Source organism: Equus asinus, chromosome 25 (assembly GCF_041296235.1).
Source record: "Equus asinus isolate D_3611 breed Donkey chromosome 25, EquAss-T2T_v2, whole genome shotgun sequence".
Classification (NCBI taxonomy): Eukaryota; Metazoa; Chordata; class Mammalia; order Perissodactyla; family Equidae; genus Equus; species Equus asinus.
In genome coordinates, this window is record NC_091814.1 from 52,682,160 (window position 1) to 52,754,248 (window position 72,089).

At 43.7% G+C, this 72,089-nt stretch overlaps 1 long non-coding RNA gene across 2 annotated transcripts; it reads right to left on the bottom strand.

Annotated features, from left to right (window-relative positions):
- Positions 1-19,425: 19,425 nt before the first annotated feature.
- Positions 19,426-43,432, bottom strand: LOC139042104 (uncharacterized). Of its 2 annotated transcripts, none has more exons than XR_011498341.1 (4): positions 42,905-43,432; positions 41,014-41,169; positions 24,497-24,552; positions 19,426-23,851 (listed from the first exon to the last, which is right to left on the bottom strand). It is a non-coding gene; the product is annotated as an uncharacterized lncRNA (long non-coding RNA). The 2 variants fall into 2 exon arrangements; XR_011498340.1 differs by having other exon boundaries at positions 24,497-24,555; positions 42,905-43,430.
- Positions 43,433-72,089: the final 28,657 nt, after the last annotated feature.

Here is a 72,089-nt window from a genome sequence, read left to right on the forward strand (position 1 = left end):
TTCAGGGCCACCAAACCAGAACATGCACACTTAACCAGTGTGCCACTGGGCCGGCCCTGGGACCTTCATTTTTGAGGTAATCCAGTAGGAAGTACTTCCCTGCCTGGGAAGGCACTTTCCCCCACTTCAGCAGTGTCACTTGCTCGTGCTGTTACTTAACCAGTTCCTCCCAGAGAATGTCATCTTCAAAGTTGTGGTTTCCTCCTCAGCTGCAGCTTAACTTTTCAATGTAACACCCCTCAGCCTTTCCTTCCTGTCGTTTCCACCCTCTCCCCAGCCAAGAGGAGAGGAACTCTGCTAAGAAACAGCTCCTGAGCGTCTCTCGGCCTCGGAGCCCCACTGTCACTCTGAATATGACTACTTAGAGAACAAGATTCTTAATTCTCTCTGCAAAGCTCTTTACCTCCTTTCTGTTGACTACATAACATTGGACCAGATTCTCAATTTTACTCCTTTATAGCCTATTTCAGTTCTTTACTGAGACTATCTACCCTCCCCCATTTGGTTTTTTAATAGTTATGCATTTAGAACAGAACTAAGAAAGTTTTAGACTGCAGTTGCCTTAGAAGGGTCATTTATGGGTAATCGCACATGCACACATATTTTCATATGTTGGATTATAGCAAGTGTAGCTAAAATTGTTGATCACAGTAGCCAACATTTAGTAAGCACTTTCTCTGGGCCTGCACTCTGCTAAGCACTGGTGTACATTATCTTAACTGAGTCTCCATTTTGTTGCTGGCAAAACTAAAAGTTAGGGGAGGTTAGGGCACCTGCCCATGGTGACACAGCTAGTAAGTGATGGATCAGGGATTAGAACACAAGCGATCTGGCTCCAGCACCCACATGCTCAGCGCTCAGGCAGAAGAGAGCCGTCACGCAGGGAAACATTCAGGGTGGTGCTTCTAGCACACTCCAGTGGAGTCTGAAGGGCAGAGGCCACAGACCTCTCCCAGAGGTGAGAAAGCCTGGGTGAGAAGGGAGGTACCGCCCACGGCGAGGGCAACAGCTCCTTGAAGTCCCATGACTTACCTTTAAAATTCATGCTAATTCTCCGTTCTGCTCCATAATATAGACATATTGCTTTAACACAAAACAAACATTTGACTCTATTAAAGGACACAAAAGACATATATAAATATTTATGAAGTAGATGACAAACATTGTAAACATGTCAATTTTCCCCCAAATTAATCCAGTATTCAATGTAATTCCAATAAAAATCTCCAAATAATTTTTAGGAGGAAATTTTCTAATCTGATTTTTAAATTCATATGGTGCAAAGATCTTCACTGGTAGCTGAAGCAAGTTGGAAAAAGAAAGGAAAAATTTGCCCTATCAAATATTAAGGCATAAGCTGTGAGAATAAAGCTGTGGTGATAAACAAACACTTTAGCACTAACTCAGGGAAGAACAAACGGACAATAGAAAGCTCAGAATCCTGGCCATGAAATATACGTATGTATATATATGTGTGTGTGAGTACGTGCACAAATATATAAACTATGACCAAATGAGGATAAGATATATTATTCAGTATGTGTTGTTGGAAAATTTTGTTCATTTTCCAAAATAAACATAAAAATAAAGCAAGAGAAAAATAAAATAAGTTTTCTACCTTACATCATGTATAAAAACAGACTTTAGGGGCCAGCCCAGTGGCATAGTGGTTAAGTTCACACACTCCGCTTCGGTGGCCCAGGGTTCACAGGTTTGGATCTCAGGCACGAACCTACATACCGCTCATCAAGCCATGCTGTGGCAGCGTCCCACATACAAAATGAAGGAAGATTAGCACAGATATTAGCTCAGGGACAATCTCCCTCAGGCATAAAGAGGAAGATTGGCAACAGATGTTAGCTCAGGGCCAGTCTTCCTCACCACAAAAACAAAAAAGACTCCTGATGAATTAAATGCCTAGATTTGACAAACAAATACAAAAGCTAGAAACAAAAAGAAAATATAGGGGAATATCTTTATTATCTCTGGGTGGAGAAAAAGTACCATAACCATAGCCCCAAAGAATAACTCATTAAAAAAAAAAAACCTGACATATTTTGCTATTTCAAAATTACAGATAAATTTAGAGTCACTGCCTACCTCATTGCCCTATTCGCCCTTTTCATAGTGTTTCTCACTTTCTGAAACTGTCTTGCTTGCCTATGTGATTTTTGGTCTCACACGCATTTGAGAGTATGCTCCATGAGGGCAGGTACCTTGCCTATTGTGTTTACACTGTAGACACAGCACCTAGAACTTCACCTAGCATGACAGGTGTGCAATAAATGAGTCCTTTGTACACTGTTTTAAAGATTTAAAAAATGTGTTTATATTTTGTAGATCCCACTGCTGTCCGTCTGTGTGTCTGGGATTCTCTTTCCTTACCATCATGCGGGTTCTACTGAACCTTCCTCAAGTGTAAGCCCTAAAGGACATCCACAAGACAGCTTACTAGAGGAACGCTATGGTTTCGACCAAGCCTGAAACTCTCATTTAATCCCTGTGGGCAACAGTGGGACTCATGCCAGTGTCTCTTGTATGCATCGTGTAGGGCAAGCGTGTTTAAATGGAGAGAGAATATCTTTAGGGTATAGCTGAGATCAAAGAATTGAAAATACAGGAAGCAGATTTCAGCTTAACACTATAGATTATTTTCTTCCAGTTGCAGTTGTCTGGAAATGGAATGGGCTATCTTGAGATGTAGTAAATAACGCATCACTGAATATGTTTGGGAAGAGTCTGGAGGACCATTGAACACAGGGAGAGAGAAAAGATGACAAGGAATGATTTCCTTTCATCCCTGAGCTCGAAGACCTTTGACCTTCTCCATCTTACATCCACCTCCTCTTCATAGGACCTTTCCTTTCATTCTGCCAGGAATAGCCACTGAAGCACCGTGATGCCAAGAGTGGTGATGAACACTATGAATTATTATTACTCTCGACATTCGATAAGTGATGTCAAAAATTAAGGGAAGCATGCACATAAAACAGGCACTCTGCAGGGCGTTTAAGTGGGGCTCTGGAGGACGAAGATACATTGTCAGAGAAACACACTCACCCTCCATTCTTAACCCCCCATGCCCGCCCCATTATGAGAGGAAGTCAGGCAAACAGCTCATGGTATGGGCTGAAATTTGTATCTTCTGAAGGATCCGCACAGAATAATACATGCAGCCCTTGTCTCTTGAATCTCATGGAGAGGCTTGGGCACGCACAACTGGAGACATCAAGAATTTTACTCTACGAGAGAGACCCCACCCCTTGCTGCTCTCATTTTTTTTTTAGTAGCAGTTCCCTGAAAGTACCTTTAGCAATGGCAAGGGAGTGGAGGGGAGGAGCTCTGAGCATGGGTACCAGATGCTCAGGAGTTGCCTTCCCATACGCATGGCACCTAGAGATCTTGAGGAAGCTGCATCTGCAGGTACTGCTCCTCCAGCTGGCAGGAGGGCTCTCCTCTCTCCAGCCCCCATTCTCATTGGCAGGAACCCACTCCGGGGTCTCAGGATTATTCAGCAGACCATCCAAGCACTTTCACATCTCTTACCTTGTTTGATCCTCCCAAGAGCCTTGTAAGGGAAGATAGAGCAGGTATGATTACGTCCATTGTATTCATGAAGAGACGGGATAAAATGCTTTGTCTAAGTCGTCCCACTATGTGGCAAAGCCAGGACTCAATGTACTCCCTTAGAACCCTGATGTCATGCAGTCCCCTCCAAAATCTATAGCCCATCAGGCTGCCCTGGCAATGATGCTATCATGTTGGACAGAGGAAGTCTAAGAGGCTGGGTTACCGATCCCCCATTTGCCCTGGGAAGAAGGGAAGCACCCCGGAGTTCTCTGAAATTCTGGAGAAATGAGAACACCAAGGCCTGGCGAGGTTCCCTCTTGAGCAGCTCTCTGCTGGAGATGTGTCATCTTCACGTGTAAGCATTGCCTGTGACCAACGTTGGCCGCCTGGGAAAGTAACACACCACAGCCTCGGAGTAAGACTGAAATGTTTGTCTTACCCCCTCCCCTTGCCCTAGTTCAAGGAGTAGAGATTATGTCAGAAGAGAAAGTGATTTTTCTCATTATTTGCTGTTAGATTACATGTGAAAATGCAGTCACACCAACCACAGTTCCTGTGTCCAACTCAGAAGTGGGACAGGATACGGAGAAATCTGAGAGACGAGAGAATGACTGTGATCAGAGCTCTCAGAGGCGAGGCAACAGACTGAAATGTGCCTGTACGCTTCACATGGAGAAGACAGGACTAGAAACCTGGGCTTGGGAGCAGACCCCAGGACTCCTGTGTTTGAATTAGAAGACTGTTTTGATACCACTTGACTTGTATCAATGGCCTAAATTCTTGACTCACTCTGCCACCGCCAGCCGTGTGGTAATGAATATGGCAAAATTGGAAGGATGCTGGATCAGGAGTTAGAAGACCAGTTAAGACTGTGATCTCTGATTACTTTACCTGCTGGACACTGAGGCAGATAAACATAATGATCTCCAACCTTCTGTTAAGTTCTAAAAATCAAAGTCATTTTCTGCACATAGAAAATTAGACAGTTTAAACATAATATCTTCTAAAATCCTTTCTGGTCCTAACATTTTAAAGTTTCATAAATCATTTCCTGAGTCATTTCTTTCTTAGGATAAACATATAGCCCCTCGAATTGCAAGGGGTCCGTCTGCAGGAAACACCATAAGTTCTGTGCCTTGCACTGAATTGGGGAAATGTCATGGGCAGCAGGGCCACCTACTAGCCTACATGCTACATTCATGCAAATTACAAAAAGGCACTTATTTACTTATTTAATAAAAGGGGATAAAAACATCTAAAAAGTAACAACTATGAACCTATATGCATCTAATAATGTTGGCACAGACACACACACACACACACACACACACACGGAGAGCATTACATAGAGAAATTGAAAAAGCCAGAACCAGAGTAAGAAATTTCAACACTTCTCTTCCAGATCATGCAGGTGAAACATTAGGAAGAAATACATGTGAAGATACCTCAGAAAAACCTAAATTTTAGCAATTTCTCTCTAGCCCTTCCTCCTAACATAAGAATTTTAGAACTCTTTAATTCTAATCTTAAAACTCTCATCTTCTATGCTATCATTGTGTAGTATTTTAGTTCCATCTAGTTTTTAAACATTCCTCCCCAAAAGAATTAATCTTTTTTTTTTACATCTATGCTTACTTTGGAATTACCAGTATATCACCAATTTGTGTACTCTTGGTCATTTTTCACATCCCAATCCATCCCTCTGGTTTAATTTTGTTTCTTCAGAAGTATATACTTATTAGTTCTTTCACTGAGGTAAGTAGAAAATTAAGTCTTTGTATGTCTGAAAATGTCATGATTTTGCCTCAAGTTTGGGTGATTATGCAACTAGCTGTAGAATTTCAGGCTGACATACACTTTTTCTTTTTTTTGTTTTGAGGAAGATTAGCCCTGAGCTAACATCTGCTGACAATCCTCCTCTTTTTGGTGAGGAAGACTGGCCCTGAGCTAACATCCGTGCCCATCTTCCTCCACTTTATACGTGGGATGCCTACCACAGCATGGCATGCCAAGTGGTGACATGTCCGCACCTGGGATCTGAACCGGTGAACCCCAGGATGCCAAAGCAGAATGTGCAAACTTAACTGCTGTGCCACTGGGCCAGCACCAACGTACACTTTTTCTTAACACTTTGAAGATATCCTTTCATGGTATCTTCTGGCGTTTATCGTTGTTATAAAAAGTCTGTTGTCCATGTATTTTTTGTTACTTTCTAACTAATTTTTCTTTCTGGCAGCCTTTAAGAATTTTTGGTCTTTGATGTTTTTCAGTTTGACTACAATGTGTCCAGGTGAAGAAATTCTTTAAATTTGTTCTGCTTGGAACTTCCTTCAATCTGAAAACTCATCTCTCTCATCAGTTCTGTTAAATTCTCAGACAACAGCGTTTTGAATGTTTCTTCTCTTGTATTTCCTCTGCTTTCTCTGTTGGAACTCCTATTACAAGTATGTTGGACCTTATCATTCTACCCTCCATGTCTCCTAACCTACATTTTCCACATTTTCCTTCCCTGTGCTGAATTCTAACTAATCTCTTTAAAGCTGTATTGTTGATTTCATGTTCTTTGGATAACTACCCAGTAGTAGGATAGCTGGGTCATAAGGTGTTTCTATTTTCAATTTTTTGAGAAATCTCCATACTGTTTTCCATAGTGGCTGTGCCAGATGCCTTCCTACCAGCAGTGTATGAGGGTTCCCTTTTCTCCACATTCTCTCCAACATTTGTTATTTCTCATCTTGTTAATTATAACCATTCTGACGGATATAGGTGATATCTCCTTGTAGTTTTGATTTGCATTTCCCTAATAATTAGAGATGTTGAACACCTTTTCATGTGCCTGTTGGCCATCTGTATATCTTCTATGGAAAAATGTATGTTCATATCCTCTGCCCATTTTTTTGATTGGGTTGTTTTCTTGTTGTTGTTGTTGAGTTGTATGAGTTCTTTACATACATCAGAAATTAACCTATTATAGGATATATGATTTGCAAATATTTTCTCCCAGTTGGTGGATTGTCTTTTTATTTTGCTCATGGTTTCCTTTGCCTGGCAGAAGCTTTTTAGTCTGATGCAGTCCCATTTGTTTGTTTCTTCTTTTGTTGCCCTTTCCCAAGTAGACATGGTGTTTGAAAAGATACTGCTAAGACCAACGTCAAAGAGTGCATTGCCTATATTTTCTCCAGGAGTTTTATGGTTTCAGGTCTTACATTCGAGTCTTTAATACATTTTGAGTTAATTTTTGTGTATGGTGTAAAATAATGGTTTACTTTCATTCTTTTGCATGTGGCTGTCCAGTTTTCCCAACACCATTTATCAAAGAGACTTTTCTTTCTCCATTGTATGTTCTTGGCTCCCCTGTCAAAAACTAACTGTCCATACATGTGTGGTTTTATTTCTGGGCTTTCAGTTCAGTTCCATTGACCTGTGTATCTGTTTCTGTGCCAGTGCCATGCTGTTTTGATTACTATGGTTTTGTAGTATATTTGGAAATGAGGGAGTGTGACGCCTCCAGCTTTGCTCTTTTTTCTCAGGATTGCCTTGGCTGTTCAGGGTCTTTTGTTGCCTCTACATGTGCTGTTCTTGTGTCAACTCCACATCAGTGTTGATAGGAAACTCAGCTACTCGGATTTCAGCAAAAGATCTACTCCATCAAGCACTTGGGAGATCAGTAACTTCACTGATTTCCGGGGAGACTCAAGGATGAAAGGATGGTGTTGCATCACACAGTCTCCCATCAAGTCACTCTTGTTTCCCTTCTTCTCTCTTAGTACCCCTCCCTCTCAAGAACAGAACACATTCTACTGTTTATCTCACGTTTCTCAGTTAGAAAGGAAGTTTTATTGCTTGAGCATGCCCTGTCTCAATCATATCTCGATCCAAGCAATTTATTCAAGTATTTCTTCCAAACAAATATAGTACTTTCCCTAAAGGAAATCTTCATGAATAAAATATTTTTCTTCACCTCGCTGCACCCATAGATGGGATTGGCATGCAGACAGAGTCTGAATGTACGGAGGAAGAGTTCTCAATAAAGGGAGACAAACTCAGCCACTTCCACCCAGCTCCCTGTAAATTTGCTTTTTCTTCCATCTGCTTCCCCTTTTCAGGTATTAATATGAAAGAGAGAACAAAAAGGGGGGGCTTTCCATATCATTTTATGTGGGAAATTAGGAAGTAGAATATTTGATGAAGAAAGGTGTTTCTTTTCAGCAAATACGCTAAATTTTAAGAACATGGTTTTCAGGCCTCCCAAAAGTGAAGGGGGCAAGCATCCAGCATCACGCATCCAACTCCGGGATAAATAGAGGAATAGCAATACGGTACACTGGAGTATATGAGGAAGCCATTTGGTTTAAAACTAGTTCAGCGCCTGATGTTGTTTTTCCTAAAGGGCTTGACGTGGCCTGTTGAGCACGCATAGTACATCTGCTTTAGATATTTACTATGTCCCAAAGACAAGAATGATGCCCTTAAAGATAAGGATGTATCTTCCCCCCATATTGGTATTTCTTCCAAGATAAACATCTCTTCTTGGAAACTAAGGATTAATCATCGACCTGCAATGCTTATCTTGTGGCCACTGACCTGCTGACCACTGACCTTCTGTGCCAGTTAAGTGTCTTGTGACAGTAGGAAAAGAGATATTACTCTCTTATGTAATGTATGCTCTTTGTCACAGAATGGTATATAATCACTCTGTACACTCAACTTCTTTGGTGCCCTTCTTTCCTTAGGAAACAAAGGCCCTGGGCTATAGTGCTCAAAACTGGCTCATAATAAACCCACCCAAGTTTTGATTTATAGGTTCATCATGGATTATTTGTGTCAACACCCCTTAAATGAAAACCCTCCCCATAGGATGCCCTAAAAGGTCACAGGGGAGAATGAGGGGGAGGCAGAGGAGAACATAGTGACATTTGCAAAGGACCCAAGGGCTGGGGCAACATAGATTAAAATAGAAGAGGTTGGGTGGAGTGAGAGGGAAACCCACCACAATGATCGCAGAGCATCATTGTTCTTTTCCCACCAAGATGACATGTACTCACACATACAAGTACCCATTCACTTCGTCACACCCACAGCTGCCGCCAGGGAAAGCCACAGGGTCTTTCATTGTAGCACAGCCCCCTCCCCCGACTTGCTGAAAGACAGATCTCAGCAGTGAGGAAGGAGTAGGAGGAGCTGTGACCTGCGCCCCCTGCTCCCAGGCAAGCCTTTGAAGCATTTGAAGGGGAGGAGCTGTGCAGGAGGAAAAGGCGAGGGGGCAGGGGGAGCACTTGCAAGGTCTCTGAGAAGTGAGATTTATTCCTCAGTCTCCAGTGGTGACCCTGTGGGGGGAGTGGCACACCCTTGCTCCGGGATCTGTATTTCCCATTCTTCAAGGCCCCTATGTACAATCACCAAACCTGCTTTGTCCAAGAAGCAGAAAATGAAACTGAGTAGCCACAGGAAGTTACAACTTTCAGGTGTGCTCCTGGGCCCGTGCTTTCCAACTGAGGGCTTTGAGTCCATTTTATAAATCGGCTCAGAGAGTACATGTATTGAAATAATGAACAGATGAGAAACATAGAGCCTGAGGAAAAGGCCAAATGATCAAAAAGAAAGGAAAAAATCTCCAATTCTAGAAGGTACTGAAGACAGTTTCCCTTCCTCTAGTACTGTTTCTACTCACTGTGTGATTTTCCAAACAACTCTGTAAGACAAAGAGTAATTGAAAAGGAGGAGACGACTGGCATTCATTTTGACTGTATGGCCTGCTAGATACACTACAACATCCTTCTAATTAAAAACAAAGTGTCAAGATTAGACAGGACTACCGAATCAGAAGGAGAAACGCGAGGAAGAGGAGAAGGATGGGGACACATCCTAGAATATGGAGATTAACACTTGGTTTAAAGGCAGGTACTTAAGACAGTGGGCTTTTGGGGAAGAGATTGACAAAGTGACCCACAGAGCAGAATAAAGAGCCTAGAAACCAACCCATTCCATCTATGACTGACAGGGCATCACAGATCGGGGGGAGGAGGGACAACTTAATCAGTGAGTCTGGAACTATTGGAACTTACTGGAAAATGAAGTAAGATCCTTATCTCACTACAATAAAAATTCCAGATGGATTGAAGACTTAAATGTGAAAAACAAAACTTATAGAAGATCTTTATGACTAAAACAAAACACAAAAGCGGAAAACCTAAAAAAAAAATTGATAAATTTAATTACAGTGAAATTAACAGCTTTTGTTCATGTAAAGATATTACAAAGAGGGCAAAAACCACAAACTACCATTTGGGAGAAATATTTGTTATACACATAACAAAGGAAGAATAGTGTCCAGAAAAATACACCTCCTACAATTAGTAAGAAAAAGACCCTCCCTCTTCCCCAAGAAAAACGAGCAAAATGGGAAAAACCTATGAACAGGTATTTCATAGAAGAAAAAATGGAAGAACCCATAAACTAGATGAAAACACATTTAACCTTATCCTCGTTAGTAGTCAGGAGGAAGCAGATTCAAACTAAATGAGCTACCACGTCTCTCCCTCCAGACTGGTAAAAACAAAAAAGTTGAACAGTGCCAAGTATTGGCCAATATACAGAAGAAAAGAGAAGTCTCATTCACTGCTTCTAGCTGTGTACATTTATACAAGTACTTTAGAAAGCAGTTTGGCATAACCTAGTAAAGTTAAACAAGTACGTATCCAATGACTCAGAATTTTACCCCAAGTTTATACCTAGAAAAACTCGTCCGTGTGTTTTCTAGAGTTACATTCAAGAATATTCACAGCAGCCTTGTTTGTAATAGCAAACAGTGGAAACAACCCCAATGCCCGTCAATAGTAGAATGGGTGAGTAAATATTGGTATAGCCATACAATGAAATATTATACAGCTGTGAAAAATAATAAACTCCAGCTACATAGTTCAACATGAAAAAGTTGCAATTAAAATTTGGAGAAAGGAGCACATCATAAAAGTACATCCAGTATAATTCCACTCATATAAAGTCCAAAAATATGCATATATTAAACAATATATAGAGTAGGAGCACATATGTAAGTGATAATACTGTGAATAAAGCAAAGGTGTGACTAACACAAAATTCAGAAGAGTGTTTCCTTCAGGGCTAAGAGGGAGTAAGACTGGAGAGAAGTTCAGGACCGCTTCTAACTCACCGTAAACTCCTACTTATTAACCTACCTATGCACAGTTGTTCATTTAGTTATCATTCCTTAAGTTATACTATTATAATTAGGATTTTTTAAATGATTTTAAAGCAAAGACGAGGCTATACAGTTTACAATCTGGTTCACAAGCTAGCTGGTGACAGCACAATGCTACCTGCTCTCACAATTACTCTGTTAAATTCTTCTGACCCCAAAATATAAATTCTTAATAGGTGATCTTTTAAAACTTGAGTCCCAGCTTAGAAAAATACCAAGAGGAGAGGGTAATAAGCATATGCATATTCACAATGTCTTTTATCTAAGATTCACATGAGTTTGATCGCAACATTTCCGTTGCAGCATCAGACAGCAAAGGAAAATAGGAACAGATTTCACCTCTGACTCCATGAGTCTGAAATTAGTTTGAGTTTTGACTTCTAGATTTTTGAGTAACTGATCCAGGTGAGGTTTGATACCTTTTCTCTACGATAAATTGCAACCTCAACATTACACTTAGTACTCTCACAAACAGTATTCAGACTTCAACTATTATTTCTAGTAACTGTAAGAAGGACTTAAAAAACGTTACCGCTGTCTAGCGTGAGGAAGAGAAACAGATTAATGATATGTTAACAATAAAGCCTCACAAAGTCAGATTAATAATAGTGAAATGTACAGCCTGCATTACCCAGAGGTCTGCTGTATTAAATATTATTGTGTTAACTGCCTCCTGCCCATTATCTAAAGGCAGACCAGATGCTATCAACAAGTAGTTCCAACAAGCTTGTTTTAATGAGCAAAGACAATATTGCTACAAGAACTTTAAAATGTGTTTTCTCAGGCCTTGGATTACCAAGCTCAACCTTCCAAATGTACACAGTTAGCTTTAATAAAGTCAGAGAGAAAATACCTGCCTGCAAAAACACAAAGGAAATGTCTTACTTTGGTGAGTTTGGAATTTTGGTAGTATATGAGAAGTTATTTTTTCTGATGATAAAACAATAAATATTAATGATAAAAATTCTAGAAAAGGTATAAGTGTGAAGACAATTTAAATTGCTCATAATTCTACACCTAGAAATTACCATTATTTGTGCTTTGGGGCATGTCCTTTCAGTATTTTTCTTCCAAGGATACATACGTGTGTTTACATATTTGAGACCCTAAAGTTTGTGGTCTTTTTTCTTTTTCTGTTAGCATTATACTGTAAGCACTTTCCCATACCATTAAATATCCTCTGACGATCATTTCTAGAGCTGGATAATATTCCCCACATTGGCATGATATAATTTGAAGAAAATTTTCTCTGTTTTAAGAGATTTTGGTTGTGTTGTCATCTTTTTATATCAAGAAAAGCCTGTGTAGTCTTTTTTTTTTTCTTTTTTAATATCTTATGTTTATCTCTCATGATTGCCAATAGATACCAACTCTTGGACATCAGGAAATTTTTGAAAAATGTGTCATCAATCTCATTTTAAGGGCTAGAAATCAATTTGTGTGTTCTTTCTTTCAACAAATATTTATCATATGCCTATTCCATGCTGTGAACTATTTTAGGCATTGGGGATAAAAACTAGAACAAAAGAGATAAAGTCCCTGTCTTTGGGAGCTTATCTTATAACAGAAGAGTTAGAAAATGTCATGTGATAGTATAACAGAAAAATAAAGTAGGGTAAGTGGCAACAGAAAGTACTCATGGGGAGGTAACGGTGGTGGTGGTGTTATTTTATATAATGGTGGTGGTGGTGGTGGTGGAGGTCTGTCAGGAAAGGTGATTAGGTGGCACTTGAACAGAGAGATGATGAAGTAAGACGGTGGGAAACCCAAGAGCAGAGAACTCCAGCCTGAAGCATCAGTGAATGCAAAGAGTGAGGTGCAACAGGCACATGCTCAGGATGCTTGAACAAGAGGTCAACATGGCGGCAATCAAATGGGCAACAGGTAGAGTGGGAGGCTATGAGGTCAGAGAGATACCTGGCTAGATCACAGAGGATCTCACAGACCACTGTAAGGATCGCTCAGGTTGTTTCTGAGTAGCCACTAGACTCTGAGGGAGGTGGCAGGAAAGGTAGAGGCAGGAAGAGTCAGGAAGACCAGTTAGCGGGTGACCAAAATAAAGTAGATAAAATGTGATGGTGGCCTAGACTATAGATATGCGGCGAAGATGGAGGGAAAAAGATCCTGTTTTGGATATATTTTGAATTTAAAGCTGACAGATTTGCTGATGGATTAGATAGAGGTAGGAGAGAAAGAGAAGAGGCAAAAATAGTTCTAGGATTTTGGCCTGAGGGAGCGAAAGAAAGGAGTTGTCATTTAGGCAGATGAGGAAGACTAAAGGAGAGTAACTTGGGGAGAAAATCAGGAGTTGGTTGTTGATGTACTAAGGTTGGTGTGCCTGTTAGAAATCCAAATGGAGATCGAGTTGAAGTTCAGAGGACAGGTCCAAGTAGAAAACATAATTATAGCCATCATCAATATGCAGATTAAATTTAAAGCCATGAAATTAGATGACGTCATCAAAAAACTAAAAATGCATAGAAAAGAGGTTCAAAGACCCCAAAGGAGACAGAAAACCAGCCTCCAGAGAGGTAAGAGAAAGAAGAAGAGAATGTGATGCCCTGAGGCTGAGGAAGGCAGCATTTCTACAAGGGTGAGAAAAAAAGTCAAAGCCACCTTTTTAAGGAGGGTAAAAATGAGAACTGACCATTGGATTTGGGACACGGAGGTTAGTGGTAGGCAAAATGACCATATAATCTTTGCCCAAATCAGAACATTTTTGAGAGTGAAGGAAGAAGCTCTGAATAATTAAAAGATGTCAGGATAATAGGCATAAACAAGGACCTATCTGAAAAAAATAAGATAAATCATCAACCTAGTTATTTGTGACCTTGACAAAAGCAGGTTTTTGTTTTGTTTTGTTTTTTGAGGGATGAAAGAAAAAGAAACTTGATTGTAATGTGTTCAAGAGAAGAAGTGAGAAAAGGAAGTGAAGATAACTAGTAGAGATAACCCTTTTGAGTTTAGCCATAAAAGGGAGCAGAGAAATGAGCCAATAGTTCAAGGGACACATATGTTCAAGAGAAATTTATTTTTAGATAAGAGATAGCAGAGAATATTTGTATGTAGATTGGAAAATCCAGAAGAGAAGGAAAGATACAAGAGAAAGCAGAAAAAAGCTGGAGTGATGCCCTTGATTGGGCAAGAGGGGATGGGTCCAGGTCCCTGGAAGCAGACTCGGCTTAGGTTGGAGCAGAGATGTTTCATCCACAGGAGGAAAGGTAGACTGGGAGAAGTGGTGGTGGAAGCGGACAGAAGGCCTTATCTGGTGGTTGTGTTCTCTTGGTGACTATAGGAAACCAAGTCAAAGACCCAGCTAAATAGAAAGCAGGCTTCTTTAGTATAGACTGAGAGCTGGACAAGCTGAGTCATCATTTCCATTCTGGCTTCTTTGACTCCTTTGGGACACGTTCATATCACCCTGTAACATCAACAGAATCACTGTCAATGAGGTTCCCCTGCCCATCATGCTGGAGGAAGAGGCTCCCCCACCGGTCAGGGCATTGTGGGAGCAGTGGAGGGCATTGGGATAGAATGTGCAGTGGCTACAGACAAGGACAAATTTTGTGGATATGGGGTCATTTATTCGATTCAAGAAAAAGAGGAAACAGCAGGGAGTGATATCCTTGGTTAGGCAAGAGGTGGGAAGATGCAGTGCTCTAGGGGAAGGCTTCTTTATTCAAGACAATTGTTGAGCGCCCTGTGCCAGACCCTGCAAAGGAGTGAGAGTCACAGCCCCAGTCCTCCAGGAGCCACTGTCTAATGAGGAAGATGTAGAAAGAAAGTAAGCAGTAAATTGATTGATTTTTTTTTTTTTTGGCAAATGGGTAGGATTTTGTTAAATGATATATTGAGAGAAGGACTTTACAAGCAAGGAAGTGCCTTGGGCAAAAGTCAGGATTCTGAGACGGCCAAGTCTATACCCACAGGGCTCCTTTGCATCAAGAGCAAACTCCACACTGCCCTCTCCTCTCCCTGTGCATAGTAGACTTCAAATGGACCTCCTCGATGAGCACACTGGGGTCAGTCCCTCTCTAAACTCTCTAATGCGTAACAGGAAATGGCAATTTCCCATGAGTGCGCTCCATTTTTGTAGGACTTTGAAGTCCTTTAGTGTTTGACAGTACTGTTATTTTTACCATATGCACAAAGCCATCTGCCTGCTATTACAAAATCCGATAGCTATCACCGCCACCGTAAAGTCCACTTATTCTTGACGGAGGCCAGATCACCTCAGCCATCTACCCCACTGAAGACAATAGACCACCTCAGGCTAACTGGACACTGCTGACACCCGAATGTCATGGACTTTACATGATGCCACCAATCTGCAAGCATCAGAGGAGCTTTTGAGGATGCTGGGGGCCCTTGTCCAAAGGCTTTAACCTCAGGTCAGGGATCTCCTTTAGTCCCTACCTCCACATTTAACCTTTCAAGACCATTTCCTTTCCTTCCTTCCTTCCTCCCTTCCCTCCTTTCTTCCTTCCTTCCTTTCCTCCTGCTTTTCTTCCTTCCTTCCATCCTCACTTCCTTTCAGGTAATTAAAACCCACACAACCTCTTGGACACAGGAGATGACTGCTAAATCATGCTGAAACGTTGATGGGCTTGTGTTACTTTACTAAAGCCCTAATCCATCAGGTGACATCAACTACAGCAAACAAGCCCTCTCAGACAGACTATTGGAAGTCAAATCCCAGAAATCCCTGACTGCCAACTGAGTGTCTGACAGGAGGCAGTTTTTAACTGAAAGCGACGACTAGAGGCTAAGCGATGAGAGAAGTGGCATGAGGTTCTGCTAGTGTCTAAGATAAAGTGGCAGGATTTTCCACACTTTTCTAAGCCTTGTAAACTAGACCAGAAAAGCCCCCTGAGAATAGACAATGCCACAGTTTCCCATGTCAGGGGTAGAAGCAGAGTAATATCAAAAACTTACTGACCTAATAGGCTATTTCCATTTCTTAGTAATGTCTCTGATTATCAACCATATTAAAACTTTCCGTGGCCCATTATGAGAGCTGGACCCACGTAGTGGTTAAGAGAGCGAACAGCCTGCCTGGGGTCACATCTTGGATGCACCATTTACTGGCCTTGTAACTCTACACAAATGTCCCGAGCTCTCTACAACTCCATTTCCTCATCTTTAAAATGGGAGTAAAAGCAGAACGTATGCCATAAAGGGCTGGAAGGATTACACAAGGCAACATATGGGTACCCTGGACCAGGCCCTGAGGCAGCACAGAACACCTGTTAGCTAATGTTATTATTGCTCATATGTCCTCCAGCTCATTCAACACCTCTACCTTGAACTCAACGTGCTCAAAATTCAACTCGGGTGTATGATCAGAGCTGATAAAGTCACAAGTTAGTGAGCTGCCTTTGTTCAGAATGATGTTTTAGCATTCTCTTGTGAAATAAAATCTTTTGTTCAAATTAAAGAATTCCTGATATCAGCTGAAAGATGTGACAGAGTCCTTATTCAGAAGCAGAGCCTTCTCTACGTCCTTAAAATTCGACTAACTCTAATGGGCCTTTCAACTCTAAGTCATGAGACGTAGACACGAGCTCCAGCTCTGCTGTTGGCTTCCGTGCTACAACGCTTCCCTATGTTTCCCAGCAACAGCTTCCAACCCGTTTTTAAAGACCTGGAAACACCATTATTTAGCAGTTAAGAGCACAGACCTAGGATCATCTAAGACTCATATGAAATATCAGCTGCCTCAGTCAGCAGCAGTGTGAACTTAGATAAATTGCTTAACCTCCCAAGGTTCCCCCAGCTGGAGATAATGATAGATCCCACTTCACAGGATCCATCTTATGGGGTGGACACAATGTTCTAGAAGGCCGAAGACCTGGTTCTAGCCAATCCCTCTCGATTAAGCAACTCTGTGCCTCTAGGCCTCCGCTTCTTCATCTACAAAATGTAGGGCCTGGGCTACATGACATGTTCCCTTCTGGAATGTTCCCTGATGTTCTTGGTGCTGATTCCCACATCCTGGAATGTTCAACAGCCATGATTGTACTCCTCCATGGATGTCTCTCTTTCCATTCCTTCTATCAATTTCTGGCAATCAATGTCCTCTCATTCCTCAAGATCTATCTCAAAAGGAATAAGAAATCATTGTCCTGGGGGAAAACTTGACACCACCACGTTGGGCAAAGCTCAGACCATTTCTGTTTATTGGTTTTCCCTTCTGTAAAAAGTGAAATAATAATGTTCACCCTGCATCCCTCAGAGCCTCGTTGTAAAGATTGACAAATTATTTTATTAGTAGCTTTTGTAATTGACCACTGTAAACAAGGTATTACTAATTGCCGTCTCCTCCTGAGCCCTCTTCCTTCCTCTCCTGGGGCTTATTCGAGTATGTGCCTGTGTTATTCCTGGCGTGACTCCACTACCAGCCTGCGAGCCACTTGAAGGGTGGGCCTGTGGCCACCTTATGAAGCCATCTCCTCAAAGCACTTACCTCGGCCCCTGCCACACAGTCGGTACTCGGTGAACGTTTATTCAATGTATTCATTTGTTCAACAAATAATTACTAAACTGTGCCAGGCTTTGAGCCACAGTGGTGAACGGGACAGGTACAATTCCTGCTTTCATGAGATGTAACTGTCCAGGTGAGCAGTAGACAGTAAACAGACAGATGCAGGATTGATTAATGGTAGCAATAGTGTCAAGAAGGGAAATTACAGCTGTTAACAGTGTGGGCATGTCCAGGAAACTTAATTTAATGTGAAGGTTGGGGGAGGGCCCCTTGAAGAAGTGGCAGCGAAGCTGTGATCATCAGAAGTCAACTGTGAGTCAATGCGTTTGACTCTTCCCCTGCAGGGCCTTCTAAGTCAGCGGAGTATATTCAGTGTGTTACTGAAGTCTGTGGCCCAAGTCAAATTCCACGTGTGTGGCTTGAAGATGACGCCCCTGCTTCTCTGTAACCTTGGCGTGTGTTCGACAAATGACAGGTCACGATGCACTCCTCACTCACCACCACCCAGCTTCCTCCTCACTCGCCACCACCCGCAGCCCACTCACTGCAAAGGGGGGAAAGTGACCTTCCTCTCAGAAAATCATTTCAAACCCCAGATAGCACTCCTCCTTCCTTTTCCCTGGCCCATATTTTTTTCCTCCCATTGCCTCAGGCACCAGCCCCAACACTTTGCATGTCACCTCCCCTTGACAGTGAGGTAGGACTTTCGCCCCTGTTCCTTGTTAGCAGCCCCCCGCCCACCACCACCACCACATGCCTCTCTAATCCAGTTCTCAACCCCGTGCAGACCTGATGAAAGAAGTGAGCTCCCTTCTACTACCGTCGCCCCTCTGTCTGGGCTGTGTGAGGCGGTGGGCGTTTCCCGCACACCCTCACCCCAGCACTGTCTCATCACAGGTTTTGGAGATCTGTCTCTTTTCTCCTCAGTGGGCTGGAAGGCAGGCCTGGGAACCAGGACAGCTGGCCCTGCTGGCAGGCCAGCTCTCTCACGAGCTGTGCTCAGCAGAGACCTCACAGCCCTCTGAAGTTCAGGAGCTGCTCTGAGGTGAAGATGTGGTATTTGCTCCTTCTCTGACCATAATAACGCTCAAGATGTGGACTTTCCCCTGCAGTGACTCAACTCCACTCCACACTGCTCGGGGGAGGACACTGGGCTATTTTAAGTGTTCAAATGAGCTTATTCACTGGGTTCTGAGCAATGTAAAAACTAATGAGACTGTCCCCCAGGGCCAAAATAAGAATGTGTGGCTAAGTTTCTAGAAACTCTATATAAGCGTCACGTAGCAGAAATGAACATTCAATGCTTCCCCAGAACAGTAAGTCCTTGATTAGATCAGATATAAAATACGAATGAAAATATCATGGAGACTTCAATATTAGGTAGAATATAAAAATTTACAGCAACTAATACACAGTTACTAAAATTTAGTGGATTCTCAACCAGTTTCTACTAATTGACGAATTGAAGATAAAAACGGGTTTCCATGAATAAATACCCCATGCAGGAGCACTTGTCTGAGGAAAGGAGACCCGGGAAAAGTGCAGTTGGCTGGCCTGAGAGTCCTTAGACATCCCTCCGTCCACCTGAGACCAGGGACACACACCACCTGCCTCAAATGCCTCCAGGTGTAGAACCCAGAGGAAGGAAGATGACGGAGGAAGGGTTGGCGTGGGTTTCCCCTAAGTGGAGGCAAGGAAGAATGGAAAGGGGAGGTGAGTGCTGAGCCCCACCCTTGGGAAGAAAAGCAGACGGCAGGATTCCAGAAGGGCTATCAGTTAGCATATCGAGAGGGATAGGCAGACAGTGGCTAAGAATTAGTGAGATTCCAGAGGCAACCCACTCCAGTCTGAGGGTATTAGGCTCTACAAGGTACTCAGCTCCTTAAAAGGATATAACAGAATGGCCCGGAGATGATGGACTGGAGTGTGTATGACGTTGCTGACCACCATGTCACTGCCCAGAAACCAGATCAGAGCAATAGATCAGAAACCAGCTCTGGGCTAAGACTCCTCTCAGTGCTCGATATGTAGCGTGTGCTGGTAGGTGTAGGTAGGGTGTGAGCATCTGGAATCAGAGTCCCCTTAGACTTGGAACTGTCTCTGGGGAATCACTGGGAAGGAAGGTGAATTCTAAGTGTATGAGCAGCTAGAGTAAACAAACCAAAACAACAAACAGGAAGCAAGGGGAGAGAGAGGACGGCCATCTAAGAGGGAAGGCTGTCCAAAGGATCCTTAATAACAAAGGCATTTCACAATGAATTTGAAGGTTTTTATTATGGGCAAAGTAAATACCACATTTCTTTGCCTCTTCTGTTAGCTTTCAATCCTAGGCTCCTAGGAGAGTCGGCTAGACCCACAAAGACTCTGTGTGTGTCTGTGTGTCTGTGTGTGTGCGTGTGTGTGTGTGAAATCAAAGAACAGAGCTGAGTTTCCGTAGCCATGCCCACCAGTGTGGAACAGCAACTGTACACAAAGCATGATCTACAAGCTAAACTAATTCAGTAACAGCAGAAGTTCAGAGCTAGAGATAACTACAAAACCTAGCCCCTTGGCAAATGACAGAAATCTTAGGAAAGGCATTGGACATCCACCTAAAATGGTTTGAGGTGAATCATATCTGAAACCACAGCAAACATCTGGTTACATACATATGATGAGCACACTGAAAAGCCACGTGTCCATATGTTGAGAGAAACCATTGTCTCAAAACTTCTTATTCTTTAGGACAGCCATCTGAAAACTGCTTCATATCTCTCAAGGTTTAAGGAACAAACGAGAACTATGATGCCATCTGGGGAGTGTTTTCTCAGCCAGATTGACAAGAACACTGCATCTGCTTAGACCCTCTGACCCCATGATCCCAAAGTCGCTGTGTACAGTGCTGTCTGACTCTGCTGGGGGTGACCATAAGAGCCCTGAAAGACTCGAGTTATAAGGAACCTGTGACAAACGGTCCCCAATGTCTCTCACAGTCCACTCTGTCCATTCCGGGGCCAGCCATCTGTGGCAGCGCCAGGGTGGCCGAGTTGCCACAGGTATTTCTTAGAGGAAACTGATGGGGGGCCTCCTAGAATCACCCAGGGAGTTCAGGTGACACAAATCAATGCTACACATGTAGCCTTACGCTCCAGCAAACCTTCTCTGTGCCCTAAAACAAAGCGAAAATCTACTGGTCCCCTTGCCACGTGTCAAAGTGTGGCCATGACTTCTTTGGGGGCCATTGACCCCAGAGTGGAGGAATTTCTACCATAAATGACCCTGGGTCCCCATGGGCTACATGTCTGTTTCACTCCACTCACTCAGGTGATGTCTTATTTTCATTTTATAGGAAGTTGTTGCACGTAGACTAATGTTCACAGAGACCATTGCCCATAGACTATTTTATCTCCACAGACTAAGTGTCAGAACTTTAGAATGGCGAGTCAGTATTACCAACACAGCAGAGCACATAGCCCAGGAGCATAGCTCGGAGTAAGATTAGATGTCTGGAATTCACTTTCTAATATTTCGGACTTCCCATGAGCTAGGAAACAAAAGCTACTGGGCAGCAATAGAGAGACCCAGCCAGGCCTCCGGCTCCTCTGTCTGGAGAAAGTTGTCAACATAGAACCATCTACATCAATCTCATCCAGTCCTTTTGTTTTGCAGATTAGGGAGCTGAGGCCAAGACCTCCTATGTGAGGCACCCACAGAGGGTTACAGTCTAATAAAGACAGAGTCAGAACTGACATCCGGGTCTTTGGATTCAAGTCTAATGACGGTCATTCCGCATCATGGTGCTGCAGCAAAGTCGCAAAGCAGGGAAAGCCTCTCCCAAATTCCAAATCATATACTTGACATAAAACTGTGTTTCAGATGAACCTCCCCCGGGCTAAAAGAGAATCCTTTTGGTCATCACTATTATCTCTGGTAGTAACAGCCAGCTAACAATTATGAGCACATTTTACAATACGCCAGAGATATTGTGCTGGGCATTTTGCCTGCCTTATTTCATTTAACTCTCATAATAATCTGATAAAGAAGGTACCATTACCAACCACATTTAGCTGAAAAGAAACCTGAGACGTCAAAATATAAAGCAATTTGCCCACATTCACACAGCTGCATAGTTAGAGGAAACAAGATTCAAATCCAGATCATCGACCTGCAGAACCAACACTCAGTCACTCCACTACCCTGACAGCAGGCCAACATCAGCAATGGAGCATAAATTTAAGTGAGATGTGTGAAAATGGCTAGCTACAGGATGATAAACATTTCATGTCTTTATTCATGATTTGCTTTGTCCCCCAGGACACACAACATCTAAAATGCTAGCCCTCTCTGTCTGTCAGAGTGACGGTGCGAGAAAGTTCTGCAATCTCATACACCATCAGCAACCCCCTTGAGCCTCCAGCCCGAGATTCTGGGGAAGTTTGGGAGATTCTGGTGTCTTGAAACCTTTGTCCCAGTGTGCTTCACTGTGGCTCCTGTTTGGGATTCAGGGCACATCAAGGAGCCAGGATGAAATTAGCATCTGCTCTCCTCCCACTCTCTCTCCTAGCTTCTGCAAACAGGAGCTGCAAGGACAAAGATGTGAACAATCCTGACTGTGTTTTCTCAGGGCAGGCAGGAGGGATCAGAAAAAAACAGTCCCGTGTAAGGCTGGGTGACAGGATGGGGTCAGGAATATGAGAGAGTGTTGGTATGTTCATTGCTTGGTTTAAAGTTTATTGGCTTATTTTAGGGTCTGGCAAAGACGTGATTATCACAATGTCTTGTATCTATAGGGGGATGTGGGGGAATCTGTTTCAGCCAGTAAGGTACTAGCCCTCCTAGGGTCCATCTTCAGATCTGCCTTGTGTCTCAGAAGAAACAACTGCTGTGTGACCCAGAAATGGGCCCACATTTCCCAAGCAGCTCCTACATCTATTTAGGAATGCCAGAGCTATCTCCAGCAGCAGAGAAAGCCCGTCAGTCCACAATTAGAAAAAAGAAAAAGCTCAAACTACTGAGATCAGCTTGTTTCCTTCCAGAAACAGAATTTCTTTAGGGAAAGGAGAGAGAATGAGGGCACAGGGCTCCTGAAGTGGGAGTAGGAGTGGGGACGCAATACCCAGAGAGGAGACTTGGGCTTCAGTGACAAACTTTGCTGGCAATTCAGTGTTGCCTGGGATTTTCCCATGGTATGGGAGCAATAGAGGGCTTGGGGTTGGTGGGGCTAGAGGTGGTGGGAGGGAAAGAAGACGTGCAGTATAAGTAACGTGGTGGTATTTTCATTCAGTTCACCAAAAAATACAACACTTTCCTTCCTGTTTCTGCTCACTCTTTACATACATGACCTCATTTAGCCTTCATGCACCCTGTGAGGGGCATCCTTTAAAAGCTGCCTTCAGTGGTTTGCAGGCTGTAGCAAGCAAAGGCTGAAATCCGGCCACACTCAGCTTGCTGAGTTTCTTCTCTAATTCCCGGAAAGGTGCTATATGGGCTCTCAGCAGCTCTGGAAGTCATTGCCCCATTTTGCAGCTGAGAAATGGGACTCAGAGATGGTGAAGCACTTGCCCAGGGTCACAGCAGTAGTAAACAGCAGAATCAATATTCTAAACCAGGTGTGTCTGCTCCCAACCTCGCTTGTGTTCCACTCTGCTAGACTGCCTTGGTATTTGGAGAAAAAAAGAAAACGGAGGTCAAGGAAACTCCTTAGGACCAATGGACTGAATGACCTCAATGTAAGTGCCTAATAAGGAACCTCTGAGATAGATAGTAGAAAGTCCTGGAACAATACTAATCTATGCAAGGCACAAAGGCAGGCAGGCCATACAACCATTCAATTTGATAGTCATCTATTAGACGCTGGCTAAGTATCAAGCAGGGATCTATGCACTCAGCAAAGAAAGGAGTAAGGCAATGACCCTGCCCTCAAGGAGTTCACTGTTCAGATTCGGAGACGGTCAAGTGAAAAACCCAAGACCAAGCAGAACAAAGAGCGTTAACGAAAACAGTGGGCAATTGGTCGTGTTGGGTGGGACGAGGACACTCCACAGAGTCGGGGCAGAACTTGAGCTTGGCCTGGAGGGGTAGGAAAAGTCGCTGTAGAGGGCAGTTCCTTAAGAAGTGGTAAACCCCAGAGAGGTGAACTTCCAGCCAGAGGCCTTGTAACCACCTGTCTCAACGCTGAGCCGTACAGTTCAAGCCGGCATAGAAACGACTGTGGCCCACATCACAGGCTCCTGCCCACAATCTCTCTGCTGCAGAGATCGAAAGCGTCACAGAAGAACAGAGAGAATGAAAAATGGCTTCGGGTGGAGCAAAACAGACTTCTGCACAGTGATTTGACATATCTGGGTTTTCCAGGCACTGGAGCTCACTTTCTTGAAAGTTGTGGTTAAAAGAAACAAGCCAACTACTCCTCTAAGCGACTTGGGCACAGCTGCAGCAGTGTGATAAGGAGCCGAGCCACCTCCTCACTGGTGACATTTCAGAGCATCGTTTTTGTGGGGGTCCCTCAGCGGGAAGATGGCAAAACTACTGCATTCCCAAGGCTGAGTGCAGGTCTCAGAGAGGCTGTGGCAATCCCTTCTCAAGGTCTTTCCACTTCTCTGTCCCAGGGGGAAGAAGAAAAAGGCTGTGAGTAGAGAGCATACTACCCATGTGCTGGCCACTCTTTCTCATTCTGTGCTTGTGGCGCCATATCAAGGAAGGTTCATTTACCCTGTTTAAAAGATAATAAACTGAGGCTCAGGTGGTTTATACATCTCAACTCAGGTCACACAAGCCTCAAGGAGGAAGGACAGCAATTTAACCCAAAATCACATGACTCCCAAGTGAAGTTCTTTTTGCTTAATCAAGGCAATTTAGTGAGGTGGGTCAGAGTATAGAGCTTGGCATCTGGATGCCAAGGTTTGAAGCCCAGACCTGCTACCAACCAGCTGAGAGACCTGGAAAGTTCACTAAACAGCTTTTGCCTCAGTTTCCTTATATGTAAAATGGCGATAATAATAGTGAGGATCCCAGGTGACAATAGATATAAGGCACATAGAAGTGTGCCTGACACACAGAAAGTGTTAGACAACTAGGGTGATGGCTCCACATAGGAGGAGAAGTAAGAAAGCGCTGTGAAAACTGGGAAAGCACAAAGGGAACAGAAAGAGTGGGCGGAATTAGGGAAGGGAGAAGGGAGAAGGAAGCAATGTCAAAAACATTGTCAATTTGTGTGTCAACCATGTCTGGGATCTTCAACTTACCTACACTTCCTTCCCCATCAGAAGAAACAGGCCCCAGCCATACTCAGTCTGCAGGGCTGCTAGAAACTCGTTGATAGACAGACAATTTAGAGAGAGAGAGGAGAGAGAGATTAGATGAATATCTCAGACAGATATATAGATAGCCTTCCAATAACGAATGCTCTCATCTTGCGTGGAGATTTCCCTACAGAAATAAGACACTAAAATTGAACATGTATGACTGCTTTGCTCCACTGCTCCCCAGAGCTCAACGAAGAAGGCAGCTCTGGCTGTGTCTTACCTTCAAAGTCTGCAAAGCTGTGTGTACCTGTCGTATAACGGACAACCTGGTCAGTGGGTTGCCAACCCCACACTCTCTGCATCAGTGGGCCACAGACCAAAGGAGAAGGAGCTCTTAATAACCACTTGGAACAGTGATCATGGTTCCCAAGGGATCCAGCTACTCAAAGGAGTCTGAAGGATATAATGACAATGACAATGCAAAATTACACTTCCTGTAGGGGAGCCTTCATAGTGCAGTGGAAAGAGACTGAAACTTGAAGTCAGAGGCCCAGGATTGGAGCTCTCACTCCGTTAGTATGCAGCCTTGTGACACTGAACAGGTAGCTTCTCCTTCCTCAGTACCACCTGTAAAATGAGAACAGTATTTTCTTTCCCACTGTTGCGTAATAAAGATTCCGTCTCGTCTTTGTCCTGGGTTGCTAAGACTGAGTGCTCTGAGCCTTTGGAATTTCCTAAGTGATAGGAGCATCTGTTGCTCATGGTGGGCCCCTGGACCACCTCTGAGTTTACACTAAGGAGATGACTCAGGCTGGGGGCTGGTCACGCCAGAAAGACCAACAATGAGATTAGAGAGTCAGAGCCACGTGTTATCAGCCCAACCTCCAGGCAGTGGAGTGGGAAGAGAGCAGGAGACGGAGTCTAATCACGTGGCCAGCGATTTAATCCATCATGTCCACCTAATGGAACTCAGTAAAAACTCTGAACTCAATAAACAGCTCAGAAGAGCTTGCTGGTTGGTGATGTACATCAGTGAACCAAGGGGCGTGTGCCCTGACTCCACGGGGAGGGGTCAGGGAAAGCTCTTCACCCGGAAGCCTACCAGACCTCACCCCATGTATCTCTTCATTTGGCTGGTCCTGATTTGTAAACTTTATAATACAACTAATTGTAATTATGGCACTTTTTAAAATTCTGTGAGTCATTCTAGTGAATGTCAAAGCTAAGGGGGTCATGGGTACCCCTAATTTGTAGCCAGTTGGTCAAAAGTGTTGGTGGCATCTGAAGCGAAGGCAGTCTTGTTGGGAACTGTGATCTGATCTTAACTTGTGGGGTCTGAGCTGAGTCTGCGTAGTTAATATCAGAATTATATTGCAGTATATGTAACCACAAAGGTTGTTTTAGGAATGAAATATAATCACATATGGAAAAAAAAAAAAGCCTTATGAATTGTGAATGGTTAAGTAAACATTACTTGTATAGTTTTTTTTAAAGGCTATGGTATTGGGGCCGCCCCAGTGGCATAGTGGTTAGGTTCGCACTCTCCACTTCGGTGGCCTGGGGTTCACAGTTTCAGATCTCGTTTGGGGACCTACACACTGCTCATCAAGCCATGCTGTGGCAGGCGTCCCACGTACAAAGTGAGGACGACTGGCACGGATGTTAGCTCAGGGCCAATCTTCCCCAGCAAAAAGAGGAGGATTGGCGGCAGATATTAGCTTAGGCTAATCTTCCTTACCAAAAAAAAAGGCTATGGTATTGATGAAAGATCAACAAGGCAATTTCTTTGGGTTATTTTTCCAGCAATCCAGATGGATTTCTGTTGTTCCACCAAAACTCTCTTGCTTAACCTCTTTATGGCTAAATTTATTTATTACTTTGACAAAATTTAATGGAACCATAATACGCACAAGATTCTGTGCTACATATGGAACTAGTAGGGGGAAGTGAGAAGAGTATCAAAATGGAAAAGAAGCCATACTTACCCCCCAGAAAACCACAAACTAGCAGAGGAGATAAGATAATAAACACAAAAACAAAGCAGAGAGTGTGCAATGAGAGAGGCCTGGTTAAGCTAACGAGGAGGGATTTTTTTCTGGAGGAGCCAACTTGCAGAGGAAATGGCATTTGAACCAGGCCTTAAGAGATGCGTAGGATGTAGAGAGGTAGAGAAAATAAGAGAGACATTCCGTGCAGAAGGGACAAGGAAGCAAAGCACAAAGGCAGAAAACCATGGGCGCGCATGCAGAGATATGGTCGTGAATGGGAGCGATGTCACAGCAGGGGAGAAAGATAAAGTGGAACCAGGTTATAGAGGGCCTTGAATGTCAAGTGAAAGAGTTTGTAATATCCCGTAGGCAAAAGGGAACTGGTGAACAATTTGGTACCATGAGATATGGCAATTCTGTCTAAATGTTTTTGCTCTTTTCTATTAAAGGTAATTTGGACTGAGAAGCACTAACTTCTTCCTCATTTTAGAGGTGAGCAGACAAGGACCTAGCGGTAACGTGATATGCCTAAGTTCACACAAACAAATAATGGTCAAACCAGAGGGCGGGCAGGATTACAAACTTCTAGCCCAGTACTCTTCTCACAAATACATTCTCTCTCACTTAAAGCAACAATTTCAAATTCAGATCAATATTTCTTGACCTGCCCTCCAGACTGAAGAGGACATCCCTAGCTTCTCTTCTGGAGACATTCACTCCAGCTTGTTCCCCTTGGGAGCAACAGCACAAATGCATGAAGGCCCTGAGCAGCCTTGAGGGTCTTGCCCCTTGCGGGGAATCAAGTCATTCATGGAAAGCTCAGAACCCAGCCCACGATGTTGGCCTCATGGACACCAGCCGGCTGTAGAGTGAGACGATGCTGCAGGGAGATGCAGGGCCTTCATAGTACCAGCTAGAAATAGCAACAGGACTGTTCAATGCAAAACACAAGTGATACTTTCCTGAAACAGCTGGCTCATGTGGCAGGTGAAATTAAACACCGCACTCTGTGGCCAAGGAGAGGGAGAGCTTGGACAGTTTGCTAAGAGAAACCCAAGTGAATGGATCCATTCTCTAACACAGTACCTTTACTGCCTTTTCTCCTACACTTTCTTGGTCTATGATGCTTAACTAAATTCATCAGTCCTACAGCATTGGAAAATTCCTTGAGAATCTTTGATTTGTTTCAGTCTGAGAAGGGCATTCACAGGGGCAAAGACCCAGAGTTTGCCTGCTTCACCAGCTCTCGCTTTATCAGCATAAGATGCCCCAGACAAGAGGGGAAAACCTGCTCTGGTTTCGATGAGGTGCTGATGTCATGTTTTCCGGGTTTTAATAACCATCGAAATTGCACGATTTTTTTAAGTTCCAGGAATAAAAGTGAATTTAGTGTTTATCCATAACTGCATGAAAATAAGGAAAGGATCCAGTCCTAGAACCCACTTTAAAGTGCAATGATACAGTCCCAGAATACAGTCAACGGGTTGCCTGCCTGGGTCTACAAAGAAGAGTGTTCCGGTGCACATGGGGAGTCTGCACCCCAGGGGGGACTCTCCTTTTGAAGGTGTCGGCTCCATCCCCTTGCTCTCAGCTGATATGAACCCTCCCACCTTTCCCTCCAAACCAATACCTGTGTTGTAGCTTTGCTTCCCTAGATGCCCCTCTAAACCTGTACAGACAGACCAACCAGTGCATATTATTGGGGGATGTCTGGGGGGTATTGGGTTGGTGGGCCCAACCAGGTATTTTTTGCTGCCCCACCTCAAGTCCCGCTTTAAGTACCCTACAGAGAAAATTAAGAATTTTCCCTGACCCCTGCTTGGCCACTGACTAAAATTTCTCACCCATCCTTAAAAGATGGGCAACTACCCCAAATAATTCATTTTCTTGAAGTCTTCTTGTCAGAATTTTCTATTTTATTATTTCACCTAATAAAAAATTTGTTATTCCCTGGACATGTTCATTTCTTTGTTCAACAAATGTTCACTGTGCCAGCTACTGTTTTAGACACCAGGGATAAAAATTAACAAAGTCCTTAACCTCGTGAAACTTAAATCTAGTGGAAGAGAAAAGCAATAAACAAATATAACACAGACACACAGAGATAGATTGTCAGGGAGCAATAAGCTCTATCTAGGAAAAAATTAAACAGGGGAAAGGGACAGAGAGCATGTATTGGTATCACTCGATTTAGACGGTCAATGACAGCCTCTCTAAGGGGTGACATTTGAACTGTACCATTAAGTAAGGCAGCAAGTCTTCTACGGTCAGATGTAGTTCTTGCTATATGAGTTGTATCTCCAAGTAGATTGTGGGCATTTTGCAATGAGACCCAAATCTGTTCTTTTAATATGATGACCCCAGCACAGGCACTGAATATCCAGCTGCTTGCACATTGTAAGTACTCAACAAATGTTGACATGTTTGAAAAATCATATCCTAGTAGCTAACTCAACTCCTTAACATTATGCCACCAACCTGCAATAATTCAGATCTCTTCAACACTGTATTGCTCTAGTGAAAAAGGAGCAGAGAGACCTGATGAAGGTGGAATGCCAAGATTCTCTCATCTGCAAAGCTAAGCAAGGTTAGTTGAAGACTACATGGGAGCAGACTCCGAGTTAACAAGTGGATGGGGCGACAGAAGGGACCATATCAGGAGTCATTATTTCACCCCATCAAAATTCACCCTAAATTAATTAGATTAGCAGATGGATAGACATGTAGGTAAAGAAGCAGTTTGCTCATGATTGTACAGCTGCTGGTGGATGAACAGAACAGTGTCTAATGCCACCTCGATGGAGTGCTCCTGCTCCACAAAGACGGGCATCTCTGGAAGAACTGTGGCTTGAAAAAGGAAATGACTAAAAGAAGTGTTCTCCACATTTCGTTATGCCAGCGCTACAAGGTCACAGAAGCTGGAGGTAAAATCTTGCGGCCATCGGCACTGCTTCTTTCTGGTACAGACTTTCTCTCCAGAAGGAATCTTGTCCTCAGTGTCCCTGGGAGATGGCCTCCCAGCCCCCGCCTGGTGTCTACAGGCCTAAGGCACTCACTTTCTTCCAGAGCAGCAGTCCAATTTCTCTGTCTGACAGCCCTACTGACTAGGAAGTTTAGAAAGTTAAGCTAAGCAACTTTCTTAATTGAATACAAAGACATACGCCATGGTGAAATCAGATCCTTTTATAATAGAGATTTTAATCGAGTATTTATATTCCATGCATTGCCAATAAAATTGTAATTGAAAATCTACCTACTGGAAAGGTTAAATAAATGATCCATCAGGATCTGCTGTTTCTCTGATGCCTCTGAAACTACCTTCCTCAGAAACATAAAGAACTAAAAGGCTGGATTTAAACAACTTTGCCATAGTTAAGACACTAAATATGGGTTCTGTTTTTTAAAAAGACGTGTCATAAAGAAATATGTAGACTTTCAAAGGCAAGTCTTGTGTTATCTTCCATCCTTTTTGAGCAAATCATTAAAAGGTGGAAATTTGGAGTTAAAAGACAAAATGAGTAAAGACAATTGTTACCAAACATATGGTATTTAACGCAAAATTAAGCAGAAGCTAGAGAGGGACATAAATTATGTTTCTCTTCCCAAAGCCAACGGAAATGCTAAAAGTACATTGGCACCATCAAGGATGTTGACTTTTTTTCCTGTAAATGTTTAATTTTTCCTGGAAACCACAGAAAAGGAAATTATTTAAAAGCAGGGCTTTCATGAACAAGGATATTCACCAGAACCTAATCTCCAAAATGCACTAAACCAAGAGAAGATCCAGCTGGTTAGTAAAACGTCTGAATGACAAAATACTTTTTTAAAGGAATACAGTTTCATTATTTTCACATACATATAAAAGAATATATGAGGTTGATAAAGCATAATCTACTAATAATCCTTAGAGAAATTGCTTTAATGAATAAAGGTGATTTGCAACTAGCAAATCATTATTAACATACAAAAAGATTGAGAATATATTTTTCCCATAAAATCATCATTGTTCCAAATCCTGTTTTCTCTACTAACTACTTAAACTATGTCATAATTTTAGAACATATGATTCTTGATCCAAAGACCTCAAATTTATAACGACCGCCTTTTAAAATCTTATCTTCCTGATCTTCACGTATACACTAAGATAAAACACAGGAGTATCCAACTTAGTTGACTTTATTCCATCAAGATAGGTGGTCAAATGGAGAACTTTCTAACCTATTAAATTAGGTCAAGGAAGAAAATAATTAGCTTATAAAATACCTGAAATCGCCCACTCTAGCACTACAATAAAATCAGGTAATAACAGTTTCCCTCAGTTTTTTAGAACATTCTTGACCTCATTTGAATAATTTAACCATAATTTTTTAAGAACATACTTGATCTTATTTGAATAACTGGAATTTCAACATTTATGGCCCAAATCTAAATTTTCCACAATCATTGGCCAAGGGATGTCCATAACTTTTCAACACTAAATATAGAAACTTATGGTACCACATGGCTTATTTTTCAACTTATCATTTGTACCAAACTTTAAAACCACTCTAAATTCCTCTTAATTTTTTATGAATAGCACTTAGTGCCTGAGTGTGATTTTAGGTATTTATATCGCTGAATTGACCTGTATTTCAGAGCTATTCTGGCATAACTTACCAAGAGTATTCTTCCAAATAGCCATCTTGAGTGTTCTTTTAGACTTTTCTACTTCCATTGGTATCATAAAGATAGTTAATTTTCAGGATAATTTTATTATCAAAGGAATGGAGGAATATTAAGGAGAATAAAACTTCATCTGTAAAAAGTCCATTTGTCCTTCGTTTCTACAAAATTCCTTATTGGTAAACACATAGTAGAGATAATTGGGAGTTTGAAAGATGAATGAGGATAACAATAAAAGGTGTGTTTGGAGGGTGAATTTGGGATTCACGCCATCATAGCTGGTCTTCCATCTCAACAGTCTCTCCAAGGAAGATGAGCAGTGGACTGCTGCTGCAGAAACACCTCAAGGTGTGTTGGAGTCGGGAGAGCCGACAGGCACAGACCAGGTAAGAGGCGTTTGCAGTGGTCCACAGCATAGATGATGGCACCTTGGTGTTGGTGGGAGAGAAGTTCTAAAGGGACAAGTTCTAATGGGGTTTTGGAGGTGAAAACTACAGGATCATTTCAATAATGAAAGCCTAGAACTGTTGTCCTTGCAAACGTCCCTGTGACTAAGAACTAACTGACAATAGAGGTATCTTCCACACCTAAGAAGGACTCTAAGGAGAATCTGGAAACATGTGTGTCTCCCTTCCATACCCAGCGATTTGGGGAAAATCGAAGGGCAGCTTCGCCAAACACTTGACTGCTAACAGGTGACTAGACTCAAGAAGTATGCATTCAAGTCTCATCTTTGCCTCCTGCTCACTCCACCACCTTCTCTGTCCTCTGTCTAAAATAGTCTGCCTTCCCCCACCTCACCCCCACCCTAATCCTTGCCCTTTCACTCTACTAGACCTTTCTTCTTAGCACTTTTAATGGCTGGTACTATAGCTGGTACTGTATCTGTGTTTCTTTCTTTGTTCTTATTTTCTATCATCACCTCTAAAATGTAAGCACCATGATGGTAAGAATTTTCCTTTCCACACGGAGTCCTAGTACCTAGAACAAGTGTGCAGAAGCAGTGGGGATCACAACAAGTGAGTCCATGGGAAAGCAGGGAAGGAAAGGAGCTCATATTAACTAAGCACCCTCCCCATGCTCTGCATCAGGCACCCTGCAGCCCTCTACAGGCACCATCCCTCCATCCTCACAATATAGTAATCCTACAAGGTGGTCTTGCCTCCTTGGTAAAGATGAGGCATAGTAGGCCCAGAGAGGTGAGGTAAGGTGCTCAGAGTCACAAAGCTGGGAAATATTGAAGGTGAGTTTCAAATCTGGATCCATCTGGCTCCAAAATCCATGATCTTCCCACTAAGCATTACAAATTGTAAATGTATGGATTATCTACCATTATTATTTCATATCTAAATTGTACTAAAGCTATTTGAAGAGATAAATCATTATAAGAATAAGGCAGAGCCTAAAGAACCACTTGAGGGCCGGCCCGGTGGCACAGCAGTTAAGTGTGCACGTTCTGCTTCTCGGCAGCCTGGGCTCCGCCGACTCGGATCCCAGGTGCAGACATGGCACCGCTTGGCAAAAGCCATGCTGTGGTAGATGTCCCATATACGAAGTAGAGGAAGATGGGCACAGATGTTAGCTCAGGGCCAGTCTTCCTCAGCAAAAAGGGAGGATTGGTAGTAGTTAGCGCAGGGCTAATCTTCCTCAAAAGAAAAAAGAACCACTTGATCTAAAATCTCAAAGGTTTTCAAAATTGCACCTCAAAAGATATTTTTAATAAATTGTTACAGGATAGAAAGCCATGTGTATGGAACTAGCTTAGAAATGGGAAGCAAATAATAAGGATAGACAAATATCTCTGTGGAGGCAGACCTGCAAAGGACTATCTTTTGGAGATCAGAGCCAGGGAAAGCACTAGTTAACATTTTTTTTCTTCTTCTTCTTCTCCCCAAAGCCCCCGGTACATAGTTGTATATTCTAGTTGTAGGTCCTTCTGGCTCTGATATGTGGGACTCTGCCTCATCATGGCCTGATGAGTGGTGCCATGTCCGTAACCAGGATCCGAACTGGCAAAACCCTGGGCCACCAAAGCAGAGCAAATGCCATGAGGTTGACCCCTAGTTAACAATTTTACAAATGCATCGAAGCTGGAGTCCATGCTGAAATTTTCTAATTGCCCATGACACCAAGTATTTCTCATAGTAAAATACCAAATCAGTGAATAGAAACTGCAGAACATTCTTTTCTGGCTGTGCAAAGAAGCAGAAAAGCAAGTGGCAGGAACTTAAATCAAACTATGTTTACAGGTTAGTGAGTCCAGCCCTCAGTTACAACCCAAGAAAGGCATCTGGGGCCTGAGTAAATGGATCCTGCACACTACAAGCCCAGGCAGCCGAGGCCAGGGTTCCACCAGAGTCCTGGGCATCGTTGGAGAGATTAATACCTGCATCAGAGAAATGGTAAGCTTTATAAAAAATGGCCAGGCAGCCGCATCTGGAACCTTCACTCCCACAGAAAATCAGTGAGGTCCAGAAAGCTGTAATCTAAATGACAATAGGGATAGAGTTGAAATCAGAGGATTGACAAGATAATGACGCTTCAGACAGGAAAATGAAAAATTGGAGAAAAAGTCATTTAAAAAAATCTTTAAAATTGTGAAGACAGCATGACCCTCAAGTCTGAGAAAACATTCCATGGACTGCCCTGAAGCCTTTTTTGCAAATCCTGCTGTGCTGTGCTGAGAGGGGACCAATCAAAAGGTAAAAATTAAGCAGTCATTACTTCATTCATTTGACGGCCTTTAATTGAGCACATATGGTGAGCAGGGCACTGTTCTTGGTCCACAGGGAGAAACCTAGTAAACAAAGACACAAAATCCCTGTCCTTCCAGAGCTTCCACTCCAGTGGGGAGAGACAGAGCAGGAAAAACATGATATTTAAGAAAGTAATGCAACCTGTCTAAGTTGATAAAGATATCAGGAGGGGAATGGATCTGAGTAACAGTTGGAAGTTCGGGGAAGTTGCACTTTTAAATAGAGTGGACACTGACAAGGTGATATTTGAGTGAAAATTTGAAGGAGATGAGAGCATAGCCATGGAGATGTCTAGAGAAGGACCTCCAGGCAGAGCAGAGTCAGAGCACAAGCCTGGAGGCAGCTGCGTCTCGTTGTGCTTGAGGAGCCTAACCCAGGTGAGGAGGGGAGAAGAGTGCCGTAAGTTCAGGGGGAGGGTGGAAATCAGGGAGTGGGAGGCGTGGGTAGATTGTGAAGGGCCTCGTAGGCTATTTGTAAGGACTTTGGCCTTTAGTCGGAAACAGAAGGGTTTGTAGTTAGAGGAGCAAAGTATTCTAGCATACGATTTTAAAGATCAGCGCTGAGTTTATGAAAGGCTGAATAGGGACAAGTGAGGAAGCCAAAAGGCTATTTCAGTAATCCAGGTTCAAGGTGACAGTGGCTTGGACCAGACTGGCAGCAGGTGGAAGTGATGAGAAGTGATCAGATTCTGGACAGAGCTTGAAAATGAAGCAACAGGATTTCTTAACGAATTGAATGTGGGGGTGTGAGAGAAAGAGGTGACCCTAAAGTTTCTTGATCTGCTGCTGGAAGAAGAGAGTGACTATTAATGAAGAGGATCATTTGATAAGGATGTCATGGGAACAGGCGTAATATGGAGACTGAAAGTCTCACAGTCACTGAAAGCCGCTTACTGTTGGGCAGAAAGAGGAGATTTATAACCCTTTGGAGGTGGGCCCAGGTAGATGGATGATAGGGGATCCAAGGAAATTCTCCCACAATTCGTTCCATGAGGTTTCCAGTAGCAGCCACTGCTGAGACAAAGTAAGCAGTTAAAAGAATTATAATATCAGATATATCTGAATATGAATCCTAGATCTGCCACTTACCAACTTTGCAACCTCAGGCAAGTTACTTAATCTCTCTGAATTTTAGTTTCCTTGTCTGTGGGATGGCAATCCTGCTTACCTGATAGTGTCTCATGAAGATTACCTGAGGAAATTCATGTAAAGTGCTTGGTACAAAGTGATGGTCAGTAAATACTTTAGTTGTTGATCGCTGCAGTGGTAGTTACGTTCATGGTATTATAATTATTATGGCTCTCAATCCAAGAAATGACTAAGGTGCAGATCACAAATTGAAAATACAGGAAATCACCAACGTTAATCAAATCACAATGTTTTTGAGCTGAGATATAAAGTGATGGCCTAAGCCAATCTCCAGAGTGGTTAAGATACTTCTTGAAGCTCGCAAGAAATTTTATAGGGAGAATAGGATTAGAGCCAGAAGATGATCTAGAGCACAGAACACATCCTTAAAGCATTAAAGGGGTAAATTGAGGACAAATAAAAACACATGGAAACTTACCACCTCAAAAAGATGTAAGGATGTTGGATACAGGATAAAAATGTAAAGAAATTAAGAAAGATTAAGGTGAACTTGTAACTGACAGATACATGATAAGAAAATCAAGAAAACTAGAGGGTTTTTAGACCTACACTCATTCACTCACCCCGGGCTTGTTGTCAGAGAGGACACTACCGTCACCCACACACAGAATAACTTGGGTCCACAGTAGTGGGCTGTGGTCTAGCACACAACTGTGCCTGCTTCCTGGGGACCTGAGTGCTAAGGGCTGAGAAATGCCAGCTATAGCATCAAGGTTCGCTTGGGACACTGCAGGAAGGCATCCTGGAGGAGTGGAATACAGGCCCGGATTTGGAAGAAGTTAATGCACATGGCTTAGTGGACAGAGGGAGAGCATTTCAGGATGTCTGTCTTTGGAAGGGATTTGGCTCCGTGAGGACACGCAGTCTAGTGCTCTAAGTTCAGAAACACTATCTGTGGCTCCACGTCAAGTCGTTAACCGAAGTCTCATTTGATAGAGGGAGAAGGCAGCGCCTACCCGGCAAAGTGTGCGAAGAGGTGCAGCGGGGTTTGAAATGAGCAGAGGTCAGTCCAACTCAATTATACTCGACGCTTTTATCGGCCGTCTGCTCTGCTAGCTGCTGGGAACTCCATAATGACCCAGACAGACATGGTTCCTGCCCTCACCTAATTTATAATCTCTAGAGAGGGATACCGACAGTCAGGCAACTTCAGTATGGCAAGGTAAGTACTACTGTGAAAAGGAAAAATAAGGACCAGTAAAATTGATATAGAAACTTTTTACTGTGAGAGATGAGTGAAAGAAAGACAGAGCGTGATAAACAAAGAGACATGGAGACACGGGAAAGAGAGCCAGCGAGGACAGCCACTACGGGAGCGTCTAGGAGGAACAGTCTTGCATAAAAGCTTCCTGGAAGAAGCAACAGAAAAGCCGAGATTTGAACAGACACTAAAGTCTGTTGCCAGAGCACTTTGTTGGGGTATCCATCATTGGCTATTAGATTTTTATTGGCTATCTACACTTATTGCCAGGGATTACAAGAGATTAGAAAATAAAAATCAATAGAATGAGGGAATCTAAGAAACAAAATCCAACCAATTTTATGTCTAGTCTTCCCACAGAGACTGACTCGACAAATAACCCAGAGGCATACCTGTCAACCTGCTCCCCAAACACCATCCCACATTACATTCACGTCACTGCCACAGTGCAGAATTTTATGCAGGGTTGTATAAACAGAAATCATATGATATATGAAATATGCCACATACATATATATTGAATATACAAGGCAATTTACAAGTACTATAGATGATAAATTCAGTGAAAGAGTATGCAAAGATGCGTTACGTGGCAGTCATTCTGAACTAAATGAGATTTCAAGAGGACAGGCAGATATATAATCCGACCGCCCAGGGGATGATTTGTAATTTTGATAATAATGAAATCTCATCAAGAAAGAAGAGCTGCAACGTTATCTATTACTCTAATTTCCACTGAAATGAACTATTTTTACATTCAGAGGTTCAGCCTGCATTTCTTGGCAGCTGGGAGCATTTCCTCAAATGTGTATTTGCTCCAAAATTTTATACCTTCTGGATTATCTCTTGTGCCAGGCATATTAGATTGATTGAAGAAAACAGAATCAACTGTTCATTATGTTACATCTCCACATTACATCATTTCTCGTTAATAATCAAGTTCCCCCAAATTATAATTATTGCTTCAACATTCTACATATGTGATGAGGACAAGTTGTTAATTTATTACTATTGGGACAGCAGTAGTATTCCAATCATGGTTTAGAACTACCGTAAGCCTCCATCAGCTGAATCTCTCAAGAACATGATTTCTCAGCTAATGGAGCTTTCTGGTCAACTGAACAATGACCAAAACACAAAACACTCTTCAGAGCTTCCTAAATAATCTCCTATAGAACATGAGAGTTCTGTAGGATGTGAAAAATGTGCTGCAAGAAAAAGAAGGAGGAAGGAGGAAGAAGAAGAGAAGGAGGAGAAGGAAGAGGAGAAAAGGAAGAGGGGGTAGGAGGGAGGGGAGGAGGAGGAAAAGAAAGATGGAAAGGTTGGATCGAGGGATACTTTCCATGCTCAAATAAATTTGAGGCGCAATTTTTTAACTGCAGATCATCTCTGTGCTGTAAATCTCCAAAAAAAAATTATGCAACATTTCCTAACCTTATATAACCAAGAATGTTTTTTTTCTCAAGACTCTTATTATTATAGAGCATTTTATTTTATGGAGTAAGTTTAAGAAATGTTGTTCCGGGCTATTTCTTCGGCCAAGAATAGTGAGCTGCTCTATTTTTCATAGTTCTTTGACCATGTTCTATTGCATTTAATTATTTGCTGGCGTGCAGTCTCTCCTGTTAACCCCTACTCTGTCTGAGAACGATACCCATCCCCAGCGCCTTCTGGAGTACGTGGCACAAAGGACGTAATCAATCAGTGTTTGCTTACATATAGTAGGTATTCAATAAACATTTGTTGAGCTAATGAATAAATACTTTGTATAGTATATTAAATATATTTTAATGGGGTCTCCATGAGCCTCAGTTTCCTCCTCTGCAGAGGAGAGAGGTTTGTCTAGCAATCTCTAAGGGTCCTTGAAGCCCTAATTTTCTTGATCGTGTGACTTCTCAGTGGCTCAGAACCACCGTGTTGAATAGCGTCATCCTACGGAATTGCAAGGGGGCCGCTGAAGCGGTTGATAATGAGGATTCATCATCCACGGTGAATGTCTCTTATAGTTAATCCCAGAAATGTCTCTTCAAAACACATACCTGATATCAGTCTGAGTTACCAATGGAGATAGTTTGTTTCATGTTAATTCATCAATTTTTGCTATAAAATGCATTTCATTTTGGTAATCAAAGTCTGGAGGTTTCCCCATCATAATTTCATGTCACCATTCTCACAAGTGGCTATTGAGAAAAGTGATTGGTGTTTAGTTATTCACAGTGATTTTCTGCTAGGAATGATCAACTGAATAGCCTTTCTGATTTTTTCTAATAAAATTTTTCTCTGTAACCCACTGAATTATTTCAAATATTTTGCCAATCTTATTTATTATTATTATGTCACTGAGCATTTATTTTCTCTTCTTAAAACAATAGCATGGTTTCTGAGGATGAAAAAATGCCCATCCAATTTAATCCTAATTGTGCTAGAAAGATCTAATTTGCAAAATATAAAATAGTAATATGACTATTGTGTATCCAGACAACATACCAACCAGAGGTCTCATGATTTGTAAGACTTTCTATTATTACCTTCAATAGAACATCTCCTCTAAAGCAGCAAAAGTACTTTGTAAATATCCTTCCCATTAATCATATCCCCTAAGGAAAGAAATGGGTTGAACACACCATTGCTCTAATTTCACAAAGGGAGAGAGAGAAATTGCAGAAGCAAAGTGATTTTTCAAGGCTATCCAAGGTCCCACTATGTTAATAGTTTGGAAAGAAAGAGAGGCCTGGCTTCCAGCCAGCCTGGAGAGTTTGTTCTCTCCAATTCAAAGTTTCAGTCAAAGTACAAGAGAGCAAGCAACTTAATACCTAGGTCACCAATACATCATCCATATGAGGGAAGGTACAGCAGCATTAATATGCAAATAGCTAAACATAAAGTGTCTTTTCTTACTAAGCACAGTGCTCCCGACTTCTCAGAAAAAATTTATGTCTATATGAAAAGAGAATAAAATTGCAAAGAATAGCACGTTGATCATTAATTTATTTTTATTAAAATATGAAGGGGAAAATGTAGCTGTGTTCTACTCTTAGGAATAATCCTTAGAGTTTGGGAAGAAAGAAGAAAAGACCAAATGTTCCTATAGGCATATTGTAACAATACACTTTGCCTAAATATTCTCTCTCCAAAGGATTTAAAGTTCTGACGAAAATGCCAGATAAATGGCTGAAAGATGATACCACAAAACCTCATTTTCTTCTGTCTCTTATATTGAAAGCATTAATTATTAGAATCAAGCAGATAGGTCTCTTCAGAAGCCAGGGAGCTGTTGGGTAGAAATGGATGCTACGATGTACTGTAGTTAGTGAACCATCTAGAGATAACTCCCCACATGCAGAGAAGAATGGGATCTAGCCCCCTTTCCCCAACCCTCTTTGTAGACTTTGTTGCCTCCATTCTGTACAATGATAGAAAGTATGATCAGAAAGCATTCCCTTGGGCCCTCTGGAAGAGGTCAACTCCGGTCTTATTACATAGATGAGGAAAGTGGGAAAAGAGAAACCAAGAGCAGTCATCCAGACAGGAGCAGAGCTGGATTAACTTTTTATTGGTCCTAGGAACAATGACAAGAACTACAACCCACACTTGTTTAGTGCTTTACCATGTATAAAACACTTTCCGTCCATCTTTTCCAGTTTATCCTCACACTAATACTGTGATAGAAGTGAGATGGTTATTTTCTCTAACTTTTAATTATGGAAAATTTCAAACATACGCAGAGAAGTAGATAGAATAGTGTTAACAGCCTGAATACCCTGGATTTCTCAGTATGAACATGTTGCTATACATCCACATCTTTCTTTACTGACGCATTTTACTAAATTACAAGCAACACGGCATTTACCCTTATCACACCCAATGAAATTAATAATAATTCCTCAATATCGTCTCATATCCAACTCATAATCACATAGCCACAAGTGTAAGATGAGTATTATTTTCTCATTTTACAGATGCCACTTTTTGACATAACAAAGTGAACCAACAAGATCTAAAGCACACAGATAATAAACAACGAATCTAAGAACTCAGGTTTAGAACTTCTGATCTCTTGATCCCAACTCTCCTCACTTTGAAGCAAAGTTTCACAGAAATGCCTCAATTGGAAGAAGAGAGAAAAGCCACACACAGTGAGCTCTGTGTAATATTTGAGCAGGGGTGATCTTAGTAAAATATAAAATGAGCATGTGGATTTATCTCCCATAATCTCTTATATTATTTTAGTGGCCCTTCTTATTCCCTGCAGTGCTGTGTTTTGCTCCCTCAATCCACCCCCCATTGTCCCTAACCCAAACCCTGGTCAATCACACCCTCTGGTATGCTGGCTGCCCAAGTGCCTCATCCATATCTCCCTGTCCCCATCCTCAGGGTCAACACTATCTTGCAGCCAGCAAATGTCTTAAGAAACGCCTGATGGACTTATCTCCCTGAGATGAGTTCTTACTCATTGTTACTGGCACCATGAGCCCCTGTGAGTATTCCTGGAGTAATATAGAGATGATGGTATTTTGTCCCATGGGATCTTAAGAAATTATACTAATGTGATGATTCTTGCAGCATCATGAGCATTGACAATGTACTCCTGTACAGCTCAAAAGTGTACATTCAATTTATTTAATACCCCTATTCCTCCCATAAAAAAGCTCCTCTCCCATTTACATACTTTACAACCTTCTCCCAGTTTCAGCCCCCTCCCCTTACCACAAGTATTACACGTATAACCAATGGTAGACTCAGCTTGCCACTCAGTCTTCACCTTTAGTCCCAAAATGTTTCCATTGTCTTCTTCTGGATTCTTGGCATCTTTTGACAATACCTGCCAGTGACTGCTGAAAATTTTCCAGATGGATATGGAGATGTTCCAAATCTTAACATCAAGAGCATTTCTTGACTCTGTACTCACTTGTTTAGTCTAAATGGATCAGACAAATACAAAAATTATATAAATGTTATATGTCACCCAAAGGAAAGAATGCAAGACATTCTAAGACAAAAAGAAGTTCTGGTCATTATCAAGCAACTCTGGAAATGTGATAAGACAAAGCCATGTCATGTTGCCCAGTCCTGGAGAGCTAGGGAAGAGCAAATTTAACCAGAACAGATCTAATTCCGGGCCCAAGATGCTTAGGCAGGAATCCAAGTTAGCTCCCCCTGGTTCCAAACAAAGCATGTTACACAATAACAATAACAACTGAAAACTCTATGTGTGATATCTTCTTTCCCAGACTTGCATGTATTGACATGCAATCTATAAGAGAATCCCTTTAATGAATATCCCCTGATGCCAGAGCATCAGACATGAGAAATAGCCCAGGAGGTCTTCCCTGACATCCCTGAAACCATGCCATAGTTCTTTCAGCCACAGTTCTTGATTGCAAACAACAGAAACCACTTGGTATAGTTTAGGGGGGAAAAAGAATTTATTAAAAGATATTTTAGCTCATAGAATCATTGCACTAGCTGGAAAAACAGATTAGAGTTGAAGTTTCCAGGAGTAATGCAGAAAACCAAGTAGGACTGATCCAATGGAGAAACCACCTGCTGAGTATAAATCTCTGGGACTCAACTTTACTGTAACTGCTACCACCGCCAACTCCACTTCCATCTTGTGACAAGGGGAAAAGCTAGATGCTTTTGCACCTACCTGCGCCAGCAACTCTGAGCTCCACACAGAGTTGGCTGCTGTCTCCTGTTGTTCACATCTGAACTGAAGTTTTATATTTATGTCTAATTGACAGAACAGAACCCAGGCCCTATCCTAACACTTATTGAGCACGCCCAATGTGCCAGGCGCTGTTGTAAGCTCTTTACAAGAATTAACTCATTTAAACCATCAACAAAACTAAAAGGCAACCTACTGAATGGGAAAGGATATTTGCAAATGATCTATCTGACAAGGGGTTAATATTCAAAATATACAAAGAACTCGTATGACTCAACAGCAAAACCAGACTTCTTGTGATGATCACTTCGTAACCTTATATAAATGTCGAATCACTATGTTGTACACCTGAAACTAATATAATACTGACTGTCAACTATACTTTAATTTAACGAAAAGAATTAACTCATTTAAGCCTCACAACACGCCGAGGAGGTTGGTTCTGTGATTATCCCTTTTTATAGATGAGGGAACTGAGGCATAGAAAGATTACATAACTGGTCTAAAGTCACAGACTGAAAGTGGCAAAGGGGAGATTTGACCTCAGACAGTCTGGCTCCAGAGCTCAAGACTTTTTTATCCGTTTTTTGTTTTGTTTTAAGTGTTACATTCACGTGCTTGCATTCTAGCTGCAAGGCAGAGAGAAATTTGAGTTCTGTCTTATACATTGGCTCATCTACCCAAATCTAAAAATGTTGTTCCAAAGACGATGGGCAAGCATGACTATAACAGACATCTACTACAGATTTCTAACGCAAGCACGGCTGTTCTTTTTGCACGTTAGTATCCCCTGGAAATTGCTCCCATGGTCATCATTAGACGCCCATGAATTTAGACATGAATCTCTGTATCTTTACTGTTTTTTACACACTGCGATAGTCTCTAAAGAGAGCTGCCGCACTTGTTCCCCACCCTGCGCGTGTATGTTGCCCCTCCCATCAAAAGGTGGAGCACATCCCCCAAAGCCCCTTGAATCTGCGCTGACCTTGTGCAGCAGATGGAGGGTAGGCAGCGGAGGGAAAACATGCCTCGCCTTTGAGAGGCTGACAGCTTCTGCTTCTGCTCTGGAGGAAACCGGTTACCATGTAAGAAACCCAGCTCCCCTCAGCCCACCATGCAGTGAGGAGGTCAAGCCAGCCGTATGGAGGGGCCACAGGAAGAGGAACCAAGGGGCCCGGTCACAGACAGAATTAAGACCCTGGATTTCTGTTCCGATACAGATCCATCGCAGACAGCCCCGAATCATTCACACAGTCCCTTTGAGACCTCAGACGCCCTTGCTCTGCCCTGTCCAAATTCCTCACCCACGGACTCCTGAGCAGACGCAATGACTGTGGTCTGAAGCTGGTAAATTCTGGGATAGTTTGTTAAACAGTAATAGATACCCAGACACAAACTAACACTGTATTCTCACCTAACTATGTATATAATGAAAATTCTGCATCTCGTTAAATATTCTTCTATACCAGTGGTCAGCAAACTTCTTCTTAAAGGGCTACATACTATTTTAGGCTTTGCACACCAAGAAGCAAAACTGAGGCTATTATATAAGTGCTTATATAACCCTTTAAAATGTAAAACCATTCCTAGCTCAAGGGCCATAAAAAATCAGGCAGCTCTCCAGATTTGGCCCGCCAGCAGCAGTCTGCTGACCCCTGCCCTGTAGCATTATTTTTGATGTGTGCTGTGTGCTTCCTGATAGGAACTTCCTGTAACTTCTGTGATCACGTCCCTATTCTTGAGTATTTAGTTTGTTTGCAATTTTTCACTATTTCAGAAGTAATGCTTCAATAAACCTTGTGATTAATGTTGCAATAAATCTTTGTCCATATCCATGGTCATTTCCTTTGAATAAACTCCTAAAACTGGAATTGCTAGGTCAAAGAATATATCCTTTCTGCCAAAACACCCTCTAAAACTCTTACATCTGGGTACAATCCTACCAGCAACCTGTGAGAGCGTTCTACAACTCTCATAAAATTCATGACTATTTTAAGGGATTGTTTAAAAAAAAAAAAACACCTGTTTGAATTTCATCTTGGTGTTTGAGTGTGAGCGGAATGAGTCCCGCCTCCTCGGTCGGGGATGATCTCTTGCTCCTGGGGCTGCCTGAGAGTGCCCTGATTCAGGTTCAAACTGTCACTGAAGCCACGCTCACTGCTTCTCCAAAAGAGCTTAGCAGTCCCAGGGCCCGGGGAGGGCACCAGCAGAGGCTGCGGGCAGAGGCTGGCCTGGCCGCTCCTTCCACCAGCGCCATCCTCACTTCCTCCCTGCCCCTCTCAGCAGGAGGAGGCCGATCGCTGCCGTCTCAGAGGGGCCTCTGCTTTTCTGCAGCTGGGCAGTGTCTCCCTTCTTCTGTCTCCTGGCTTCCCTGTACTCTCTCTCCTCTCAATTCTCGGCCTACAACAGGCCCCCCAGGCAGAGCCCAGCAGGACACGGGAGCCCCGTTGAAGTGGGTCCCCAGCCAAGGCAGTCTTCTTAAGCAGACTCTGGGCAAGCCTGCAGCCTCTAATCTTTTCACCTCCTGTCTAATAGAAATCCACTGCCGCTGACCCCAGTGTCCTCCAGTTATTTTTAAACCATGATAACTGCCGCTGCATCAAGGGCACGAGAAACAAAAGTTCGCCAGAGCTGCTGCTTCTCCACTTCTCCTATCCGTCTCCTCTCCCGGATGCCCCCCCACCCTCCCCGCCTAGCAGGTCCTATACATCCCTCAGGCTGTTGTTCTCATGCCCCCGCCTTCGGGAAGCCCAGCCTCACCCTCCCCCATCCATTCAGCTCCTTGGAACAGCAGCTCTTAGAGTTTGTCCCTGGCCCTCTCATCACCTTGTGTTCTGGCTGGTCACCTTCGCTGTCACTTTATAGATGTCAGTATTATCCATGCAACTAGATAGTCTTCTCTCTGAGGGCATGGAAGGGGACTTCACATTGACCTGTGGTCCTAACAGCAACCACAGGCAGTGCTGGGCAAACAGCAGCTCATTAATTATCTTTATTGCTTTGTCGTCATTTTAGGATTCTACCTGGGTAAATTCCAAACTGCCCACCCAGAAGTCCAGGGTATCATCCATATTGAGCATTTTGCAACTGGATACCAATTTTTGTCAAGCCTGGAGTCATAGGAAGGGATAGTAAAACAGAAAAAGCATCAGATTAGGAAGCAAAAGTCTGAAGTCTAAGCTGATTCTCTCACTTATGTACATGCAAATTTGAGCCTCGTCTGTGAAGGGAGGAGAATAATACTTTTTATTTCTTTTTAATTGTTTGTTTGTTTTTGGTGAGGAAGATTGGCCCTGAGCTAACATCTGTGCCAGTCCTCCTCTACTTTTTGTATGTGGGAACCTGCTCTAGCATAGCCTGACGAGCAGTGCATAGGTCTGCACCTGGGATCCTAACCCGTGAACCAGGGCCGCTGAAGTGGAGCATGTGAACTTAACCACTACACCACTGGGCCAACCCATACCTTCTACTTCTATAAAGCTTCTTCTGACACTCAAATGAAAGCACCCTGCTTTATGCATATTACTTATTCAATCTTCAAACAAACCTGAAAGATAAGCATTATTGTCCCCATTTTACAGGTAAAATGATGAAATTCTCAAAGTTAAGTTGTTTGTCCGGTATCACAAACCTAGCAAGCAAGAATTTGAACTCAGGTCTCCTTGATGCAAATTTAAAAATAGAGGAGGAGGAGAGAGGGATAGGTAGGTGGGTATATTTTATCTTCTCAACAGTTCATAATTCTGTCTGGCCTGAATAAGCTCATTTGTATTTGTATTTGAGTTAGGGAAAAAATAATGAAAAGAATAAGAAGAGAGTACAAGAAAGAGATAAGGGAGCGAAGAGATAGATGCGGATGCCAAGATCTAGGAAATTAGTTCAGTCTGACACTTGACTAAATAGCTTCCATGTGCCAGGAACCAAGGCTGACGCTGGGAACACAGTGACGAGAGGATGGTCCCTGCCTGTGAAAGCGGCAGGCGATTCACACAGAGGGGTTTGTGATGGAGACAGAAAAAGACTGCAGAGGGAGAGGAACATCGTGCCTTCAAGCGAGGAGGAGGTGAGTGAAGAAAATGCGCCTGGAAACGTAGGTAAGGCGAGATCTTCGAGCTCTCATAAGCCAAGCCCAGGAGACGATGGACAGTGTTGAACAGGGGAGCAACATGCTCAGATGGAAATTTTTAAAATGCGTTTGCTTATTTATTCATTCTTTCATTCATTCATTCATTTATCAAGAATATCTGCACATGAGTGGGGACGGGGGACCCTGTGGACAACTGACTGCAAAACATAGTTGGATGCACAGACCCTGATCCCTCCCACGGCCCTCACCACCACTGTGGTCCTGGCCACCGTCCTCTCTCTTGGATTATTGCAATCACCTCCTAACTTCTATCCTTGCTTCTAATAATCTAGTTGCAAAATAATAGCCTTTCAAATGTAAGTCAGAGCATGACAGTCCTTGGCTCAAAGCTTTCCAGTGGCCTCTGCCCCTCTCAGAGTAAAACCAAAGTTCTGACAATGGCCTTCAAGGCTTCGCATAATCTCCACATAACCCCCTCCTCCAGCTCTCCCGGCTGATGCCCCTCTGACCTCATTTCCTACTCCTCCACCCTTGCTTGCCCTGCTCCGGCCTCACAGACCTCCTGTTCTTCCTCAGGCACCAGGCATCCGCCTGCCTGGGGTGTTTGCGCCTCCTCTTACGACCACCTGACAGCTCCGCTGTCCCACGGGTCTGCATGGCTCGCTCCCTCGCCTCCTTCAGGGCATAGCTCAAACGCCACCTTCTCAGAGGAGCCCTCCCTTGGTACCCTGCTTCAAATTGTAACAAGTCACTTCTGTTTCCTAAACTCCCCATACAGTTTCTCTGCTTTCTTGTTGGCCACCTCACTTATATATTTTTTATTATTTCTGGTGTGCCTCCACAACTCCCTGCTTCTGCTCTGCCCTTGAAGGTAAACGTGATGGCACAAACCTTTTGTCTGTTTTGCTCATTGTATCCCTTGTGCTTCGAATGTCCTTGGCACGTCGTCAGTATTGAACTGATACTTATGAAATGATGGAAGGAGGCAGAATGCTATTGTCCCGCTAAATCCATTCTTTCCTTCTTTCTGGGCACATGGCCTCTCAGCTAGCAAGTACATTTCCAGCCTCCTTTGTAGCTAGACGTGGCCATGTTCTTATTAACAGACCGTAGCAGAAGTCATGTGTTCCCTGATCCCAAGAAGCAGGCTAGGAGACCCACGCAGGCCTCAGGGAGCACGTCCACTCGTGTAACACTCCAGCTGGGACCGTGGCAAACAGACAGACAAAGAAGACCTCCCTGCAGTCGAAGCTGGGAGACGAGAACAGCTCTTCGCCAGTTCTTATTTCCCCCATTGATATAAAATGCCATTTTCCCTACATTAATAACGCCCGTATATTCTTGGGCTTATTTCTAGACTGTCTTTGTTGCTCCAGTGATCTGTATTCATGCTCGTGTACCAATGCTAAAACTGTTTTATTATCTGCTATGACTAAATGCTCCAGGCCCTTCATTACACTTTTCTCAAAAGATTCCTAACAATTCTTGCATAAGAGACACATTTTAGAAACACTACCTAGGCAGCAATGTGGAGACGGATTAGAGGAAGACAAGATGGAGGCCACTACGTTAACCCAGATGAGAGGGGAGGACAGAAGGGGCAGCTCCAGGGTGAGAGAGTACCCTCCCCTCCTCTGGCTCCCCACCCCGCCAGCCGTAATCTCTGCCAGTGCTCCCCTTCCCCCAGGCTCTGATATTGAAAGTCACTTGGTATGAAGAGGCTGGGACAGATTCAAGAGCTATTCAGAGATGCAACACGACTTAGTGACGTATTGGAGGTGGTGAGGAAGTGTGAGACAAAGGTGGTTCCCAGATTCCTAGGCCTGGCCGCTTGATGAATGTTGCTGTCATTCTGGCTTCACCCAGGAAGGCAAGCAGATTTAGAGAATAAATATAATGAACTGAGTTTCAGGGCTTGTGCTTTATCGGGGAGGAGCTCTCCAGCAGGCAGTGGGATACACAGTGTCAAGTTCTGGAGAAAATTTGGGGCTTGAGAATTGGACCTGCCAGTTCTCTCTTGATAATGGAGCATGAATTGAAGCTGCCAAAAAAGGCCTCGAGCACTGTCACTAGCTGGCTGAGGTCTGACCCACCGGTGGCATTTCTAACGAGTTCTAGTTTTGCCCTGTCTTGTGGTCAGTAGCATAGATCTCCATGTGATAAGAAAAAAAATGGAGAACAATACTCAGAGGGAAAAGCTAGGCTACACGCTCCCTATTTGGGAAGGAAAGCTTACTTGTAGGAGCTCACTCACTGGTGAAATGAGTTGCATCATTTATTCTGAAGCAGGACAAAATATGGATCTGAATTCAGTCCTGTTGATAAATCATTTGGAAAGCCTTAAGTCAGCCATGCAAAGCTTAAATTTTATTCTCATTCGTATTGTGTCCCCATTGTTTCAAGCCTCCAAGGCTGGTCCCATATTTCTTACGGACTTAGTCTATGTGAAAGCTGTTTGGAGCCTGGTAACGAGGCTTGGTTCTTGGGTCATTCCAGCATGAATGCCTTTGGGATATTTTTCTGGCTAAAACAAACAAAGATTTTATCAACACAGTCTGCTAGGGGAAACCACTATTTATTCCAAGGCTCTGGGCCCCCAAATCTTCACAGTTAATACTTTAACTTAATATTTGTTTTGCACATATATGTCTTTTCTCCTCCTTTTTGAAGGAAAGGACACTGTCCTATTCAAGCCTAGCACAGTGCGTGGTACATGGAAGATATTCCATAAATGTTTGTTGGAGTGGGTTAAAATATAGAAAATAACTCTTGTAGTAGGGGAATGGAAATAAGGGGACATCAGTGTTGAAAACAACATCTTATTTATAGTCAAGTAATAAGTAATAGGAATTCAACATCAAGCTCTAATCTGTGTTGTCCGTTATTATTAGGACGTGTGAATCAAAAATACATGGATTATTAGGGCTGTTTGCTCTGCCTGTTTTCCCTCTGACTTCAGAACTTTTCATTAAATGACAGTGGGTACCTACCGAAGAAGGCATGTAGGGTAAGGAGACGGAAGTAAAGCTCTAATTACTTTGATTTCCTTCTCGAACGAAAAGTACGCTAGGGAAGGGTACTAGATTGTCTAGCTAAAATAAGGAGTTGCGCTTGCTTGTGGGTGTTCATTTGCTATATTATCCTTGGTTTCTATTATCACAGATAATTACAAATTGCCTGCTACGCTGGAAAATAGTTATCCTACCAAGCTTCTCAGATCAGAGACTCAGAAGACTGAAAGAAGGTATAAGCCCACAGATAATAACGATAATGTCAAGCACTGACTGATCACTTAGCACGTGCGCCAAGCATTCTTCTAAGTTCTGAGCAGGTACCCAGTGAAGTAGGCGCCATTACCCCTCCTCACCCCCATTTTACAGATGAGGAAACCGAGCGGCAGAGCAGTGAAGTAGCTTGTCCAGGCAGTGTGGCTCCAAGGCCTGTGCTCTGACCCCTTACACAGCACGCATCTTGGTAAGCAATGCACAAGATGAGGTTCGGCTAGGGCTCGGAGTGACTCAGCTCGCTCCATTTGTCACCGCAGATCAAGATGAGGCAGGGCCACCACTTCCTCCTCACCCTTACCAGCCAAGAGCAACATCTGAGAACAGGCTTCTGCCTGGATCTGGAGGCACTCTCGATGCTTGTGTTCCTGGGGATTCTGTAAGGCCCCGAGTCCCCTTTTGAACCACCATGTATTATTTGAGTTATTAATAGCTTGAGGAGGAAGCTCCACAGCTTAATGACCGACCAGGGCAGAAATAATTTGTTAAATCATTCTCTCTTACCATTTAGTTGCCTAGAAAGTTTGTTCTCATTCCAAGTGCCATCATTTGCAGGGGTTTCTCTTTTTTTCTCAACATAATGAGGCTTTCTGGTGACAGCTTGTTACAGAAGAGATCCCCCCACCCTGACCTCTCACACTAATTGTTTATGAGAAGAAAGATAAATATGGGCCAACTTAACAGAAGGGAAATGGAGACCCTCTTTTCTCTAGTTTATTTGACTTGTCCAAGGTTAGTCCAACAAAAGGCAGGAACCCAAGGTCGCGAAGTTGATTTCTGTTCTACACGTGTCATCACCAGGATATCTTTGTTCTGACAAAGGGTTTTCCATCTTCCCAGAAAGAAGGCAAAAATGTAAAGGATTAGGTTCATTTACGGCAAATGGATTTCTTCCATCTAAACTTATGGTCCCCAACCCTTCCATTGTAATAGATTTATCAACAATCAGAGTCAACCAGGTCACCTCTTACTCTGTAGCCACCAACATAGCCTCCCCCATCCCCGGCCCCGCAGCTTCCCTCCACAGCTCAAAGCACTGCTGATGGGTAGGGGTCCCCGCCCCTGCAGAGGCAAGTCACACTCTTCGCTCCCACTCACCCATCTCATCAATTTCTGGTTATACGCCATCCCTTCTTAGTCACTTCTATTCCTGAGAAGATGGAAGTAAAACGATCTCTTGGGAAATCCCGACTTGTAAAGCTAAGAAGATGAGGATGACTCCATTCCCTTTGCCACACATTCTACACATCCTGTTGAAGCACCAAGTATGTCAGTGAATAATCCACAGTCCTCCTTCAACCGCTAATTCCTTTATTAATATATATATTAAGTATCTACTGCTTTATGGCAGGTGTGATGCTAGGTGCTAAGGAGCTGATGGTGGGAACACTTGACCTCTGCCCTCAACGAATTAATAGCTAGATGGCTCCTTATCTCCTCTCCCATCTCAGTAACCCACCCTCTTTTGCCTAAAAGATACCATCATTATTGTCCAGTCTGAAAGAGGAGCCTAGATCAAATGTCTCTAGAGATCCCCCTCCACTGTGAGAATCTATCTTGGACCTGAAACGAAAAAGGGAATGGTGTGGCCAGGTGCTTGGGCACAATTCTAGGACATGACTCTGACTAATGACTAGAATCAAGGTGTTTGATATTTGTAGACTCTTCCTGCTCTGGAAAGATGATCTCTTATGCTTCTCTTAACATTTGATCCTTAGCCAGTAAGCAAGATCAGATTAATCCCCCTGGCGTTTCTTTTCAGAACACACTATTCTTTCAAACTTAGCCAAGACAGAGAACCACATTCTGAACGTTCTTCCCATGACTGGCACCTGGTCAGGAATGCTGTTAGGCTTCTATCTTCTTTCACTTAAATAAAGGCATCTGCAGATCTAAGCTACAAATAAGTCCAACGCCATTAAATTAGGAAGATTGGATTATGCTTTCTGCAGATAGTTTAAGAGAACTGAAACCTGAATCTCTGACCTTCTCTAAGACTACAAGGTTGAATTGAATGATTTAATGGAGGTGGCTGGGACAAAGTGAGACTAAAAGTCAGGGTCCCTCCCTTCCCTGCCTGGAAAATCACATAGCAGGTATAGCTTCCCTTCTCTGGACAGAGTGAGTCCCAAGCAAATTTCCAAAGCTGGAAGAGCTGGATACTCTATACCTAATCCTCATATTCTCTTTTCTAAAATTACTCCTGCTTTCAAAAAGTCCCCTATTGCCCAGATTTCATGCAACTAAATTGTGGTACACCATACAATAGAATATTATGCAACCATTAAAAATCACATTGTGGAAAAATATTTAGCAGCATGGAAAGATGTTCAGATATTTCCCCCTGCTCCCCAATTCTCAATCAAAGGATGACACTTGTCAAATATTTTATGCTGGTCACTGTTTCCTGAGCACACAAGCCACGCCATTTCCTGTACTAAGTCAAGGTTTACGGTCTTAGTTCCAAGAACTGATTCACAAGTAGCAAACCAAACTATTTCCTTTTAGACCAGCAATAAAGAAATAGATTATAATAGTTTGTTTCTTTGAGAAGCAGTGAAATGCATGTTTACCCACTCTGACATTCTCAAAGATGCACACTTTTCACTGGAGTTTAGAAGACATCGATTGGAAAGTCACTACTAGTTAATACCATCGTTTTGGAGCAAGATATAAAACCCTGGCCCAGCACTTTATAGCTGGAGTATCTTGAAAATGTGACTTACCCTCTCTGAGGCTGTTTCTGCATTGATAAATGGGACTACACCAATACTTACGCCATAGGGTTAATGGAAAGAGTAAATGAAATAGGATGTAAAAAACTCAGTGTAATTCTTGGTACTCAGTAAGTTCTCAAGTAACGTCAGTATTATTCAAACCACTCTACCTCAGTTTTATCCTCCAGCCTATACTTAAGAAGGAGGATAGGACGGGGGATTTGAGAGAATCTCGCCCTCATGAATAAGAACAGAGTGCAGATTCCACTACGGTTCCCAGGATCTGTCTTACAAGGGAGTCAGGAATTAAGGGCCAGCTTTGTATGGTCCTCTGACTTGTTTTTGCCCCAGTCCTTCACCTCTAGGAAAGCAGTAAGACGGGCTGTCACTTCTCTGTGAGACGTAGTAAAGAAGGGACATCTAAGGGGACTCTTATTTGCTCTGGGCCCAGTCTCAGGGACTTTTACGAATAAAGAGTACCAAGGGATGAAGTGAGAGGAAATGGCCTAAAAGAGGAGAGAAAAATCAGCTGAGACCATAAGGCCTTGGCAAAGGCAGAAAGATGTGGGCACTTTGGAGAGGGAATGTGGGCCTGGGAAGCTGTGTTGGGAGTGAGTGGTAGGAAGGCTCAAAGAGGAGATGTGTTAAAGATAACCCTTTCCCTTTGGGAAGCCAAAACTACTCTTGGACTGGGTGAATTTCCCTGTCCATCTGGTACTTTGGCCAAAAGGGCAAATTTAATTCAAGGAGATAAAAATACTGAGAAAGCCTTTACAATGAGGAAAGTTGCCTGCAAGTACTGATGCAGAAATGTAAATGAGTGAAACACTCCAGGATGTTTGCTTTGAGGGAAAGAGACAGCTACCCCCACAGCTACTCTGCGTCAGAGTGTGGTCCCTGCTCTAAGAAAGGTACAGTGTGCTCCGGGCACAGGGAGCAGCTCAGGTGCACTTACCAAGAAATGTGATCCTGTGTGAGAGACTTTCGCAACGGAGAACATGACATCGCTGGGAGGAGGAAAGCAAGGGAGGGGATCAGCACAAGATTTACAGCAAGAACATCTCCTTTGCAGCACTGCTGACATGTCCTGGGCTTTCTGCCAGCTCTGACCATCACCTATTCAAAAACCAGAGCGAAAAGCAATTTCCCTCCCTCGGGTTCACGTTGACATGTTCTTCCTTCTCTATCCCTTTAGGTTTTGAAATCCCTTTGCACTTTCCAAGAAATTACTACTCTGGGCTAATTTGAAAATAAGGATCATCTTATTTCAGCTTGCTTACAAGGAATTTTGGACAGTCTGAGTGATGATAACCCACCCACAACCTGATGGTGTGTGGTGTGTACCTTTCTGCCCTGCCCTATTCTATGATCTGAGACTGCACCCACTATGAGTAGCTGAAGAATTAGATTTCCTCCCACCTGCTTTCAGGTCCACCCATTTCCTCAAAAAGCCAACATTTCTACTCTTGTGGTCAGACTCCTTTGGGGTCACAAAGATAAGGCACTGGCTCATCATGGCCAAATTATGTCTTTCTTCTAAGAATGCAGTCTGGGGAAGTTTCTGCAGGTACTAGCTGAACTCCATACCAACTCTCACATGGACCCCAGAGAAGAGTATCCTGGGAAATGGGACATGATCCAGGTGAACCTCAGGAGATGGGGAAGAGGATAAATGGGAGCCAGGTTCTACAGGGCAGGATTCATTCATACATTCAAAATTCAACATACATCAACAGAGTGTCCACAACGACAAAGATACAACGAGAGAACAGATACAGCCCCTCTCCTAGGAGATCATAGTCCACTGAGAGGGAAGGGCAGCCAAAAGGTAATTATGGTGCAGTGTGATCATTGCTACAGTAGGAGAAAGCTAATGTGGAATAAAGTAACACGGGGTGGAAATAGCTCCAAGTTGTGGAGTTGAGAGAAGGCCCTGGAAGGAAGGCAGAGCCAGAATTAAGAGGTCCATGGCGATGCACAGGGTTTATTGGCACAGCACCAAGAACATTCTTTCTCGTTCTCTGCTTTTCTATCCTCTTCATCTTCTTTTGATCTGCCTTCTCCCAACAGATTTGTACACTAAAGAAATAGGCACTATAGATCTCAATGAGAAGGGGCCAAAAAAGCTTTTTAGAAAGTAAACCTCAGTAAAACATGAATGTTTAGTCTTTGTGACCCTGAATAAATTCACTGGAAGAGGGTGGTGTTCCCAACAGCCCAGCGCCCAAGAGGGAAACTAGACAAAACCACACATAGGCTGTCGCCTATTATCTCCTATTCTCTTCTCTCCCATCTTCTATCCTTGACCCAGGAAAGAAGAGGAAGAAAATTGAGTAGAAGGAGGTAAAGAGAAGGATGTAGGGATGAAAACAAAGAAAAAGGAATGGTGAGACATGAGGGGGGCTGAGCTGCCTCCTGCTCATGTGCTCTTTGAAAATGACCCTCAGGACCTTTTTAAAGAAGAATTTTCCCCCCGCCCTCCTGGACTGGAGATGAGAAGGGAAGGCAAAGACACTTGACTCTGAAACTGTGACGGTGGACTTGGTTGGGCAAGAAGGTGGCCAAGACCAGCCCTCTCTAGCTTACTCCCCTCTCCTCCTATCCCCTCACACCCTCCCCCCCACCCCCCCCCCACCCCCCCCACCCCGCTGCCCTCATCTGGCTGTCTCAGAGGCCTGGAGTTCCCTGCAGCCTTTGGCCTCCTTCTCTGACTCTCTTCTGTTTTCTACTGATGCCCGCAAAGGCCGGAGCGGGCTCCCCTCGCGCTCTTGGAGAGAGCTAATGGGCCTCCTCGTGAGCCCCTGCGGGGCTGGATGCAGAATCTGGGCCACAGTCCATTTCTCAGAGGCAGCAGGCTCCAGGCCCTCCATTAGCAAGAGCAACTAAGATCTCAGAAAGGAGGCAGGTCAGCGTCATGTGAGACAGAGAAATTAATGAAGGCACCCTGCTCTCCTCCTCCTCAGTGACAAAAACAGCAACAATAACAATCCTCTTCATCTGCAGAGCCTTTCCCGACGGCCTTCAGCCTCTCTCTGCCCCTGTTTGTCCTTTATGCTGTTGGTCCACATTTCACAGACACCCTTATAAGACCATTCTTTTGAAATAATGATAACGTCTACTTGAGGTCAAACACTGGTATCTGATATTTCTATATCTCAAAACCACTCTGCAAGGAAAAGATTATTATCTCCACTTTACAGGTTACAACACTGACGCTCAAGCTGATCAAACCGCGAAGCCCGCACCCTTTTCTCGGCTCCAAAACGGCTTATTTTCCCAACTGTAGGCACGTGAGGGCAGGGACTGCAGCTTCTACTTCTTTGACTCCTCTGTAGTATTCAGCAGAGCCCTGGATACAGGAGGTCTTCAAAGATTTCTGTAGCTAATGAAAAACAAGTTTGGTTGTGGAGGGTAAAGTGATGGGGGAGTTAAGCACAGACGCGCAGCTGCTTTATTATCTGCAAGGCCAGCCGCGCCTCTCAAATGCACACAGTCATTAGCAACCGGCTAAATTTAAAGCCACAATACAACATCCAGGTGTTAAACAAAGGCAACTTCGATAAATCTTGGTATTTTTGCATTCGCACCGACAAGGCAGTGAACGCCCCCAAACAGATAGGAGGGGAAAAAAGAACTGAGCAGGCATTAAACCAGAGCTGTGTTTCCCGAACCTTTTCAGGCAATGACATCCCCATAACCTTGCAGGGACAAGGAAGTCACCAATAAATGCCACGTTTCTTACAGACTTTCCATATGCAGAAAACAAGCCTCATGCTGATGGGGAAGGGATGAAAATTGAAAAAGGAGCTGCTCTTTATGTATTTCAAAGTCTCTTCAGTAATTTGAAAGGAAAAATGTCGAAAATAAAGAGGAAGGTCTAGAAAGTCAATAGAACACAGAAAAGTGGGCATATGTCCCGGATCCTAACGCTAGTCAGCTTACTGTGGTAGCGTCATTTTGTATGAAGACATCCATGAGGAGCACACGACCTGACCAGGTGCAATAACTGCCCTCGGCCGTAATACTGGTCCCAAGCCCACTGGGTCCTCCCTATGTACTGGCCCTCCATGCTCCTTGTCTTGAGCTGCCATCCTTTGTCCTGAACACTCCCTTAGCTGCCTTGTCAGAACTCCGCCCAGCGGTTTCCCACTCTAACTCCTCCCTACTTGAGGACCCTCCAAGGAGCAGAAGAGAAAGTGACCAGAGCCAGAGAGCATACGAACCTCTGAGTCGGCAGAGCCAACGCTGGTTACCCCTCGACGGAGGGAGTCCAGACCAGACCATGGGGAGGAGTCTCCCAGCCTCAAGATTCACAAGAAGCGCTTGGCTCTCTTACTTAGGAGAAATCAGGTTTGAGGTAGTGGATGAGATTATTTTTTTCTAAATGTTGCTCAACAGATGAAACTGCAATGCTTTTCCAACCTAGGGATCAGCTGTGCATTTCCTTGACTTGCAGAGTCTGACCAAAAGGAGTGGTCTCGGAGTAAGGCGGTAAGAGAAAAACCAGCCTTCGCTCTTGGTTTGTTTTTTAATATTCCCGTTCGGCTCTGTCTGTCAAGAATGCTCACGGTATACTTAGCCTAATTCCTTAGGCCCATATCTCCTCCCAGAAGATATCCCAACACCTGGAGACAGAGGTGCCTTCCAATAGCTGGGGTGAAAGAAGGAGAAAAGGTTGACCAGAGAAAGGGTAGGGACAAAGCAGGACTCACAGCTCTTCTGTGACCGGCTCCCAACAGGCCACCATTGGCATCACTGCTGGTGACCACACAGTGATGCCCCACTACCCAAGGGCCTCCTGCTCAAGAGCGCTGTGCCACCTGCACATCAGACTGAGAACTCTCGCTCATGGACCATTTTGCTATGCTTTTCCCAGAGTTTCTCAGAAACTCTTCTGTCGTTCCCCAGATTTAAATCACAACTTGATGCAATTTTATTTACCCATTTCATGGCATTTTTAAACTTCTCTCTTGACACCTTGTCTTGACATGAGCTTCAAGGTCATACGCAGTAATATTTCTGAGGCTAGAAGGCTTGAGCTGTGATTTTAAATTTTGATGATAGAATAATTACCTAAATGAATATATCTTACTCGTTCTGAATCCTATGCAATTTGGAGAGACTGCCAATATGATAAGGGAATTTGCTTGTGGTGATCGTTTATATCATTGTCTCCAAACTTTTTTGATCATCCTTCCCTCTGAGCAAAAGATTTTGAGCACGTGTCTCCAAAATATATCTATATTCAAATATATCTATATTATAAACTTTATACATAAATCATCGTCAACCCATATAGTAAATATTATTAGAGCTCAATTCCTTTCTTATTTTGGATACAAATAAATAGAAATAGAAATTCTAATATTTTACTCCTGTACTACTATAGATTATCACACACAATGGCTGCTTACACCTCACTTTGGAGGCTGTAATACAAAAAGAGAGGAGACATACGTGTGAGGGGATGAGCATCTTTGCAGTGATGGTAACCATGTTTCTCTCCCACCTCAATGGAATCTTGTTCTGAGAGATACATGGACAAGGTTCTCCGAGCTAATCAAAATGAATTCTTCAGCCTAATGTAATGGGAAGTGTTGTGCCATAAATAATCTCAAACTGTTATCCTACTTACTAATTTCAACCTCCCTCCCTTTTATTACATGCTTTTTGGAACAACCTACTGGCAGCAAAGTTGACTTGTTGACTTTCCACCTCCCTGCCTGGGTTTATCCCTTTACGGAAATGCTAATGAACAGTGAAATGGGCAAGTTGCATGAGGGAGAAGGCATATGTCCACACACTGGGTAGCAGTGTTTAAACCCTCCCCAGGTGACAGTACAGTCATTGTTACTCTCAGACTACACAGGGAGTCAACTCTGTCATCACTACTCATCCATGTCACTTGCAAGTCTTGTCATAAAAGGAGAAAGTAGATGAAAAACACTGTTTAGATGAGAAAAGGAAAAGAGTGAGTCTGCATTGAACTGTGATCTAGCCTCCTTCTGTAAGCAGATGCTGAAAGAAAGCAGACAGGCCCTTTTAAGCAGCACTGCCTCCGCTGGTTCTCAATAAACATTAAATACAAAATATTCTATAGAGATGCATCAAGTGCTCTGACTCACACGTCTCCAGCGCAGCGCCTTAGACAGAACAAAGCACAGACAGAGCAAATCAAGTGCAGGAGGAAGCGGCTCACAGGCAGGGGCCTCGGTAAGGCACAGCCGCTGCCAACAGGGGGCACTGCCTGTTAAAACTGAAAGCTGCCATCAGGCCAACATCAGCCAAGCTCACCACTCAGTGTAAACCAACCATACCTCCTCGGGGGAGACAGAGTGGAATTGAACTTGGTCTGCGGAGATACAAAGACAGACAAGACCCAGCCCTGCCTTCAAGGAGCTCACAGTCTATAAGCAGCTAAACTTAGGAGGGAAGGGACGTCTTAGAGGTCTCATGGACAGGCTCCCTACTCCCACAGCTGGTTATTTCCCTGCAGCTTCAGAGGCGCATTTGCTCAGCCGAGGGCTGGGGGGATGGCAGACATTGGACCTTATGTGAGCTATACAAACTGAGCCACTTCTAATGTGACCAGTGAAGCTCTTCATACTAATTATTAGGGCGTGAAAGAGAAGATACAAAACCCCATGTTCTAGAGCCCTCTTCATCTCCGTGGGGAGAAGAGCAACATCCCAAGGCACTCCTCTGATTAGATTGCACAACGGCCTGTGGTAACCCCATTCTAGATCACAAGCCTCCCTTGGAGAAAAACCTGTAGGAAAATTCCAAACACTGCAGAACACTAGGGATCACGTGAAACTTGTCATTTAGATCATTCTTTTAATAAGAGCTCCACAGGGTCTTCGGGATCAAAGGAAACAGGGTGGGCAGAGCAGCAGGAAATAGCTGGTCTCCTCGCCTGCGGAAGGTCTTGAACATCTTGCGCTCTGTTTCTCATGCCTGTGCCTGCTCCGCTCAGGCCGTGTCGTTTCCAGTGAACAATGTTTAACCTTGTAACAAATATTTGTTAAACACTGTTTTGTCACTGTCCTGCACCCTGAGAATACAGAACGGAACAAAACAGACAAAAACCCCTGCCTGCATGGAGGTTACATCAGCCTGTATGATCACAGAACAGCAGATGCTGTAAGTGCTGTGGAAAACAAAAACATGGGGAACATAGACAGGGAGGGAGCTGCCAGGAGGGGAGGCTGCTGCACCCTGAAGAGTCTAATGCTGAGGGATGACCTGGGGGTCCAGGAGTTCTTGTGGTAACTCATGCCAACTGAGATCAGGGACCAAAGGAAGCAAGCCTGGTGGTCAGGTATTTGTGGTGAACCTGAGTGTGTTGGGGAAGAAGGAGTGGAGTCTTGCCAGGAGCACACAGAGCTCCGGGCCCCCTTTTCACTTCTCCCACTGATGATGTGGCTGTTGGGGGATGGGGTGGTCTTATACAGAGCACGTGGAGGTCTTCATTCCCTCTTTGCTTTTGAAAAAAGACAGGGAAGCCAAGGGGGAAGCTTTAGCATCATTGAAACAACAAAGGAATATGTAAGTTACTCACAATTATCACTATCTTCTGTCTTAGGGGTATTATTTTTCATGATTTCAGCAAGTGGCAAGTTTCTGCTCAGAAGCACAGATGTTCTCAGTCTAAGTCAAATCGCAGCCGCTCTGTTCCTTCCCCACCCCAGGTTTGCTCTGGACAGCAACCAAGCTGTCCCCAGCTCAACACGCCATCTGGTGGTCAGTGCTTGAAATTGTCTAACCCCCACTACCTTCACTAGTTACCTGACCACTCCTTCATAATCTGCTTACTCAGGGGTGTGACAAACATGCTTCCTGCCTCTTATCCATCTTTTACCATTAAGAGTGTAATGACTTCTACCATAAAATATCCAATGCATACAACTGTATGTCTCCTACTTTTGTGCTAAATTCTTTCTCAATTCTCTTAGAAAAACTTAGAATTTCACACCAAAAAAAACCACACTTAGAATAAGACCCAAAGTCCCTTCCCCCAGTGGTCCTACCTCCCTGACCTCATGTTCTATGCTTGCAAGCCCAGCCCCCTCACACTGGATCTCCGCTGTTCCTTGAATGTGCCCAAGCACATCCCTACCTCAGGAACTTTGTGCTTCAGTCCCTCTGCCTAGAATGTCCTTCCCACACGATCTACATTGACTGTCCTCTTACTTCTTTGAGAAATTCTGTCACTTATCAGCTTTTTTAAAGAGATTTTCCTTGACCATCGTATCTAAAATCTAATTCCTTACTCCAATTTCTTTCTTCAAAGCACTGATCATTACTTGATTGTGTATATACACATATCCCTTACCCTAGATACACATAGCTGCCCTTCATTAGCTTATTGTCTGAACACCCCATAAGAAAGGAAATTTCTCAAAAGGAGAAACTTTGCTTTGTCTCCAGATGTATCTCAAGTGTGTGGGTCAGGAACTGGCAAATAAGAGAAATTCTCCCTTCCTCCTTCCCTACCCATCCCTAAATACTGTAAAATCTGTTACCATAGCCAATATGCATAGGATTGATGCCTGTGACAGCAATAACAAGAGAAGGGGAATTTCTAGACTTTCAAATGAAAATCAGATTTACAAAGAGCCAGTAAAGCCCTGAAAATTGCTGAGAAATCCTCTTCAGAATCTTCATATCCCTCTCACCCCTTTTTCATTAAATGTGTTTTCCCTCAAACACTAGCGTTCAAAATGAACATGATTTAGCTTCTTTTTTTTCTGTTTGGTTTAATCTTTGACATGGTGTACTGATTTCAAATATACTGTATTTCAGTTGCATTTTGAGTTATACATGACTAGGAACCTAATCATCTATTATTTCTGTGTGAAAATAGTGACTTCTGGTTCCAAACAACCAACTCACAAATGACGTCATGAAGTATAATCCATCTGCAAGCTAGGAACTGTCTTTGGGATACTTTAAAAATTTTTAGGATCCCAAGTTAATTTTGACACAAACTTTTCCTCTATACAGCAAATGAAAAAATAAAATGCCAATAGCAAAAGTATCGGGGAGGGATATACGTGGCGCAAATAAACTGTTAGTTCCATTAGGAATGGGATTCAGGAGACAATTTGCTAAGTATGACGCTTCTAGACAGGTGTGCCCATGGAGTCAAGCCATCCTTATCTTCAGGGACTAAACAGAGAGACTACCAGATGTCTGGATTTATACAATAAGGAACTCAGGGACTCAGTATCAAGCCTCATGCGTGGCTGGTCCCACACTGACCTCACCCCTCGTCCAGCAAACGGGTCCAAAAAAACGTGCAGGGAAAAAAATTAAACTTTCCAGTTGGTGAGTGATCAATCAATTTGGTTTGTAACAGTCTTCTTTCCACGGTAAAAGTTTTCTACACATGCATGCTCTGTTTTTCTGAGTGCTTCCCCTTCCCATTTCTTCCACCCAAGACAGTGTCTGTCGCAGATTATGGCAGTGGGTGGAGGGACTTAGATCTGCATGAGGGTCTTGGTGCCTCTCTTCACGTTCTCATGGGCCTCCTGCAGCAATGGCGGATCTCGACTACCTGGTCAATGCTCTACCTGCCAATGCCCACAGCCAAAGTCAACAGCCAGTCAAATTCATACTCTGCCTCCTCTTGATTTTCTCTCGGCCTAGTGTACCTCCTTGCTGACTAGCCCCACATCAGCTCGCACTAGCATTGCACGGTCCTCGGGGGTCCGGCTGTGATGACTATTTGACCCCTAGTCCATACGACCTGTCATGCAGTCCTCCCTATAGGGTCGCTAGCCCACTGCACTATCAACTGCTTTCCACGTCACTCAACAGGGCAACGAGGAATTTCTGGATTCTTCTCACTCCGCCTGGGAGAGAGAAAGACCTCGGGAAGCTAAGTTCTAGTTTTCCCGCTGCAACCATACCTCACCGTTTACTGCACCCTGATATGACTGCTCCAGATGATACAAGGAACATCCTCCAAAGCGGTTTCCTCCGAGTCCCAAAAGGAAACAGGGAAAGTGAAAATGTCCCCTGCTTCTGCCTTTCCCATCCAACTACCTGGAGAAACCAGGAGGCAAGACTCTCACCACCACATACCTTCCCTCCTTCCAAGAATTCGTTGGGACCCAAAGGCGAGATTTTTACTTCGTCTCCTCTACAACGGTGGGATTTCCCCTACAACTTATCCTTCTTTGCAGAGGCACAAAACTTCATGCTCGGGTAACTGCAGAAAGCAGTGTCCTCTCTGCCTTATGGAAGAATCTCTACAACCTAGTCTAATAAAACTGGCTTTTAATGTGCTAACACAGCTAAAGAAGTTTTTAAAACCTCTTTCTCATTTGTAAAGCCTGGTTCCCACAATTTATTGAAAAATTCAAAAATAAAAGGTTTTTTTTTAATAATTTCTACTCCGGGTGTCAAAATCTGGATACTTAGTATTTTCATTTTTGCATTCCTGTTATAAAAACCCTAATACTCCCACAGGCAAATTGATGCTCTGGCAGCATGGGAGGGGAATCACATAAAGAAATGCGTGAGAGAAAACACATTTATAAATTCAAAGTGAATTCCCATCTCATACACTTTCAACACTCTTTTCTTGAGTGTCTGGTACATGCCAGGCTCCAGGCAGTGGTGAGGCATGGTCCCTGCCCGTGACAAGCTGCCAGGCTGGGTGCACGCTCAGGGCACTGAGTGGTGCTGTGGCAGGGACACGAACCTGGTACGAGATCAGCTCAGCCCAGGACGTCAGAGAACTGGCTCTGAAGGATGAGTGAAGTTGGACACACGGTCAAGGGAGGAAGGAAGTCCAAGCAAAAGGAACACGAGGCAAAAGGGACACGTCACAAAGGCACAGCAATGTGAGACATCTGTCACACTCGGGGTACTTCAGATGAGCTACTCTGACTCAAATGTGGAGAGAGGCAGACAACAGAGACCATCATATGAGTAACTATCACGGCCTGGGAAAGAGGAAGCGATCAGCTTGTGTTGAAGAACCATGGCTCTGGCTTTGGTGTGAGGATAGAGGAAACAAGGTTGAGAGCTAAGGCAATGAGACTAGCTAATGATAACAATAGCTAACACTGCTTGCTACATGCCCGGTATGTGCTTAACCCGCACAACAGCCCTATGAGGCAGGTGCCCTTAGGGTCCCCGTTTACAGATAGGAGACTGAGGCTGACAGAGTCTTCCTCGCATCCATCACACAGCTGGAGAACGGCAGAGCCCGAATTTGAATGCAGGCAGTCTGGCTCCAAAATCCATGCTGTCGTCATCCAGGTAGGATAACGGTGACTTGGACTTGGGTAGTGGCACCAGAGATTGTGGTGGGCAGAACAACGCCCCGCTCTAAGATATCCACGTCCTAATCTCCAGAACCTGAGCCACGTTAAGTTACACGGCAAAGGGGAATTCGGATTGCAGCTGGAACCTTTAAATTCACAGTACAATAGGGAGATCATCCTGGACTATCCGGGTGAGCCCAATGTATCACGAGGCTGCTTCAAAGTGGACAAAGGAGGCAGAACAAGAGGACCAGACAGAGAAATGTGATGATGAAAGCAGGGTCAGAGGGCTGTAACGTTGCTGGCTTTGAAGACGGAAGGAGGGGGCCGTGAGCCAAGGACGGTGGGCGGCCTTTAGGAGCTGGAAAAGGCGAGGACATATTCTCCCCCAGAGCCTCCAGGGAGGAGCGCAGCGCTGCCAGACCACGATTCCAGCCCAGCGAGGCCTGTGTCAGACTCTGACCTACAGAGCAGGAAGGTAACACCTCTGCATTGTTTTCACCACTAAGTTTGTGTTCAATTGTTACGGCAGCAACAGGAAACTAATTCAGGGTTAAATTCACAGGATTCAGAGATCCAACAGATAACTAGTGCCCTGCTACTTACAGTTAAATAATCTTCAACAAAAGAGCCAAGAACATACAACGGAGAAAGGAGAGTCTCTTCAATAAATGGTGTTGGGAAAACTGGGCAGCCACATACAAAAGAAGGGAAGTAGACCATTAACTTACACCATGCACAAAAACCCACTCAAAATGGATTAAAGACTTGAATGTAAGACCTGAAACCATAAAACTCCTAGAAGGAAATATAGGCAGTAAGCTTGTTAACATTGGTCTTAGCAGCATCTTTTCAAATACCATGTCTACTAGGGTAAGGGAAACAAAAAATAAATAAATAAACAAATAGGACTACATCAGAGTAAAAAGCTCTGGAAGGCAAAGGAAACCAGGAACAAAACAAAAAGACAACCCACCACCTGGGAGAAAATATTTTCAAACCACATATCTGATAAGAGGTTAATTTCTAAAATATATAAAGAACTCATACAATGCAACAACAACAAAACAAACAACCAGATCAAAAAATAGGCAGAGGAGGGGCCAGCCCTGTGGACAAATGGTTAAAGTTCAGTGCACTTTGATTGGCAGCCTGGGTTCGCAGGTTCAGATCCTAGGCGCAGACCTACTCCACTCATCAGCCACGCTACGGAGGAATCCCACACACAAAGTAGAAGAATACTGACACAGATGTTAGCTCAGGGCTAATCTTCCTCAAGCCAAAAAAAAAAAAGAGGAAAATTGACAATGGATGTTAGCTCAGAGTGAATCTTCCTCACCAAAAAAAAAGAAAAGAAAAGAACATAGGCAGAGGATATGAACAGACATTTTCCCAAAGAAGGTATACAGATGGCCAACAGGCACATGAAAAGGTGTTCAACATCACTGATTATTAAGGAAATGCAAATCAAAACTACAGTGAGATATCACCTCAAATCGATCAGAATGGCTATAATTAACAAGATAAGAAATAACAAATGTTGGAGAGAATGTGGAGAAAAGGGAACCCTCATACACTGCTGGTGGGAGTGCAAATTGGTGCAGCCACTATGGAAAACAGTATGGAGGTTTCTCAAAAAATTAAAAGTAGAAATACCATATGACCCAGCCATCCCACTACTGAATATTTATCCAAAGAACATGAAATCAACAATTCAAAGAGATTTATGCACCCATATGTTCATTGCAGCATTATTCACAATAGCCAAGACATGGAAGCAACCCAAGTGCCCACTGACTGATGAATGGATAAAGAAGATGGGGTATATATACGCAATGGACTAATGCTTATCCATAAAAAAAGACAAAATTGTGCCACTGGTGACAACAAGGATGGACTTCGAGGGTATTATGTTAAGCAAAATAAGCCAGACAGAGAAAGACAAACACCGCCGAATGATTTCACTCATATGTGGAAGATAAACAAACACAGATAAGGAGAACAGATTAGTGGTTACCAGAGGGGAACGGGGTGGGGGGAAGGTGCGAGGAGTAAAGGAGAACAGATGTGTGGTGATGGATGAAAACTAGACTATGGGTGGTGAGCACAATGCAGTCTGTACAGAAACTGGTAAATCATAGTGTGCACCTGAAATGACACAACATTATGAGCTAATATGACCTCAATAAAATCAGTTAAAAACAAATAAACAATAAAGCATTCAATATTAAACAAAAAGAGGAGGTTAAATGGTCCCCAGATGATGCAAAGGAGACCAAATGAGCTCTACGGGCCCCGTCTAGTTCTCTGCATCTAAAGCCACTTAACTGACGTGCTGTTTTCACTCCCCGGATGCCCAGCCCGACCGTGTATCCCACATTTACCTGTCAGCCTTTTTATTTGACTTCCTTCATTCAGCCTTTTTATTTGCAGCAACAACCTCACCAGAAATTCTCTGCATTTTTTTTCCTTCTCTGTTTTCTCATTCCGTGTTTACCAGATTCAGAGCTTTAGTGGACAGAAAGAAGTATCACAAGACCCTTGTCCCCTTCTCCCTCCTTCTGGCACATTTTTCAGTTCTCTTTTCCTGTGTTCCCTCAAGAAAGGGGCCCAGCACACTCTGATGAGTTTTGCCTGATTAAGAACATAATAATGAGCAGCACAGAAACAGACATTCCCTGGGGAGCTTCCGTTCCAGCCTTAGGCACAAAGGAGCACTAACGAGGAAGTGTGACGTGGTGGGGACCCTCACCTAGCGAGGGGGCTGGGGAGGGGCAGGGCTCGGGAGAAGACACACATGTCTGCATTTACGTCTTTAGAAAGCAGTTTCCCGTCACACCTCTCTCAGCTTTTCGGCCCTTGATTTTGCAAGCAGAGAAATGTCTGACTACAGATCTGTGCACGGGGCTCAGGCAGGGTTGACCAAAAAAGTGCTCACACTCCCACAACACCAGAATCAGAGCCTCCTGAGATGACCCTCACTAGGTTTTTCACTCGTCCCTTTCTTCTCCTTCAAAGGAAAGGAAAGTAGAAACGACATAAAGGCGGGAAAGCTATTGCTTTTCTGATATTCCAATGTGCTTTGCTGAGGAAGTAAAAAGTTTTCTTTAATGGAAATAGACATTAAATTTGAAGTCACAAATATAATCTGGGGAAAGAGTCCTCCTCTGTTCCTTCTACTTGGATACAGGTTTGTTCTATAACATACAGAACTGCTGCACCTGTCCAAAAGGTAGCTAGCAAGCTGAGTGCTGTGACAAATAGAACTTCAATGACACGGCTCCTGACCTCACAGGATTGTAATTTGCTTGGAAAAACAAAGCATATAACCTTGAATACCATCATAATAGTAGCTATCACAACCTTTTTAGCAATTTTCACTTATGGTTTCATCCATGGTTAAATTCCCAAAAGCAGTGCAACCAACAAGTCTGCAAAATTTCAGAGAGAGAGGGAAGGAGGCCAGACAGGGTTGGGGAAGGTTGTACGGAAGAGGGGACTATCTCAGTGGGACCTTGAAGATGGGAAGATGGGTGACAGAAGCGGGAGGAAATCTTAGACATGCAAAAAACTAGAGAAGCAGAATATTCATGACGAGCTAGGGGAATGATGCTGGGTAGACCAGGCTGCCCAAAGTGGAAGCCGGAAGGAGGGACGCGGCCAGATCACGGGGGACCCTCCCACTTCTCACAAGGGGTCCCTGCGGGGGGGGGCATCGGAAGCATCGGTGCATTTTTCTGAAGGGTCATTTTTCTCCGACACTTTGGAAAGGAAGCTTATGTCTTTTAGCTAGCTTTAAATATTATTTTCATAACAATGCAAATACTGGTATATTTTTAGGCAAATTTGCATAACTTCTTAAGAGAAAGACATTTCAAAGGATTTCGTCACTTGCAGCAGGCCCTTGCCTTCCTGGACTCCTTCGCCTCACTCCCAACCCCAGTCAGTTTATAGGGTCATCAAGTGTAACTCCTTGTTCTCTGCCGCCCCTCCCCGCTCCGGCTGTCATCGTCGCACTCAGGGTATTGCGGTTGGCTCCCGCCTGCTCCTGCTGCCTCCGTCATTCCATCCCCCTCTCCTACACTACCTCCAGGGTTATCTTTCTCAAAGGAAAAATGTAATCATACTACTCCGCTGTTAAAACCCTCCCAGCCTCTTACCACTTTTCACCTGTGCTCCAGCTAAACCAAACCCACCTGCCCCCCCCACCCCACCCCCAAGTTCCCCGGATGGGCCACACCTGCTCTGCGCTCACTGGCCTGGTCCACATGACAAACACCTCATCCTTTGAGAAAGCATTTCCTGAAAACGTCGTTTGAACAGCTCATCTCTTTATACCATGCAGTCCTTGGAGAAAACAAATCTTCAAGAATTCTCTTGAAGGGACTTCCTCTCCTTCTGTTTCTGGGATAACGTCATCCTCCATACATGGCAGCCTTATTTCCCAGGTTCCTTCGGAATCATCGGGAACCTGCCAAAAGTTTAGTATCTGAGAAATAATTCAGAGGCAAAGGAGATAAGACACCATTTTCTTAAGTCTTATCTCTTCCACATGGCCGATCTCAAAGCACAAGATGTTTAAAACGACTCAATAAAAATTTGTTGAAAAATGAAAAGACAACCTAACAATTGGGAGAAGATATTTGCAAACCACATATCAGATAAGGGATTAATGTCCAAAATATACAAAGAACTAATACAGCTCAACAAAAAAACCCAACAATCCAATTAGAAAATGGGCAAAAGATCTGAACACAGATTTCTCCAAAGAAGATATACGGATGGCCAACAGGCACATGGAAAGATGCTCAACATCATTAGCTATCAGGGAAATGCAAATCAAAACTACAATGAGGTGTCACCTCACTCCAGTCAGAATGGCTATAATTAACAAGATGGGAAACAACAAATGTTGGAGAGGATGTGGAGAGGAGGGAACCCTTGTACACTGCTGGTGGGAGTGCAAACTGATGCAGCCACTATGGAAAGCAGTATGGAGTATCCTCAGAAAATTAAGAATAGATCTACCATATGATCCAGCTATCCCACTGCTGGGTATTTATCCAAAGAACTTGAAAACACAAATGCATAAAGATACATACTATGTTCATTGCAGCATTATTCACAATAGCCAAGACTTGGAAGCAACCTAGGCGCCCATCAAGGGGCGAATGGATAAAGAAGATGTGGTATTTATACACAATGGACTACTACTCAGACATAGGAAATGATGAAATCCGGCCATTCATGACAACATGGATGGACCTTGAGGGTATTATGCTGAGTGAAATAAGTCAGAGGGAGAAAGTCAAATACCATATGATCTCACTCATAAGTAGAAGATAAAAGTGATGACAAACAAACATAGCAATGGAGATTGGATTGGTTGTTACCATAGGGGAAGGGGGAGGGGGAAGGGCAAAAGGGGTGATGAAGCTCACATGTGAGGGGATGGACTATAGCTTTTGGGTGGTGAACATGATGTAATCTACACAGAATTTGAAATATATTATGATGTACATCCGAAAATAAACAAATAAATGAAAAAAACAAAAACAAACAAAAAAATCACACACACAGACAAAAAATTTGTTGACTTACTATGATGTGTCAGGAATTGTTTTAGGTGCTAGGGATAAAGAGATGAATGAGACCCAATCCAGCTCTGGAGAAATTAACAATTTTGTGAATATCTCTATTTCTAGCCCACTCCCAGAGCCAATGCTTAGCTACCACAGAATGTGGATCTCATTCCGCCACAGGTTGCACCAGGAAATAGGCCAAGGAGAGCCCCAAGGAGAAAACCGCCCAGCTGATCTAACCACATGGAGAGAACTCTTCATCACCATCATGCCAAGGGGCGGTGGTTTTGCTTTGAAACAGCAGGCTACTGCGCCCTCGGCTTCCCCCCGTTATTCTTGTGCCACATCCTGCCTCACAAGGTCTCTTTCAGTACTGGACAGGTACAGCCAGGTATTTAGAATTTAAAAACAACTTTATTTCTCTGAATAGAGATCTTTGAATATAAGAAATATTACTTGAGAATTATAGTCAAACCCTAAGTATTCCTTTTAGCTTGGGACCAGTTAACATGGTCATCGGTCATCTCTGGCTAGCCTTGCCTCAGCTCAGGTGTTTTCTGATCCATCCCTCCACACCTGTACCCACCCCACCCCTTTAATTGTCCTGTTCCCATGGAACAGGACCAAAGCTTTTTCTTTCAAGTATGAGGAGAGATGTTTCTTTCTGCCTAGTTGTAGCTCCAACTGCTTTCTCCATGGTCACAGGAACCCTGATCCACCTCTGTCCCAGGAGACTTCCTGGACTCGTTCCTTACTTTTCCAGCATTCCACCAAAGAAACTTTGTCCAAGACAGACATCTTTATCTGATCTCATTCATCTCTTTTCTTCCTCATTTTTAAGCTCCTAAAACCCTTATTATATCTTAGGCAGCTCCAGAAAGATTGTAGAATGCCTAACACGGATCACAAAATTTACTAACTGTGGGCAAAACAGGAGTAGAAGCAGGTAGACTGGACCAGTCTCTACATAGCTAAGTACCAGGGGAAAGTCATGGAATCTAAATCTGTGGGTCCAAAATAGATCCTGAAACGTATAGGAATCACTGGGAATTGGTCAGAGAGCTGGCACGTTTGTGTCCCTATAAACACGGTTTCATAAGAGAAGTTGCCCTGACAGCTGCCCAGGAAGACATACCATCTTCGAAACCAGAGGGCTCAGTCGTTCTGATGGCCCACTGCAAACGCACGGCCAGCACCTCCAAAGGAAAGCGAAAGAGCCTCTGTCTTCACCCCCATCATCTAGCAAAATGGCCCCTGACTCCTCCTTCGTGTGAATGTTCACCCACTAAGGACTAACCAGGACATCATGGACCCTACTTACTTCTCAAAATCCCTCTCTCTTCCCCCTCCTACTTTGCTAATAGTTCCTAAAGTGGTTAATTTGTCATGTAAATCCAACTAGACGAAATTCCCAAAGGGCAAGACATATTTAATTATCTTTCTATGTCTTCCCAGCAGCTAGAGCTATTCTGGGCACATCCTGGCCTGAGACCCCCAGGCCACCTGATGCTGCTCCTGTTAAATTACCCACAGCTCCCTCTTCCCAGCCTTAAGGTTTCTCATCTTGAGCCTCGGCCTTCTCAGAAAGCTCCTCCACAGGCTCAATATTTGCTTAAACATAAACACATCGACACACGTGAGCTGACGCGGGCTGTGGCTTGATCGGCATTTACTCTGGACTCATCATAAATGCTTTTATGATAAACACGATCTAGCCCTCACTCACCCACGTGTCATCCTGCATCATTCTCCAGCAGTCGGATGCACCTCTGTGGGCTCTGCCTCCCAAATAACAGGATGGCCCGGTGGGGAAGAGCTCTGCCTCTGAACCGACGTGGGGTCAAGTCCTGGCTCCCTGGCTGACTGTAAAAGAGGTAAAATCACGCAGCTGTTTTACAGGACTGCTGGGAGAGTCCAGAAGCTGGTGCACGTAGAATGCCGTGCCTGTCATGGAGTCGGGCTCTCTAAGAGTCAGCTGTGTAATAAACCCCAAGTGGACTAGGGCCATCTTTTTCTTCCTGTTTCCCCTTATTATCTAAGCACATAATAGGGACTGGGCACGTGATAGATGTTGATAAACACCTATGGACTGATTGAATAGCTGCCCCCAAAGTAGCCGCCTCTTTCCAGGGCTGATGAAAACATTTCTGCCCAAGAATTCTGGTGGAAATGCTTTGCTACAGCTGCTGTTTAGGATCAAGTTTTGGAGCATCATCCCGTTGCCCTCCTTTGCTGTCTCCAGAGTTACATCACGTTTTCCTTATAAGATAGATTTCCCCAGAGCTGTTTGAGATGCTAAAGACAACATGGCTGCAACGATGAGTCAGCAGCTCAGCCTGCAGCTGGCCGCTCAGGCCTAACCTTGGCTCGCTGTGCTCAGCGCGTCTGCAGCAGCCACAACCACGCCCAGGACACTGCAGCACCCACCTGAGGCGCTGCCAGGGTCTCGGGCACGCGCCTCGCTGCAGCTTGGGGCATTCGCAGCCTCATACTGCTGCCTGTGCAGGAGAACTGCTTCATTTCAGCCACCTTTAAGCCCTTGGCCACATCTGGTCCCCAAAGCCCACAATTAAGGAATCAGAGCACGTTCCTGCCAAACCAAATCCTCAGCAGGATGGCCTGGTGACCATCTGGGTACTGGGGCAAAGCTTGCATCCCTCCGTCCGAAAAACGTTCTTTTCACTGCTGACTGTGTCCAACCAAACCTTATGCAGGGGGAGAGATGTGGGGAGAGGTGCCCTTTGAGCAGGGCAAGGGGCTCTGTGTGAGCACTTAGAGCCTAAATTTGCTTCTTCGAGATGAAGGGGAAACACAGACTCTATTTTCTCTTGAGGGCAAAGACTGTGTAGGGCTCCAGCTGCATCCCCAGCCCCTGGCCCACACACAGCAGGTGCTCCATTATCGTTTATAGCTGATGATGGTTGATAAATTGCCAAGTCAGTTAAGCAGGGGTGTAACGCTGCACCCCGCCCAACACTACCAGTCACCTGCGATGTCTCCTCTCTCTTCATCTCTACCAATGTTTCCAGTGCCCCAGGAGCAAAGGGGGACCTCACTCTCTCTCCATTCCAACTTGGTTTGTTCAAGTTGCTCCTGAGAAGCCAGAAGAGGTGGGCTTTGATGGCAGGTACAAGGCTGTTAAGGCATCTAAATGATGATCATGGTTATGACACTTCTGAGGGAACTGCCTCAGGTCCCAGAGGATAAAGATGGCCTGGCTT